This window comes from Trachemys scripta, chromosome 1 (assembly GCF_013100865.1).
Source record: "Trachemys scripta elegans isolate TJP31775 chromosome 1, CAS_Tse_1.0, whole genome shotgun sequence".
NCBI classification, from domain to species: domain Eukaryota; kingdom Metazoa; phylum Chordata; order Testudines; family Emydidae; genus Trachemys; species Trachemys scripta.
Window position 1 is genome coordinate 213,131,798 of NC_048298.1, and position 72,089 is coordinate 213,203,886.

Genomic DNA, 72,089 nt, shown 5'->3' on the forward strand with positions numbered 1-72,089 from the left:
ACACTAAACATTTAGGCTCCTGGGTTTACTTCTCTACTCCTTCCAGTACCTATTCCAGAAACTTCTCTGACAGTGTCACGCTTTCTAGCATGGTCAGACAGCCAAGACTGACTTCCCTGTGAGTAGGGTGACCAGATGCCCTGATTTTATAGGGACAATCCTGATATTCAGGGCTTTTCTCCTATAGGTGCCTACTACTCTACACCCCCATCCCAATTTTTCACACTTGCTATCTGGTCACTCTACCTGTTAGTGGACTGAAGCCTCAATACTTCAGAAACCAAGCATGAGACCAGGGATGTACAGTTTGAAGCACAACTCTCTGTATTCGATACGTACCAAGATGACTCCTACTGGCTCTGAGCATGCAGAACCTGACTCAGTGTGTGTGTGTCTGTATGATGGGGTTTACAAACCCCACACTGGTGAGCAAGGGGGTAAGGGACAGCTCTGGGCCCAGCCAGCCCCACCCAGCCACACCTGCAGAGCCTAAACAGGGCTTTAAAAAGAGGAGCAGAGCAGCTCAGAAGGTGCAGGCAATGGAAGGGAACAGACAGCTGCCCTGAACTCTGAGGGTAAAAGTACTGCCCAGGAACGCCTTGCCTTAGGCCTCACTTCATGAACCATTGAAGACCCTATGAAGGAGAGATGAGTGACTGAGCCTGCGTGTCAGAGCCTGGAGAGAAGTGACTTACTCTGATGCAACTAACAGGGACGGGGTAGGAAGTGGTCCAGGGAGGGCGGTGGGTTTAGCACCCTAAGGGGCTGAGTGAGCTGCTCACCACTGGGCTCTGGATTGGAGCTTAGTGGAGAGGGTGAACCCAGGCTCTCCTACCCTCTCCCAGAAGATAACGCAACAGCAGGGGCCTTGAGAGAGGCCTGCTGGAATAGGCCTTGATTATTTGAAGTCCCGTCCCTACTATCCCTGTGCAGGAGTGGAGAACTGGAAGCCCCTGGCGTGGGGGCGCTGCAGGGCAGGACTGAATTCAAATGGGAAGGCAACTTGCCACCCCCTTTCTGACCAATAGGCAGCACTGTGAGTGGTGGTGCACCTTTTACAGTTTATCTCATGTGTCAGAGACTCCTCACAATGGGAGTGCTGTAGCGATTGCACGACTAACTTTAAAGAGAGAGTACCACAATACACTACAGTCAGTCGAACTTCCTCTAGGTCTTTCCTGGTATTTTTTTTAGGAAAGAAGTGTGTGTGCATGTAAAAATATATCCTCTATTTCCCATCATGCCTTGCCAGAAGCTAGGACTACAACTGTGTGTCACAATAGATTACAGTTCCCATTCTGCCCTGCTCTCCTGGGTATCAGTGAGACAAAGCCCAAAGGCTACCAAGAATCAGTATTGTCTCCCATCACTGAGTGAGAGGTGAGTTCCAGCTAGGGTGACCAGATAGCAAGTGTGAAAAATCAGGACAGGGGGTGAGGGGTAATAGGAGCCTGTATTAAAAAAACCCCCAAATATCGGGACTGTTCCTATAAAATTGGGACATCTGGTCACCCTAGTTCCAGCTGACCCTGTTCATGGAGCTCTGGCCTTGGGCCCTCAGTTGTAGGTCAGCTGATCAGGTAGTCTTGCATCACCTTATGTCAATTTCCCAAGACCACTTCCTTCCCCTCAGTCACACCACCTTCCTGCCTTGACATACAGATGTTCTTATAGGCAAACCTGGGAATGGGTGGTACTTGCCCAGGAGGATTCCCCTCATTAAAGGCCTGTATACTCATCATTACACTCGGCGTATAATCTTTTGGGGGTAGGAAATGTCTCTCGCTGTCTGTAAAATGCCAAGTAAATGTATGATGCTATGGGAATTATTTTTGTTATTATTAAATATACCCTAAGACATGTACTTCAGCAGTATGGATGTTGTGGAGGCAGGAGTCACAAACTGTTTTCAGAATGGATTCTAAAGTCTAATGTAAGTTGAAACCCAGGCTGCACTGTCGACTGGTAAAGAGACCATTTATCAAGCACTGGGGCCACAAATACCTAATTATTATTTGATTTCCAACAGTGTACTTTTGTTGTTTCTTGACCTAGAATGGAGATGGTTCCTGGCCTGAATTGCTTATCTCTGTTGTAGAAGCTTCCCCCAGTTTGCTTCCCATTAGTCTCCCCTATTCAGCCAGTCAAACTCGGTCCTTTTCCCCCGCCTGCCCCTTTATTAGACACTGTCACCCCATTAGCTCCTATGGACTCCCTTCTGCCCATCAGCCCCTCCACAGCTGCTGCCACTATCACCACCACCACCACCTCCTTCCCTTCACACTGAGCTCCAGGCAGGCAGACTGATAACTGGCAGGAGGACTAGAAAGCAGCAACCAGAGGGGAGACAGAGAGGCTGCCTGGCTCAGGAGGTACCACAGCGGCCTCTGGTGATGTAGAGGATTCACCACAGCCCAAAGGGGAGCTCTGCTGAGTGGTGTGACTCGCAGGTTGGGCTGTGGGAATACACATAGGGCAAGACTCAGGGAGGTGAGTGACACTTGGCAAAGCTGGCTCCATTGACCTCAGTGGATGTGTATTTGCTTGCAGTATGTTGAGGTTTGTTCCATTGTGTTTGTGTGCATGTCTCATAAGTATGGTCTGGACAAAATTTTCCCATCAAAATATTTTGATTAGGGCTGTCGATTAATCACAGTTAACTCATGCGATTAACTCAAAAAATTAATCGTGATTAATCGCACTGTTAAATAATAGAATACCAATTGAAATTTATTAAATATTTTTGGGTGTTTTTCTACATTTTCAAATATATCAATTTCAATTACAACACAGAATACGAAGTGTACATTGCTCACTTTATATTATTTGTATTACAAATATTTGCACTGTAAAAATTATAAACAAAAGAAATAGTATTTTTCAATTCACCTCATACAAGTACTGTAGTGCAATCTTTTTATAATGAAAGTGCAACTTACAAATGTAGGTTTTTTTGTTACATAACTGCACTCAAAAACAAAACAAAAAATGTAAAACTTTAGAGCCTACAAGTTGACTCAGTCCTACTTCTTGTTCATAACTGCACTCAAAAACAAAAAACAAAAATGTAAAACTTTAGAGCCTATAAGTTGACTCAGTCCTACTTCTTGTTCAGCTACTCACTAAGAGAAACAAGTTTGTTTATATTTATGGAAGATAATGCTGCCCACTTCTTACTTACAATGTCACCTGAAAGTGAGAACAGGTGTTCGCATGGCACTGTTGTAGCTGGCATCGCAAGATATTTATGTGCCAGATGTGCTAAAGATTCATATGCCTCTTCATGCTTCGGCCATCGTTCCAGGGGACATGCTTCCATTCTGATGACGCTCATTAAAAAAATAATGTGTTAATTAAATTTGTGACTGAACTCCTTGGGGGAAAATTGTATGTCTCCTGCTCTGTGTTTTACCCACATTCTGCCATATATTTCAAGTTATAGCAGTCTCGGATGATGACTCAGCACATGTTGTTCGTTTTAAGAACACTTTGACTGCAATTTTGACAAAGCACAAGGAAGATACCAATGTGAAATGTCTAAAGATAGCTACAACACTTGACCCAAGGTTTAAGAATCTGAAGTGCCTTCCAAAATCTGAAAAGGACGAGGTGTGGCTCATGCTTTAGGAAGTCTTAAAAGAACAACACTCTGATGGGGAAATTACAGAATCCAAACCACCAAAAAAGAAAATCAACCTTCTGCTGGTGGCCTCTGACTCAGATGATGAAAATGAACATGTGTCAGTCGGCACTGCTTTAGATCGTTATTGAGCAGAACCCGTCATCAGCGTGGACACATGTCCCCTGGAATGGTGGTTGAAGCATCAAGAGACATATGAATCTTTAGTGCATCTGGCATATAAATATCTTGTGATGCCGGCTACAACAGTGCCATGCAAACACCTGTTCTCACTTTCAGGTGACATTGTAAACAAGAAGCAGGCAAAGGCATCTTCTGCAAAGGTAAACAAACTTGTTTGTCTGAGCAATTGGCTGAACAAGAAACAGGACTTATTGGACTTGTAAGCTCTAAAGCAGGGGTGGGCAAACTTTTTGGCCTGAGGGCCACATCTGGGTGGGGAAATTGCATGCAGGGCCATGAATGTAGGGCTGAGGCAGGGGGTTGGGATGCGGGAGGGAGTGCGGGTGTGGGAGGGGTGTGGTGTGCAGGAAGGGGCTCAGGGCAAGGGGTTGGGGTGTGGGAGGGATCTCAGGGCAGGGGGTTGGGGTACAGGAGGGGTACAGAGTGTGGCAGGGGGCTCAGGGCAGGGGTTGGGGTGCAGGGAGGGATGCGGGATGCAGGAAGAGGCTCAGGGCAAGCGATTGGGGTTCAAGAGGGGTGCAGGGTGTGGGAGGGGGCTTGGCAGCGGGTTAGGGGGCAGAAAGGGTGCTGGGTGCAGCAGGCTGCCTGCCTGCCCTAGCCCCACGTCACACTGCTCCCAGAAGCCGCCGACACCATGACTCTGCAGCCCCTGGGGGGGGGGGCCGAGGGCGCCACACGCTGCCCTCGTCTGCGGGTACCTCCCCCAAAGCTCCCAATTGCCGCTGTTCCCCGTTCCTGGCCAATGGGAGCTGCTGGGGGTGGTGCCTGCAGGCGAGGGCAGCGCACAGACGCCTCTGCCATCCCTCCCCCAGGGGCCACAGGGACGTGGTGCCGGCGGCTTCCGGGAGCGGTGTGGGGCTAGGGCAGGCAATGAGCCTGCCTTAGCCTTGCTGCGCCACAGGGCTGGCAATTCCATGGGCAGGATCCAAACCCCTGACAGGCCGGATCCAGCCCGCGGGCTGTAGTTTGCCCTCCCCTGCTCTAAAGTTTTTACATTTTTATTTTTGAATGCAGGATTTTTGTACATAATTCTACATTTTTAAGTTCAACTTTCATGATAAAGAGATTGCACTACAGTACTTGTATTAAAGGTGAATTGAAAAATACAATTTCTATTGTTTTTTTAATGTAAATATTTGTAATAAAAATAAATATAAAGTGAGCACTGTACACGTATTCTGTGTTGTAATTGAAATCAATATACTTGAAAATGTAGACAATATGCAAAAATATTTAAATAGTATTCTATTATTGTTTAACAGCGCAATTAATTGTGATTAATTTTTTTAATCTCTTGACAGCCCTAATTTTGATGGAACACTTTTTTTTTTTTTTTTTTTTTTTTACAAAATTTTTTGGAAAGTGTCTGCTTTCCTCATTATATTTTTATTTGTTGGAAAGCTGAATAAATTAACAAAATGTTTTGGCTGAAAATAATTTGTTTTTTTCCCCACGTTTTTGACAAAAAGTCACAATTTTCCTAGGGGGATGGAATCCAACCAATTCTGCTTCATCTCTCCTACATCACAAGGCACAGACTATCACTGTGGCTCCCAAGTGTTAGATTGAGGCTGCAGAACCGCTAGTATCCTCTCGGCACTGCTATGTACTTGTCAAAATAGATTCTTTCATCAAGGCAGTAATTCATAGGTATTTTGTAATATTGCCAATCTTGAGCTTTTAAAAATCATGACCCAGGCCTCAGAAATCATGAGGCTTGAAAATCATAATAAAACCAACATGTTTGGGGTTCTTTATATTTTGCATTCTGGTTTCTGAGTCTTTAGGTTACACANCCCCTGCTCTAAAGTTTTTACATTTTTATTTTTGAATGCAGGATTTTTGTACATAATTCTACATTTTTAAGTTCAACTTTCATGATAAAGAGATTGCACTACAGTACTTGTATTAAAGGTGAATTGAAAAATACAATTTCTATTGTTTTTAGTGTAAATATTTATAATAAAAATAAATATTAAGTGAGCACTGTACACGTATTCTGTGTTGTAATTGAAATCAATATACTTGAAAATGTAGACAATATGCAAAAATATTTAAATAGTATTCTATTATTGTTTAACAGCGCAATTAATTGTGATTAATTTTTTTAATCTCTTGACAGCCCTAATTTTGATGGAACACTTTTTTTTTTTTTTTTTTTTTGACAAAATGTTGTGGAAAGTGTCTGCTTTCCTCATTATATTTTTATTTGTTGGAAAGCTGAATAAATTAACAAAATGTTTTGGCTGAAAATAATTTGTTTTTTTCCCCACGTTTTTGACAAAAAGTCACAATTTTCCTAGGGGGATGGAATCCAACCAATTCTGCTTCATCTCTCCCACATCACAAGGCACAGACTATTACTGTGGCTCCCAAGTGTTAGATTGAGGCGGCAGAACCGCTAGTATCCTCTCGGCACTGCTATGTACTTGTCAAAATAGATTCTTTCATCAAGGCAGTAATTTATAGGTATTTTGTAATATTGCCAATCTTGAGCTTTTAAAAATCATGACCCAGGCCTCAGAAATCATGAGGCTTGAAAATCATAATAAAACCAACATGTTTGGGGTTCTTTATATTTTGCATTCTGGTTTCTGAGTCTTTAGGTTACACATGAGTCACATTTTTGAGTTTTTTTGTCCACACACAAGGGCTAGAACCTTACTTTAAAATAAATGAAATCTGAGATTCTCACCTAATTACATCCGTCCAAGATCTGGGCCTTATAGGAAAACACCAAATATTGCAGGACTCACAATAGAATTGTGAAAGTTGGCAATGCCCGGTCAACATGTAACAGGAGTTATTGAGTGCTCTTTTGGGAAGGTTTTTTATGTGTACTGAGCATAGAATCCAGAAATGTACAGTTGAAGGAAGGAAGTTTGAATTATATCTCAGCGAGCCAATTCTTCCCACCTCATTGTTTTGTTGGAGTGGAGTAGCAGTGACAAGTTTGAAGTGACTATGTTAAGTTGTATTATATCATATTTTTCATAACAGAACTATAGGCTTAAGAGTTTCAGCCATATGCTAGCAGCATAGCTGGTCAAGTGACACTATCCAGTTTAGTATGGCATCTCATAACCTGTGTCATAGCCACGAAAAATAGTATTCTATAATGTGCTTTCTTGACTGCTGTCTGCTGTGCTATATATATTTTGTACTTTCACTACTAAAATATACTTCAACTCTTATTCAAAGATGCTTCTTTTCCTATACATTTACCCTGCAAGAGTACAAAGAACAGAAATCTGAGATACCCGTATTTATTTCCTTGATGATTCTGACAGCTCATGCAACCAACATATTGGAAAGGATCCTTCTTTACTACAGAACATCTTTAAGAAAAGACCCCTACTTTAGGAATTATATAAAAAATTTTGTGGACAGCACAAACAAACTCTTACCAGATCCCAGAGACCACATACTAACACCTTTGCTGACTTACTGGGACCCAGTTCAAGCTTAGTAAGGAGAAGGTAGATGGTTGGGCTTCAGTCTGAAATTTTATAAAGGTTACAGGAGGATTTATGATGATGGAAGAAGACCCCAAGGGAATGTCTACACTGCACTGTAAGCCCAGGATTTGAACTCAGGCACAAGCCTAACCCCCCTTCTGTCTACACACAAATCGTGCTAACCCAAGGCTTGGCTCAAGGTCCCAAGAAACCGTGGGGGTAGGGAGTTCAAGCCTGATTCAAGCCAGGACTCAGGGTTCAAGCCCTATTGCTTTGCAATGTAGATGCAGCTCTACAGGACAGGAGTCCACCAAAAGTATTCCACAGGTCGACTTTCTTGGTCTCCTGGACAGTCCAGTTTGGTGGACAGTCAAGTTTTCCCACACTGCAGCACACACAAAGGACTAGAGTGACCACATTTTGGGAGGGTGCTAGGAAGGCTGGGATATGGGTGGTTGTACTCGGGCCTGCCTCATGCAGTGTAGACACTGGGGCTCCAGGTTGGGCCCCAGGGTTCAGCAATTTCTAACCTAGGGTTACAAAATGAGAGTAGACACTCAAGCCCTAACAAATCCAGGGCCTGCTACCTCGAGTTCCACTAAACCAGGATGTCCATTGCAGTGTAGACATATCCTAAGAGCCAGTTGAGTTCACAGGATGAAAAAAGTGGACTTTGGGTGGGGGATGACTGTCAGGTTTGGTTCATGAACCTGAAGAAGCTTCAAAGCCTAAAAATCAGCATACAAACACACTCTTCATATCAAACAAACACACTCTTCATATCAAACAAACAAAAAAGGTTTATTTTATTTTTGTGGCTTTTATCAGCTCATGAATATAAGTGTTCAGATCTGAGTGTGTTTCAGGAGAGGCTGTGATGTGGGAGTATTCTCTGTAGCTGAACACTAATCAAAGTAATTACAGAACTGCTCACTGTTAGAGGCTCTAGTGTGGCAGTTTCTTTATGTGATTTTTTTTTTTATTGTGTGCCTTCCCGATCCTGAGAGGGAAAATAATTCTTCCCCACATCTTAGTGATAGGGATCCTGTGTAGATGGAAAATTAAGGACTCCAGTGAGGCCAGCCAGGTTAATAAATTGAGAAGGATTTGGCACCAAATGGTGAAATGCGAACCCCCTCTATGCAGTGGGGATGCACAATAATTGCACAATTGCCACAAAAAATGTTGCAATGTTTAGTGTGAAGATCTCATGCTACCTGCATCTTGCTGACTGGAGAAACTGTAGCTTCTGTGCAAGGAACTTTAAGGCACAGATCTAGGTCCCTTTGAACTCAAAGGGTGTTTTCTATTGACTTCCCTAGAGTCAGGATTTGGTTCTAATTAAGTGACGTTAGCTCTTTTTTGGTTTAAACTGAGATTCTCCTTCCCTGAAAGCAACAAACCTGTGTAGGGCAAACAGTAACTGGCTACAGACTTCTGTTCGCTCCCCCAGTTAGAGCACAGTGGACGTAAGCTCTCATAGGAAGAGAGGATGTTTACAGAGGGAAGTTTCTGTGAGCATGAGAGTGAGGGGGAGCTGCTGCTGGTGCTTCAGAGGAACAGACAGCGTAGGATGGTATTTAAAAACAACAGCAACCAAGAAAGAGATTTTATTGGTGGCTAAGGACAACTAGGGGATAAGGCCTTTTTGTCCCTATGAGATCTGACAAGATTCTGAATCTCTTAAGAAGGACAGAGCCTGCTCAGCGTTTTGTTGGGAGCCTGCAGAGGAAAACACGTACTGCAGGAAGGTGGCATTGATGATTTCAGTACTTGGCATTTTTTTCCCCTCTGAGTCAGTGTTGGACCAGTGCCCCAGCCTAGTATTTAGAGAGCCTGTGCTATTGGTTCAAAACCACCATGCTGAGTACATGTAGTTATTAAAGGTTCCATGACAGTTTTTACAGGAGTGATGGCCCTTATGTGCTGGTCAAATTCTAAGTTGGGCAACTGCATTCTGCTTGTTTAAATTATCCCTTCATATGAAGTTCTTCCTCCCTTTCTGTTGGAGACTGTTTCATAGTATTGCTGTGCATTAGATATCACAGAATGGGTGAATGATACAAAAATATTGTCATGAATATTCATTCAGTCTGAACTATGAATTTCAGCCATGTTCACACCACTCTTTGTGACCATATATGTACTCGGACATGTCAAATTTTGGTCTTGCATGCTTGAAATATTCATCGAAAGTGAATTTTGAATTCCCTTGCTGCAAACATTTGTACCAGAAACCTGATAATCAGTTTTATGCACATCCAATCAGGAAACTGAAATAAAACTACAGTAGAACCTTAGAGTTACGAACACCAGAGTTACGAGCTGACCAGTCAACCCCACACACCTCTTTTGGAACTGGAAGTACGCCATCAGGGAGCAGCAGAGCCAAACAAAAAAACAAAAACAAAAAAGCCCAGAACTGTGTTAAAAGTAATAAATAAATAAAGGTAAAGCAGCATTTTTCTTCTGCATAGTAAAGTTTCAAAGTCAATTAAGTCAATGTTCAGTTGTAAACTTTTGCAAGAACAACCATAACGTTTTGTTCAGAGTTACAATCATTTCAGAGTTCTGAACAAGCTCCATTCCCGAGGTGTTCGTAACTCAGAGGTTCTACTTTATGTGTCTTCTCTGACCAATAGCAACTAGCACACAGAGCTCAGATTTCAATTACTGAATAGCCAGGGAGACAGTAAATGGAATTAGTGAAAAAAATCATTGATTAGTTTGGAATAATTAATAAATTTGGAAAAAAATTTGATTGGCTTGTGGATATTCTCTGAACAGAAAAAGAAGGAAAATTCATTGAATAAATTATTATTTGCTACCTATTTGCTCCAACTTTACTGTGCACTGTTGAGCAGCTGCTGTGTTTATATAGGGATGCCTGTTGTTGGGTGGTGGTGAAGGTGATTTTTGCATATAGCCAAATTGATATAAAACTTTAGGACCCTTCAGGATGAAAGCTAGCTAGCGTGGGTATGTCTACCCAAGCTGCAACCACCAATTGCATTGTAGACATACCCTTGGGATGGACTCTGCCCAATTGCCTAAACCTTGGCTTGTATTAGTCTGATGCTACTTGGGGAAAAAAGAACTTTAGTTCTGTAGCTTGTGTTTCTTTTCCTTCTGCTGGACTCAGCTATGTATGTACTTATCAAATACAACCACTCTGACTTGCCCCCGTGGGTTATATATTTACTGTGGGCAATTACACAGTATCTGCCCCCCCCTGTACAAAGTCAGCTGTCCCTTAATACTGCTTTAATACTGTCAGGAAGATAGACACACACCTTACTGTGGTGATCTCAGGTAATCCACACCCCAATTTGCTGGTCACTTATAACTCTTGGGGTGGGAGGGTGTTGATAGTGAAGAGACAGGCTCTGTGCAAAGAAACTTTTTTGTTTGCCTTTTGTTATATAATCTAAGTTGTTTTTTATTCATCTTTTCTATCCACTGTCCCTCAGCTCCCAAATTCAGGCTACAATATTTAATGCTGTAAAACTAGACCTCTTATGTTAGTACATAATTTACTGTATCAGTCTTGCTAATGTACTTGATAGATAAAATTGCTGTGAAGTGAGACCTATGCAAACAGAGCCATCTTTCAGAGGGGAATGCATGCAGTTAACAAACATCATGTACTGGAAAGGGGTAATGCTGAAACACCATGGAGGCTGAGAACGTGGGGTGGAGAATACTCACAGGAACATGATTAGAATCTGTGTAAGGAGATCCAGAAGCAGCAAGAAAGAAGAAACGAGAAAATATTTAGGCCCCTGTGATTTTTTTTGACTATTGCAGTGAGTAAGGGCTGCAAAACTGCATTCCTTGTTCTCGATATCTGTTTAGACATCCAGTTCAAATTGTGTACAAAAACAAGACAGCAATTTGTGCCTGTATCTGTGTTTGTACAATGTCTAGCAATATGGGGCCCCATCCTTTGGTGGCCCTTAGGCACCAGTAATAAACATGGTTAATAATAAATAGTTAACTGTTGAAAATTGCCCTTTGGCAATGGGGAAGAGTGAGGGTTCTTTGCTTGCTTGAAAATGCCTTATTCTGTGTTTGGTAGAATGATGGTTTTGGGTAATGTAGTCATCCATGGCTTGTGCAAGGCCCTCTTCGTGAGGAGCCGCTGCCAGGTGGATCTTTTAGGGCTTGTCTTCACTATCATGCTACATTGACGCGGCAGTAACAGATCTGGTGAAGACATGCTATGTTGATGGGAGAGCACTCTCCCATTGACGTAATTACTCCACCTCAATGAGAGGCGGAAGCTATGTCGGTGGGAGAGTGTCTCCCGTCAACATAGCGCGGTGTAGACAGCACTTTAAGTTGATGTAATTTACATCACTTAGGGGAGTGGCTTTTTTCACACCCCGGAGCAATGTAAGTTACATCGACTTAAGCAGTAGTATAGACAAGCCCTTAGGCTATGTCTGCACTGCACAGTCATCCTGAGAAATCAGCACCTGGGCTAACCTAGCCCAGGTGTGACAGGCCCCGCAGCAAATCCCTCCTGTGTTACTGCATTCTCACTGTTTCTGCACTCACCAATGAGTATCCTGAGGCATATTCTATGGTTCTTTGTGATGAGATACTATAGGATTTGTTCCTAGTCAATTGTGTAAATTGCAGGAGAACTTGTCTGTTCTCTGGGGGGGAATTGTGGGATGGCATTGGAGGACTATGAGCACTCGACTGATTTTTACCTCCATTCCCACTGCAGAGTGGTCAGGTTCCAGGCCGAATGAAAGAGGCGCTTGGGTTCTAACCCACCCCTGAGCCGTGTAAGCTACCCCGGGCTTAAAGCACCTCCAAACCCAGGTCAGAGGCAGGGGGTCTTGAGGTAAAACCCAGGTCAGTCCCCAGGTTAACTGTGCAGTTATATGCTTAATATGAATGTATTTGCAGTCAAAGGTACCTAGAAGCTAGCACAGGTGCCTTTTTATGTACTATAAATAGAAATAAAATGAAGTCAAATTACTCAGTTGTTGGGCAGATTTGTGGCCACCTTTAAAGAATGTAACTTCTGTGTGCATGCATGCAACTTTGTACAGGCAATCACTTACAAATGCAGTTCTTGCATCCTTACTTGTGCACCCATGCTAATATGTATATGCGATAAGAGCAAGTGGGTTTTGTACCTGTAAATTATTTATGTGCACAAAAATGTGCATGTTGAAATGACCTGCACATAGCAAAGTTGCACCCATACCAATAGAGATGAGGATGAAGCCAGTTTGAAAATTGGACCCTGTGTACTTGCCTGTAAGTTAATTAGTTTTGTTTCAGTTGAAAAAGCAAATTTTATATATAGTATTGGTTCAACTATGACGACTCAGTGAAGTTGATTGAAATGGACGGAGGGAAATAAGCCTGCATAATGCTGTGCTTTTCATGCCATGGAGACAATAAAGTACTTCCAGTGGAAAGCACAGCTCTGTGAACATGTGGTTTCAATATTATTATGGTATGTGGTGACTGCTGCTGTGTAAAAGGAATTCAGTACACCATTTTTTGCATGCAGTCATGAGCTTTTTAGAAGTCAGTTTTTGAATACGGGAGGCACAGTAAATATAGGAAAAGGGTGTTGTCTCAAAACAACTTAATTTGATCCTTCTCTTGAAGGCAAAGCTTTGAGCACAGTTATCTCTCTCAGTTGCCTTTTCAGATCCCTAAAGGCAGAGTTTGCTCAACTAGTTGAGCTGGCTCTGTCTTGTTTTTTTGTCAAACTAAGAAGTTCCTTCCTGATAAAAACAGAAGGCAGCCTTGCTGATTGGGTGTGGCTTTTGAAAGGATATGACATCAGCCACATCCCTCGCTTTATACAGTGTGGTCTGTCTGATCTCTGGCTGCACACCAAGTGAATGAGGAGGTGTTTCATTAAATCTGCACACAGGTACTCGAGTTACTCTGAAACTGCTGCCGGCACCAAGTTCCAGTCTGCTGCGAAGTCTGCTTGACTTGCACACACGGAGTCTGCTTAATAAATTACTTGCATAACTAGGATTTTCATCAGGGAGGATGGAATTTGAACTCTCAAGACCAACTGAGAAGTGAAATAACAGAAATTTGACTGCCCAGTGTGCAATGGATGGTGCAGGAGCAAAGGGAAATGCCAGTAAATACCAGGGAGTGGAAGGACAGTCGCATGCAACTTCTATATCAAACCCACTGATGAGTGGTAAGTAATATAACTGTATCTATCCAAACAATCTTCCAGATAGTCTTCTGGTGGTGATGGAACGGCCATGGATGGCATATATGCAGAGCTCCAGAAGCGTATTCTCCCTGAAAGCTTGTTTGCATGCAGTTCGTAGGCAGACAACCGTGTACATGTTCTTGCATTTTAAATGGTATTTATTATGCACTCTTAGTGCTTTCTGACAGTAAAAACCAAACTTTATTTTTAAGCACTTCACAAATATTAGGAATCTGTGCAAAGTTAAATAAGCATTACAATTTGAGCTGGACATAACTGAAAAAGAAGTTGCAACGTGGGCATGTTTGGTTTGCATTATTGCCAGCTGAATGCTCAGTGTTAGCTCAGCAAAAAAAGTTCCTCTTTTGTTTTTAAAGATAGACTAATGAATCTTTGCTAGTGGCATTACAGATATTTGTGGGTTATTCTCAAAGGGCCAGGTTGCGAACCCTTTTCTGTCATTGATGAGTAGTTACTTACACAAGTTGCCCCATTCTGTTCACCACTCTGAGTAAGAGGCTCGCAGTCTGGCCCAAAGCATTTGACAAGCCGATGCAGAGGCAAAAGACACCGTAAATCTTTTTCACATACAGCTTGGTTAGTGGTGTTTCACTTAGTTGTGTTCCTAGGAAGGCTACGCTTTCAGTTCATGGCTAGTGTGTTGGGGGAGGAAAAATGAAGATAACATGCAGTAACATTGCAGTATTCCTCTTTCTTTCATGAGAGCTCTGGAAATCTTCCATTTGTTATTAAACGAAAAAAGAATGGTGCAGTTAGAATAGGAGGAGAACTACAAGGGCAACTGCAGCGCAGAAGTGACCAAGGTCTAGGTCTAGGTTGATTTTGTTTTTTGTGGGGGTGGCAGAATAGTGATAACAATAAAATCCCAAATGAGTCTGGATTTGAGATGGATTCTTCCTAAATGGATGACAGGTTTCCAGCATCTGGAATGAAGGAGGAAAGTCTGTTTGTACAGAGCCAAGCACAATGGGAGCCTGGTCCAGGACTAGGGCTCACAAGCACTATGGTAATATAAAAGATAAATAACCATACGATGAAGCAAAGGGTAATGGCACTAATTTAAGGATTCAAAATAATGTTTAGACAGAAACTTCCAGTGAGGCCTAAGAAATGAGACATCCAGCTCCCATTGAAAGTCAGTGTGGCCCAGGCTCAAGGAACACCTCCATAACCCATAGCAGACCCCCAGCGTTCCGTGGAACCCCACATTGGGCACCACTGCCCCAGCCTAAATCTGCACTAGTATGCAACACAAGGAAACGTCAAACACTTAAGCTACATACACAGCTCCAGATTGTGATGGCATAACTATGCACTTTCACTCTTGTGGTTACTAGGTTGTCACCTGAATCCCTTGTGAATGTATACAATAGCCATGTAGTTCACACATCTGTGTGTAATACCTGCATTTGCATTATACTTCTGTCAGGATAAGCTTGGGACATAAGGTGTAGGTAACAATAAAAGATCAGAGTGTAATTGTTTCTCAATCCAAAATTTGGAAATGAGCTGAAGCTCATGCAGACTTTGTGATGGCATTGGTTTCAAAATGGGAAAGTCTGAAGTTTTTGGAAGAGACTGAATACAATACAAGTGGTAACCCTACGAGGAATGAATATGTGATGTTGCCAAGAGAGCTTGAAGAGGCTATACTGTAGGGTTAAGACTGACCCAGAAGAGTAGGAGAGGTGTGGGGTTTAAGCCCTTAGATTACTGATATCCTAATCCCAAAATGTTTCACTAGAAAAACACCAGTACTTGGGCTGATACTAGTAATATTTCTGCTCTTCAATTTTTAGTTGTTCCTTACTGCTGATTCAGGTTTTCTCATGTGGGTGCTCAGAACTGCATGTCTGATAATCATTGACCCCACATAGGAAAAATGTAGGACTATGTTATCAATACATCCAACAAGTAAAGCCACTTCCATGACATCTACTGCAAATGAGCAGAGACAGCGATCCCCATTACTCTAACAACTTGACTATTTCCTTATTCTTTAGATGATCTCATTTTCCAGCCTGAAAAACCACCATATATTGTTCACGGATAAATGTGATTTAATAAACAATATTCTACATACATTGCTTTTAAAGCAAAATCCATATAATTACGAATAGCATAATGCCCTTCATCAATCAATATAGCGTGGCTTGGGCCCACTATGTCACTATCCATATGGGGACAGATCTTTAGCTGGGGTACAGTACTGTAGTTTCAGTGAAGTCAATGCCGACTTGCTTGTGAAAAAAAGTGAGCCGCTACCAAATTAAAAAAAGAATATAATTTTCTCTAGAAGTACCACAAAATGGGTTATTCAGAAAGACTTACTGCACAAATGTCTGCACTCCATGCACTGATTACCACCAGGAAGGGTGCATTAAGGGCATGTCATTCCTCCCATTTGGCCCATTGATTCCTCTAGATTCCACAGATCTGAGTAATCTTTTTCTTTTATAGAGGAGTGAATCTTTCTTCCCCTTTGAATTCATGATCTTTGTCTGCATTCCAGTCTTTCTGTCCTCTGCTGAGCTGATTTCAGCCTGCCTTTTTCAGAGACATCACAGGAGATAAAGAAGTGTTCACCTCTGGGAAAAATACACTCTCCCACCTGTTTGTCCGTCTGTGATAAGAACCCCTATTGTAAGGGCTTCATTCCATCCGCAGCAGTTAGTTCAGACTTGTCTGCCAACATGCTGTACCAGGTACCAGTGAAGATATTTCACTCTGGCCTCAACCTGCTTTGAGCTGTTCACTTTGGGATAGCAATCAGAGTTCCACTGGGATTGCCCCATCCTTTCTCTTAACCCCTTTAGAACAAGTATTGTTGAATTGTTATCCCAAGAGAGTTGCAGAGGCTTCACTACGCATTCCAAATTCCTTTCAATTTACTTTATTTGAATAATATAATAAGCCTCACAGATTGGACTATTGTTATCAGATGTGTGCGACTATTACCTTTTTGAATTATCATTTGGTAAACTGCCCAGAGGCTTCAAGTCTGGGAAAATGTGAAATGCTTTAAAATTTGCCTCATTTTTGTTCCTTTAATAACTCATTGTTTCAGACAGAACAAAAGCCAAATTCACCTAGGATATCCTGATACCACTATCCCTAAAATGTTACCATTCATGATTTACCTGCTACCGAACTTTATAAATCACAGACATTGCACTAGTATATGTCCAAAATTGACATCACTTGTCTGTGTCTTGTGTCGATGTAATATCTTTCAGTTGTTATCATTAAAAATAAAAGAGGAGTAATCCAGCGGCCTAAGACCTGGTCTACACTGGGGGGGATGTAAGATATGGGAATACCGTAGCTGATGTCGACATATCTTATTCCGACTTACCTCCCGTCCTCACGGCGCGGGATCAACAGCTGCGGCTCCCCCATCGACTCCGCTACCGCCGCTCACTCTGGTGGAGTTCTGGAGTTGATGGGGAGCGCGTTCGGAGATCGATATATCGCGTCTTAACGAGACACGATATATCGATCCCCGATAAATGGATCGCTACCCGCCGATACGGCAGGTAGTCTGGACATACCTTAAGTCAGTGGAGGTATCTAACTAGCAGCTCATGGCTTAAAAAGTAGTGGCTGCTAGCCAGGCATTTTCTGTGTCAGGTCCATAAGTCTCAAACATATTTGTTTCCTCTCTTGATCCACCAGAGCTAAGATTTGTTGACCGTAGGTGCCTGCTGAAGATCTCTGTTATTCTCTCAAAAGGATAAAGGATTTTTGGTGGCTTATTTGATTACTTATGGGGGACTCTTGATGGTTAAATGTTCTATTTCACATATGTGATACTGATTGAATAGTGCGGTCAGATAGCTCATGCCACAAAGCCTTTTGTTAAGGATATTGATCCTTTTGCTATTATTTCAGTATTTGTACGGGTGCCTAATGCTAAGAGAAGTAATTTAAAATAAATTAATTAATAGATTCAGCAACCAGGGAAATTAAACATAACTGTCCATAGACATAAATGTGAGCATTCTTTCACATATTTGTGTGGATCTACCTAGGGTTACCATATTTTGTGCCTCCAAATGGAGGACACTCCACGGGGCCCCGCCCCAGCCCCGCCCCCGCCCCCGCCCCAACTCCACCCCCTCCCCAAAGTCTCCGCCCCCTCCCCTGCTTCCCACGAACATTTAATTCGCGGGAAGCCTGAAGCAGGTAAGGGGGAGGAGGCGCGGCCCAGCGCACCCCCGGCCCGGCTCCCGGCCCCGCGGGCCCGGCTCCCGGACCCCGGACTGGCCCGGCTCCCGACCCGGACCCTGGACTGGCCCCGCGCCCCCGGCTCCCCGCCCGGCCCGGCACCATGCCCCCGGCCCTGCGACCCCGGCCCGGCCCCGCACTGGCACCGGCCAAAGAGGCCCCGGCCGAGCCCTCCCTCCCGATTTTCCCGGACATGCCCGGCTTTTGGGGATTTCCCCCCGGACGGGGATTTGAGCCCCCAAAAGCCGGACATGTCCGGGAAAATCTGGACGTATGGTAACCCTAGATCTACCAAGTCCATGGCTGGCAAGTCTTATGAAATATATCCAGTTGCTCTTTTGCCTGACAAATACCAAATAAATCTTTCTCTCTCTTTAAAAAAAAATTATTTGCCAATTCCTGTATCAAATTGTAACCATAACAATTTCCCCAGTATAAAAGACTCTTTCAGATCCTATCACAGCCATCCATGCTGACACATTTCCATCAAAACCTTCCAAATGTCAGTGCATTTGCAGACTGTCACATGTCTAATATCAATTTTTAAATACCTAGACTCCCTGGAATCAGTAGTTCAAATCCTAGCTTGATTTAGGACTTCATCTTTTAAAGGTAGATAAACTGACTTCCATCTATTTTACTGTATGCAGGCCTTTCAGACAAGACCTTAAAATCCAAGGATGTGTTTGCTTATGTGGACATGAATGATCTCAGAGCAGTTCTCGCAGTAGTAGGGATATCTCCTCATGTCCTTGGATAAAATTTCACTCCTCACACCCACTACTGCTGTGCAGTGTGCTGGTGCTAAAAGTTGTTTGCATTTCAGTGTTTTGCTTTAGGCCTGAAATCATGCAAGGGAATCTGAGGGAGTGATCAACACTTGCACCTGCTTCAGATCCTTTACTTCAGTTATCATTTGCAGAGCCCTTTGAAAGTCTGGAGTTATGTTCTTGTTTGTTTTTAAAGTGGCTGAGACAGGATTGAATTTAGTGAGCCAATGTTATGGTGGTTTAGTGTTGCTGCAGGGGAGCAAATCAGTAAGAATTTGGGTGGTTCTTGCCTTTTGGGAGAGCCCACTCTCTTCAAACCCCTCCTTAAAACTCACTTTCCCCAGGAAGCCCACCAATGCTCATTTAAAGCACTTTGACCTTCCCATTAAGTATTAAAAATAAGCAAACAACATGGTAAGACGGATCCTTCCTCTGGGTCTCCCCTGTACATTTTGTATCTAATTTTTGTGGCTTTAATGGTACAAGAGCGTAGTAGGAAAAGCGCCTGAGACATAAGCCCTTGTATTAGAGGCCTAGTATGAGGCAGGACCTGCTTTCAGAATTTGGTAAGAACCGGGCTGATATTGCAGAAATACACATTTCTAAGAAGTACTAAACCACAGAGTACTTACGCAAACACATTTTGATATTAAGTGGTACCAAAACATTCTGATATTAGGATGGTACAAAAACATTTCCCAAGGATAACAGGAACGCACTGATTCCTTTTAAAAGATAAGGTTCGGATGGCAGTATGTAATAGAGATGTTTTGATTGGACCAACATGGACAAGATGATGGGTAATAACTAGGGCTGTCAAGCGATTAAAAAAATTAATTGTGATTAATCGCACTGTTAAACAATAATAGATTAGCATTTATTTAAATATTTTGGATGTTTTCTACATTTTCAAATATATGATTTCAATTACAACACAGAATACAGAGTGTGCAGTGCTCACTTTATATTTATTTTTATTACCAATATTTGCACTGTAAAAAACAAAAGAAATAGTATATTTCGATCCACCTAATACAAGTACTGTAGCCCAATCTCTTTATAATGAAAATTGAACTTACAAATGTAGAATTATGTACAGAAAAATAACTGCATTAAAAAATAAAACAATGTAAAACTTTAGAACCTTCAAGTCCACTCAGTTCTACTTCTTGTTCAGCCAATCGCTCAGACAAACAAGTTTGATTACAATTTGCAGGAGATAATGCTGTCCACGTCTTGTTTACAATGTCACCTGAAAGTGAGAACAGGCATTCGCATGACACTGTTGTAGCCGGCATCGCAAGATATTTACATGCCGGATGTGCTAAAGATTCATATGTCCCTTCATGTTTCAACCACCATTCCAGGGGACATGTGTCCATGCTGATGACGGGTTCTGCTTGATAACAATCCAAAGCAGTGCCACCAGCAGAAGGTTGAATTTCTTTTTTGGTGGTTCAGGTTCTGTAATTTCCGCATTGGGGTGTTGCTCTTTTAAGACATCCGAAAGCATGGTCCACACCTCATCCCTCTCAGATTTTGGAAGGCACTTCAGATTCTTAAATCTTGGGTCGAGTGCTGTATCAATCCTTAGAAATCTCACATAGGAACCTTCTTTGCATTTTGTCACATCTGCTGTGAAAGTGTTCTTAAAACGAACATGTGCAGGGTTATCATCTGAGACTGCTATAACATGAAATATATGGCAGAATGCTCCACTGGGAGCTGCGGGCGGCCGTGCAAATTTAAACAAACTGTCTGGCGGCCCACCAGCGGATTATCCTGACAAGCCATATGCGGCCCACGGCCTGCAGATTGCCCACCACTGCCGTAGAGTCTGCCAGGTGCTATTACCGTGCATTGTCAACAATAAACCTGTCCTCGTGCCTTTGTACCTTAACGGGTCTTGTGGTCATTGGGCAGTTCGCTCGAGGTGTGCTATGCCGGCTGTCTGCGCAGAGCTGGGACGGCACACACGAAGAACACACACATGTAGTCGAACATCTAACCACACAGAGCACACAGCAGATGCTTAATTCCTATTGTCATTACAAGAATTCTGACCACCAAAACTTGAGGTACAATGTCAATGGGTAACACAATTACCCCTGGGTATTTTGGCACCAACCACGATCAACTGTTGTTAGTTCTAGCCCATCTCTGGCTATTAGTAAATAATTTAGCAGCTGCAACCTTTTCAAAATATCTTCCTTTTAAAATTGGTAAAGTATGCTGAGCTTGAAAAAAACCCAAAGGTATTATAAACAATTCAGAGCTAGTGGCAGGCTGTACTGTATAAATTACTCTTTTGTCCTCAGTGGGAACTTAGTAGCTTAGTGCTTGTTTAAAAGACAATTTGCATTCTCATAAAATGTATCTTGCATTTTACTCCCTCCAAATGAGTTAAGGCTGGCAGCTCAGGTAATAAAACACCTTGACCAGAACCATTACTACTGCTGAATGCAGCAGCAACGCAAGCAATGTATTAAACAAGTGGAAATCAGATAATACTTAAGAATCGCATTAGAAGGAAGCAAATTTACTAAATTCCTGGCCATCACCCAGTTTAGATAAAGTCAGGCAATGAAATAGTCCATGAAATTCTTAACCCTTCTCTTCTCTTTCTGCAGATTTCGTTTCAGACTGGTCTCCCTTACATGATGCCTCTATCCATGGGCGTTTGCTTGCTCTGAAGAAACTCATCAATCAGGTATCATTTTATTGGGGAGATGAACATTCTGCTTGCTTTGCTCATTGATCCTGTTGTTGAATGCAGGCTGTATTTTATATTGTAAGATATCTGAGATTAGTACAGTGAATTCCACTTGTGATGGATGGTTTTATTATAGCCAACTTATTATCTATGCAAAGCCATATAAATGAAAGCCTGGATTCAGCAAGCAGTTATGCATGTGCTTAACACTTGCACAAGTAGTCCCATGCAAGTCCACGGGACTACTCATATACTTCAAGTTAAGCACATGTGTTAGTGTTTGCAGGATTAGGGCCTAAAGTGAGCTATATCCTTCTCTCCTGTTGAGACACCGGTTGGAGGAGAGCAGTTATTGGGGAAATGCCCCGTGTGTGATCTGCAAGATCTCATGAGACTCTTTCATAGTTGAAGGATTTGTGGTAGAGCTAAATAAAATATTTGTAATGCAAGGTTTGCTTTTCCATCAAAACTTGCTCCTGAAATCATGGAGGTTTCTGGAAAACAACTTGATAAAATTCCTGAATTTCTTGACAAAATTGCAAATAAGATATTCACAAAAATCAAAAGGTCACTTTTATTTGAGAAGTCAGAATTCTAAGTCTTGACGGAATAGGTCACATGGCACAGTGGATGATGTAAACGGCTGGGAGTCAAGATCATTCAAAGAAATTTAAAATATGTAAAGCACTATATAAGTAGTCAGCATTACTGTTATTGCCTCCAATAATATTTTCTGTTATTTTACAAGGGGAGCAGTGTTAACCTCATTACAGCAGATCATGTGTCTCCTCTCCATGAAGCCTGCTTAGGGGGCCATCCTGCTTGTGCTAGTGTCCTATTAAAACACGGGGCTCAAGTAAGTATAACACAGATGTTTAGAAGCAGATCTGTGAAACTCAGTTTTCCCTGCAGGATAATAATTGGTTTACTGAACGATGAGAAGAAAAGGATCGCATGTTGAGATGTCTACAGCGTGTTATGTAGGAGGAATTGTGTGATGTGAAGGAATGTACCCCAATGAGTTAAACAATAAAAAGACCAGTTGTATTTTTAAAAAAGTCTATTTCAAGCTCCTGATATTGTAAGCTGTATGAAAAGAATGAACCCTGCTAGTGTTTTCTGAACCAAATTCTAATGTAAATTAAAGTCCGTTTACACTACTCTAGTGGTGTAAAGGAGCTTAATGTGGGTGTAAATACTATTTACATTTGAAGGTCCCCTTACACTTTTGGAGGAGTGTACGTATAACAAAGATGCTGGGTCTTGTCGATTTTTTTATTTAATTATTTTGACTGGACCAAAATATATTGACCAGCCATTCCAAAAAGCACAGTGAGGCTTAATTTATAATATAATATGCTATGATAAAATATGAAATATAAAAGTTTATACTGTGCACGTACACTGTGCCTAGCTTAACTCTAAGCATATTGCCACTTTTTACATAAAAGGCGCTTTTTAATAAAGCAACAAAAAAGTGCAGATATAGGCAGACCCTGCCATTACTATTATTTATATTTTGGTTTCATATATTCATGGATTTTCAGGTCAGAAGGGACCATTGTGATCATCTAGTGTGTGTAACACAGGCCACAGAACTTCTCTGAACAAAGTCCTAGAGCACATCTTTTAGAAAAAACATCCAGTATTGATTTAAAAATTGCAAGTGATGGAGAATCCACCATAACCCTGGATAAATTGTCCCAATGGTTAATTACTATGGTCCTACCAAATTCATGGTCATGAAAAACACGTTACGGACCGTGAAATCTGGTCTTCCACTGTGAAATCTGGTGTTTTGTGTGCTTTTACCTATACAACACAGATTTCATGGGGGATACCAACGTTTCTCAAATTCGGGGTTCTGACTCAAAAGGGAGTTGCAGGGGGGGGTGTCTCGAGGTTATTTTAGGGAGGCTGCGGTATTGCCACCCTTACTTCTGCGCTGCTGCCTTCAGAGCTGAGTGGCTGGAGACTGGCGGCTGCTGACTGAGGGCCCAGCTCTGAAGGCAGCAGAGCAGAAGTAAGGGTGGCAATACCATACCATGCCATCCTTACTTCTGTGCTGCTGCTGGTGGCAGCTCTGCCTTCAGAGCTGGGCTCCCAGCCAGCAGCCACTGCTTTCTAACTACCCAGCTCTGAAGACAGCGCCGCCACAGCCGCAGCATAGAAGTAAGGGTAGCAGTACCGCAACCCCCCCCTACAATAACCTTGTGACTCCTCGCCCTTCCCCCCCTCCCCCTGCACAACTCCTTTTTGGGTCAGGACCCCTACAATTACAACATTGTGAAATTTCAGTTTTAAATAGCTGAAATAATCAAATTTACAATTTTTAAAATCCTATGACTGTGAAATTGACCAAAAGGACTGTGAATTTGGTAGGGCTCTATTAATTACCTTCACAGTTAAAAATGTACACTTTATTTCCAGTCTGAATTTGTCTAGCTTCAACTTCCAGCCATTGGATTGTGTTATACCTTTCTCTAGTAAGCTGACGAACCCATTATCAAATATTTGTTCCTCATGTAGGTACTTACAGATGGTAATCAAGTCGTCTTAGCCTCTCTTGATTAAGCTAAATAGATTGAGCTCCTTGAGTTTAGTCTCGGCTATAGCACTCAGAATGTTCTAGGCACTTACCAAACATATAGGAAGAGACAGTCCCTATCCCAAAGAGGTTATAATCCTGCAAAAAAGTATGGGCACACTTAACTTTATACACGTGATTAGTCCCACTGACGTTAGCAGGACAAATCACATGCATAAATGCAGTACAGTGTAAATATGCAGGATCAGCGCGTAAAAAAAATCAGGAAGCACATAAAAAATGGAGAGGAATTGAGACAATGTACAAGCAAAGTGCCCAGAGTGGTGATGCGTACAAGTCTCATGACATTTCTGTTTGGTTTTTTTATTTTCCCAACATAAAGTATTGACTTTTCAGTGAAAAATTGAAAACTGAATATTTTTGTTGGAAAACCTAAAATGTTAATTCACAAAGGTCACCATCATATCTACCTCCTGGGAGTTCTAGGTCAGGTGTTTCATGCCAACGTTCTCCTCGATGGGATGGGCTCCCTGTTTGGACTACATCTCCCATGATGCACCACGGTCTCCCCTCTTGCTAAGCCACCATGGCATATCATGGAAGCCCCTAGCCATGGTGCATCATGGGAGATGTTGTTCCGCTGGATAATCTGGCCCATACAGGACAACGGGAGCATGATGACCCCAGACAACTCCCATGAGCACTATGGTGGTATTTCTGAGTCAAATAGTTTTCAGGTTTGGAAAAAAAATGTGTGTTTTTCCAATGAAAAGTTGATATTTTCAACAGAAAGTAGACCCTTTTTGCAAAAAAAAAGAAAAAAAAAAAAGAAAAAAATATTTTAATTGAATACTCTCAATTTTTCATAGAAAACAACAGTTTTTATGAAAATATTCACCCAGCCCTAGTTAAAATATTCCCAGATCATTACTGTTTTTAAAGAAACTACTTGCCTGTTGTTTTTCCATCAGGTGAATGGAGTTACTATTGATTGGCATACTCCTTTGTTCAATGCCTGTGTCAGTGGCAATGTGGCCTGTTTGAATCTATTATTACAGCATGGAGCCAGCCCACATGCACCATGTGATCTGGCTTCCCCTATCCATGAAGCTGCTAAGAGAGGTAGGTTACTCAGTCAAGAGTCGGAATTACTTTTCCTTTTACCAACACCTCGAAGTTGAAGTTAGTGAGAGAAAGGAAAGATCAGTCGATATATTGAATTCATGTAAAATACAAATATATCATTAATAGAACCATGATACATGTTCTCAGTGCTGGTATCACAGTTTCTACCATCCTGTCTTCATCTGTGACACCTGCTCCTGGAGTCCCTAATCAGCTCCTGAGGTCCTGGGTATGTGAGGTGACCTCTCGTAACTTCCTCCACCACACAAAATGGCTCCCAAGCCCTCACACCTACTTGCATTGCTGTGAGGGGTCCTCTAACCTGAACATTGCCCTTGGGCCTCCCACAGCTTGACTACTGTCATTTGGGTGGAGGGAAGGTGCAGGTGTTTCCTTATCTGGTAATTATCTCTCCTCGGTCCCTAAAATGGCGCTGTTCATTGGAGGGGAAAGTATCCCACCAACAGTGTTGCTATGGCCTCCATCTACCACAGCTTGACAAAACACTTTTAACAGGTTGAACTTGAACTTCTCACCTCCTAAATTATCAAACGTGTCCGCCATAAGGAGAATTCTGTGAAGAGAGAATTACTGTGAATTTTCTGAAAGCACTGGAAATCAATACAAATTTTCACAGACACTTCCATTTCCTAGTAAGCACTTCATGAATCAAGGACTCATATTTCTACTACTGTTGTAGTCTTATGGACCAGAAGACTGCTTTAGTGCCTTGATGGTGAACCAATGCCATTTCTACTTTCCATTAAGTATTGAGAATGGATAATGATCTCACATTAGCTAGCAATAGGCATACTAAAATGAGACCCCATAAAGAGCAAAATATTTCAGCTAATAAATGAGATACAAGAACCTAGGAAGTAACTGGGCTACCTTGCAAAGACCTTCCCTGATTTAGCTTGGCTGTTCTTGTTTTTCAGTGCAGATTTAACGCAGCAAATAAAATGCATTCCTTTGAAGATGTCATGGCATAATTTGGTCATGTGTGTAATGTAAACTCTCCCTCCTTACATGGTAATATTCCTAATGGCTATTGTTCCCTTGACCAGACTAGAGAGAGAAAGAGAAAATGAGGATTCCAATCTCTTGAAAAGAGACTGGGGAAGAAGGGACCATTATAGACAGGAAATCAAAAATGGCAGAGATGACTGTTTGGATGAGCACCTTTGAGACTATTGTTGTCTGTGAGCTGTGTCACCTGCTGCTTCTCTCCTCCATCCCACCAAAATGATTCATTATGGGATGGATAGACAAGGGCATTTTGAATGTATCAAAATACTGGGGTCTGGGGAGAGGAAAAAATGGAAATCTAAAATCTCCTGCCAAATCAATGGAGCTTTACTGATCTACACTGGTTGGGGGGGGGGCGGGGAGGGGGAGAGTTATCTGGGCCACAAAATGAGGAGCCTTCAGAAACCCCTTATTTTTATTATTTGACCCTCCTTTATCCTTTCAAAGGACATATTGAATGTGTTGAATCCCTCACATCCAATGGAGTAAATATAGACCTCAACATCAAACATCTGGGTACTCCGCTTTATGTGGCTTGTGAGAATGAGCAGGTAGCCTGTGCCAAGAAGTTACTTGAATCAGGTAAAAAAAAAAAAAAGTAAAAAGATGTTCTTTTATTTTCTGTAACATCTCTTTATACTCTGTCCTCATCCAAGGCTGAGGAGTGCTCACACGCTGGAATTCTGAAACATTTGAATCGTGTAGGTAGCTCTGGGTATTGTAGTGGAATTTTAAGTTGACTAGAGGGATATAGCCACACAACGCCCATTGAAACTACATGCGCCTCGAGCAGGGGGCCGGACTGCACTGAGCCCTGCATTCTTGGATCCTTTGTACACCAGTGCAAGGGCCAGACGCAAACATGGTCATCCATTCAGCAAGATGCTTAAGTATGTGCCTCACTTGTAGCACAAGTGGTCCCGCTCAGGTCAATGGGGCTCCTCATATGTGTAAAGTTAGGCATGTGCCTAAGTACCCTACTGAACTGGGGCCTTTGCTTGTGCAATCACATCATGCAAACACTGGAAGACCAGAGCACCTCCCACAGTGCTAGCAACTCCACAGGTAGTGGGAAAGGGGATGTGGGGTTTGAGAGCAGAGCTATGTCCTTTCCGTACTCCACAGCATCCAGCAGACTGGACTGTGGCCCGTAAGAGGGTACAGCAGGTTCCACTGCTGTGTGTGGTCCTCCGGAGCAGAGGCACAGCCTTAGGCAGAGAGTCTCAAGGAGCTTTCACTGATTCACAGACCCCCCCATCCCATGCCAACACAGGCAGTGGTTTAAAGCCATAACCTAGCCCCTATTAAAATTCATTTCTAGGAGGGTAGTAGGAACCTCCATTGCTGCAGGTTGGTCAGAGACCTAGGAGGTAGCAAAGGAAATGGGATGGTCCAGCTATGACTTTTTTTTTTACTAATGTGATCATATTCTTGGTCCTACCTTATTTTCAGGAGCAAGTGCAAATGGTGGCAAAGAACTGGACTCTCCTCTCCATGTGGCTGCCAGGAATTCCAACGCTGACCTGGTGCACTTGCTGATTGACTTTGGAGCAGACGTGAGAGCTAAGAATGCAGAAGGCAAAAGGCCAGTGGAGCTGGTTCCACCAAGCAGCATTTTAACACAAATATTTGTGCAGAAAGAAGGTGTCCTTTAATATTTGTTTTATTCAAAATCCTAACCTGTAGGTGGCTGAAAAAAGGGCACATTATTTACTATGCTGCTCTTCATGTTCTGTATCATGGAGCAAAACTGAAAATAACTGGGCTCAGTTCTGCCCTCAGATATTTGGACACAATGTCCTTTAACATCAGAGTATTAATTTATGAATTATAATTATAATTATAATTATAATTATTATTATTTTTAAAAGACTTTATGGAGATTCCAGTCTCAGCAAAAAGGAATTTCCAGTCACTACATCCCACGCACCTGTGGCCCCCCCAGAGTTTTCAGTGAGAGTCCAGGGCATCAGTGAACAGACTTGAAGCTTGTAATGTATCACAGAAATGAGCTTAGGAGACGTATTAAGCAGAAGAACATTTACAAATCAACTGGGAACTTTCCTCTTTCTGACTATCAGTGTTATTCTTGGGATTGGCCCTAAATCCACTGAAGTCAACTGGAAACTTTTCATTGACTTTAGTGGGTTCTGGATCATTCCTGGGTTATGTTAAGCTAGTGAGTTTCCTTGGAGCGTGTTAACAAATTTGAAAAGGATAGAAAGTAACCTCAAATCATCCAGTGAGAGTTGAGCCCGATTACCAGAGAGTAGAAATGTACCCACTGCGTTTAAATAATGTAATTTTTGTGGTACAAGTCCAGCAAATGCCAGGAAAAATCTGTGTTAAAGTACAGCTGGGAAGCTTTTAATTCATGCAGTATAAAAACGGTAAATGGACTATAACCGTGATCTAATTCCTTGCCTTTTGCTTTATATTTTTGGGTCAAAACCTTAAGAAGTAGCAAAATGTGTCTGAAAATTAATTTCTCTGTGTTGCTTTTTTGCAAAAGGTTGTAAAATACATCCCAAGAGATGGTACAATAAGTATATATGGTATGTGTTTATTAAGGTCCTATATTATGTCCTGCATAATCCAGCCCTTCTTCCAATCTTTAGGTTTGATTCTTATTTAAACTTTTTAAAAAGCAGCTGTTATTTACCTGTAAATCAAAATGGTTCCAAATCCATTTTGTTTTATTGGGTATATTATATTCATGAATTCTGGGGAAAAATCCTATGTGTTTGACAGGTAAATGTGAAAAATGCCTTTGGTCAATAGAGTTACATTCCTATAATATATTCATTTAGAACTTCCTATGAAGGTAGTAAACAGCAGTTAGTATCATTATGTTAAACAAGATACTGCTGATATGATCCACCACTATATTACTCCAGTTTTATGCCAATGTGACTCTATTGAGATCAGTGGAGTTACACCAGTATAAAACTGGAATAACACGGTGAGAAGTCAATAATATTATGAAAACAATCACATGGTGCTGCATGGCACAGATATTTGGTCTTTCAACACATTCTGCCATTCACACAGCTGTATGTTACAGAACTCAAATCCTCTTTCTGTTAGACGTCTGACTCGCATCACATGTGTTTATCTGAGATAAAAGAATATGTCATGCATGCCCAGGGAGCAGCCACAGAACCATATGTAACATTGGAAGGGCTGAGTTGAGAGGGCTGGACAATAATTAATGGTTCTAAGGGAATTTCTGCTTTTACAGTCATTGAAGCCTGTAATTATACAATTCTGGAGACCATTTTGCTACTGAGTAGTGTTTCCCAAATGTTCTTCAAAATTCATTTTTCTGAGTAAGTTCCAGGTTTGCTAGCAGCTGGTTTCTAAATTGTCTGGTCTGAAGCAATTGAAAACAGATGTGCAAATACACAGCCTTTTGTTTAACCTTCAAGTTCCCTTCCTGTAGTGTTACTTCCTTTTGGTTTCATTCAGATTCATTCTATGACTATGGTTATCTCTGGTACAGGTGGCAGGTGAGCTATAGTATTTCCCACAATCCTGTGCAGCCTCCATTATTCCAGTAGACTCACTTGCTAATTCGAATTGGTTTCCATTCTGTTTTCTTTTCCTCCAGCTGGTAAATGCTTGGAAGGCTCTACCTACAAATGTGCGGGAAATGGCAGCATATAGGGATTTTTGCTTCAGTAGGCTATTGGCCAAAGTACCCGTCCACAGTCACCCATATGAACAGTTATAGAATGTTGTTGCCCCAATCTAATGTTTCACTGCATATGTTTTCTATCTGAACGATACAGACAGTTGTGCGTGTGTTCCAGAGAACTAGCAAACTAACCAAATAAAACAGCACTACATTGAACTACCTTGAATACAAGAATTACCTTGCATTTTTTGGTTATTTTTCAGGAGAGTGAAATTGATTTTTTAATTTATTTTTACACTTTTCTCTTTTTCAGTGAAACATTTCTGCTTTTATGGGAATATTTTTAAACTTTTAAGAAGGTCTCAAAGAGACATTTCCTTATGGCCGAGCAAAATAAAATGGACAAAACGGGACGCATAATGTAATATTGCAATAGTCACTCCTGTTCCCATTGATGTCAATTGCAGTTTCAAAAGATGAGCCTGGGAGCTTAAATTCACAACTTTGCTAACACTAAAAATCATGGACTGAACAGAGACACTGAATTTATGGCTTATTACAACAATCTGTAACTCACTAACCCCCTCTTTTTGTCCTATGACTCTATCTTGAATGGCCCCTTAGAATATGTGCTCACTGCTTATGTTCTACTGTCTGTTCCACCTTGCATTTAGCTGTCATGCTTTGAGTACAGTTCCCAGATCTGAAGAAGAGCTCTGTGTGGCTCGAATGCTTGTTTCTGTCGCTAACAGAAGTTGGTCCAATAAAAGATATTGCCTCACCCACCTTATCTGTCTAACTGCAGTTCTGCCAGATTCAGCAGGAACAGACCCTGAAGCATGAAGTGATTCTGGTCAAGATTCGCCACTTCCTTGCACCGTACACAGTCTTTTAACCTTGTGCAATGTGGGTATAAAATGCTGCTGTTCTGACTTGGAACAGTCTTGCATTCTCTGTGCACAGGTGTAAATGGCAGCATAAGATGCAAAGCAGTGGAGAATCAAGCCCTGTGTATTTACCAGGTTCATTAATACAGGTCTCATTAATACTGCATGTTGACAGTGCTCTTGATACAGCCATTTGATCAGTAAAACCATCTTTAAGAGAACCCAGCCAGCTGTGAAAAGCTGCTGAAAAAGTGGTAGCTGGAGTGTGGAGGGACACTGAAAACAGCTGCTTTTTAAAGCTGTTACCCAAAAGCAGTACCAGCTGCTTCCATCAGTACCTTCAACTCCCTTACTCACAGCTACTGCCAACACAGCTTCTCTGGTGACCACAAGTGCCTTTATCTTCTAGCTTCTTTTAGAAAATCTTAACCAGGACTTACTTTTAGCTGATAACATTGTCTCTGCCTCCCTGATCCCATTTCACTGATTCCCTCTTGCTTTCTAAAATACCTCATAAAGCTCATCTCCTCTTATACTGCTTAAACCCAACCCAATCCTGCCTTCCCCCATTAGTGCATCCTGCTTGTCTGCTCTCCTTATCTACTCTGACAGTAACTGTTCTGTTGTGGTAACTGCTGTGTATGATGAGAGAGCCGTACAAATGACATGTGATATGATCCAACTGTTCTGTAGTTAAATACATCATAGTAACTACCTCTTAACAAGAAGGATAAGCCCTCCATTAAGCATGTTATGCTGTTACATTTAAATAAAAGACATAGATTCTTTACTAGGGCTTGCATTATCAGCATGGGACTATTTAATCTTGAAGGTTTAAATAAGGGATTATATATTGCGTCTTTTGCTATGTGTTTATCACTGTTATACTGTTACGAATACTTCTGCAGAAACCAGTGGGCCGCAAACTTGAATCTCACTCCAGGGAAAGGATTTTGAAGGAAGCATTAATCATCTCTTATTTTCAAGCAACATAAAGTATTTAACATTTGTCTTATAGCTTGTAGGAAAATAATACAGCTACTAATCATACCTGTATAAGGATTAAGAATGACTGTGGTTGGTTCCAAGACAACATATTTACGTTGTGGGCTTGACTTACTACTGCTTTGCCTCTTGTATGGTCATTTACACCTGGGCAACATGGGGATAAATTGCTTCTACTGGGGTAAGTGAGAAGCGATTTCTCATTTGATAGTGTTTAGCACCAGTTTTTGCGCTAGAATAAATAACTGCACTGGGAGCATAGCAATGGGGAATTGGTCCCTGTGTGCTATTTTCAGTATTCAGCTACAAATCTGTTTATAAATGATAATCTTTCTCAGAGCAGGTGCTAGGCATAAGCAGACTAAACAATTGCTTGGGGGTCCTGAGCAGCTCCTGGGGGCTCCCATTTGCTTTTTTAGTATGTGTTGTGTGTGGGGGGACCCTCCCCCCCAAATAGGCCAACATAGGGCCCCTAGTAGGCTAACACCACCTCTGGTCTCCCTTAAAAAACTAACTACCTGCTCCAAACACCTTGTGACTAAAATGATTTGGTAAAGAATTTCCAGTGTGTTGAGTTTTTAGGAGCCTGCAGGAGCTGAGAGCTTGGGAATGTTGCCCTTCAGTAAAGCTGGTCTAGCCTGTACTACACAAAAGTTGGCCTTGGTACATATCTGCAGCTTCAGTTCTGTGACAACTGATCTTGGGACAATAAAATCACATGTTATAACTTGTCTTGTGGCATCTTTCTCCAGGGCCCCTGTCCTTGATGCAGTTGTGCCGCCTGTGCATTAGGAAGTGCTTCGGACACAAACAACATCATAAAATAACTGGACTTCTGCTCCCGGATGAGCTGAAACATTTTCTCCTCCACATTTAAACATTTTGTATTCAAAACCATACCAGTAAAAATAAGGCGAGGTTTGTCATAGTGTTGCCAACTCTTGCAATTTTACCGTGAGTCTTGTGGTATTTGATGTTTCTCTGAAAGCTCCAGCTGCTGGAGTCATGTGCTTAGATGAGAATCTCAATTTTCATTAAAAAGCAAGTAATTTTCTAGCCCTCGTGGCTGTGGAGAAAAACTTGATAACATGACCCAGCTCAGAAACCAGAAAGCAAATAACATGAGGACCAAATTTATCATTTTTTGAAAGAAAATGATTTTTAAGCTAATCTCATGATTCTTTGAGGCCTGATTTTTGAACGCTTGGGGTTGGCCATACTGCACCAAGTACATGTACTAGTGCAGAGCAAACAACATCTCAGATTTATTAAATAAGAAGGATGGCTGAAGTCTTGCTTTAAGCAGCAACCATCTAGGATGCCCATGTCGGCTGTAGAAGATGTTCCACGCTCTTGTTGCCCTTTATGTATAAGGAAACGGAGCCAATTCCAACCCTGCAAAGCAAGTGGGGAGATTTGGTATGGGAAAACTGGTTAATCATTTGGAGTAGACAATTCAACTCTTTTAAAGATGATCAACTAATTTGCTGAAAATTTCTTCCTTAGAATTCAAAGAAAAGTAAAGGAAAGACAGTGAATGTCAATTATTTTATTGAGTTAGGTTATTTCTGCCCTTCATGTTTTAAACACGAAAATATTAACTAGTTCTTAAAGAATATTCTGTGTTTTCAGAATACCCAACAGTGCATGTAGATGAGCACCAGCCAACAACGATCTATTCAGACAGGCATCTGAAACTGTTAGGGGTTTACATTATTGCCATTACAGCATATAGATCATTGTTGAGGGTAGCTTCCTGCAGTGAGGAAATAGTAGGAAAATTATTTTTGATCAGCCATTAAAAACACTTATTCACTGATGTGTTTTGAGACTTAATGGCCTCCTATCTCAGTACAATTTCTCCCTTAAGGATAAATTTTTCAAGGACACAGGTTACCACTTGTTGGCAGGGAGTAAATGTTCTTCCGCTTTATGGTTTGAATGAAAAGTGAAATTTCCTAAGGATTTATGAGCAGGTCATCAAAAAGGACAGCTTCATTTTTTTTTCCTCCAGAAAAAGGTACCAAAGAGTTCATTCAAAGGGTGAAATAAAAATCTTTCTTGGAAAACATTCTACCTCTTTCTTAGCATTTCCCACATGAGAGAGAATAAAAACAACTATCTTTAATGTAGAATAATATAGTAAATAATGAAAACATATAAATACTTAGAAAAGTCCATCTCATATAAATACTTTGAAAACTCTAAAATACAATTAGTACAACAGTAATCTGCCCCCCCCCTTTTTTTCTAGTTTAATTTGCATGTTGGTCAACCAAACACAAGGATTTAAATTTTTGAGTCCATTGAAGTCAATGACAAAACTCCTATTGACATTAGTGGAGCCGGATTTCATTCAGCTATACTCAGTTTTAGATTTATTCATAAATATCCTACAAGCTCTTTGAACTCCGAGTATGCTCTTTTGGGTGGAAAGAATGATTATAGTGCATTTTAGCTATTTTCTCTCTCTGCAGGTAGCTCTCTACATTGACTCTCTGTTCAAAGAATGTTTGAATCTTAATAGAGGTGGATTTGAAGCAAAACCCCAGAACTGCACACCCTGAATTTGGGAAAGTCTGGATCAGGATCTGAGTACAAACTTTCTAGCTCAGTCTCATCTCTAATTCTGAAGCATGGTGCTTTTATACAGTACTTAAGCATTAACATACCAGGTGCATATTCTTCTGGGATATCTCCATACTGTCTGTCTCAAAAGAATACATGTGTAGATCCAAATGCTACTACTCAGTAAATAACACTTTCAAAAATAATTTTCTTCTTTTTCAATTGCCAAGAGCTCACTAGGACTGTGTTCCTAAGCATAAACTGTCTGCATTACTAACATGCAGAGTGCAGGAAAATGGTTTGCATTCAGTGCTGGTTATATCATTAACTTCTGCAGGAGGAAATACAGAGTCCGTAGCATGTAAAAGACAGACACACAGCTTTTCAAATGGAGTATCTTGTTTAAAACGTTTCCAATACACCTGTATGGTTTACATAGTTGACAAACATGGGAACTTTAATAGGATGGCCAAATTCCACAACTGTATGCTCATATTTGGTCCTTTGGTATGTAAAATTAGTATTTACATCCCTACTTGGCATATAGATGTGGAATATAGATACCCTGCTTAAGGGCTTGATCCCAAGTCAACAAGAGTACTTCCAGTGATTTTAATGAGCATTGGATCGTGCTCTAAATACCCACATTTGAAACCTCAAAATTCAGCTATCCAAATTTTAGGATCAGCAACAGTAAGTAATTTTTTCTCAGCAGTTTTGCCACTTACTTTTAAGCTTCTGATTTTGTGACCTCAATCAGTGTGTTTGTAGGGCTAAGCTAATATCCTGAGATGCTTAATCATATCAGGTGGTGAGGGCTGGTTTTTTAGCTCTGTTTACCTTTTGAAAATTTAATAGCTTGGCTCCGTTTACCTGAATCTTTTTATCTTGTGTAACTAGGATGAATTCCTTGGGCTCATTTTGCATCATCTCAATATATTTACGTATTTATTTATTTTTAAATCATTTGTGATTTAAACTGATGGATTACAGTTTTATGCGTAGATATCCTTGAGCTGTAAGGTAAACTTAGTGAAATCTGGAGCGATTTCCAAACTTGAAATCATGCCAAATGCCACTCAGTGTTTGAAAGACTGTCATGAATATATTTTTGTAGATTCTAGGCTGTTATTTTGTTAAAGGATTTTATTTCAGCAGTTTTTAACAAGATTATTCAACCACTATTGTACATGATATTTGCTCAAAATATATTGTTTTTATTCTAAGTTTGGTTTTCATTTTTTAATTAGAGCACCAATTTTGCATTATGTTTTAATATTCTGGAGTCCTAGGTTGAGGTCTAATACTCTGGCTTGTAACAGGGAGCTAACAACTTTATTAATAGTATGCAGACTCTCATCATAAGCTGGAATCCTGTCTGAGTCTGGGGCTCTTGTAACACAGTACTTTTCCTTTAAAATGTCTGAAGAATGCTGTGATAAGAGCTGAAGCAGCTGTTTGTCCCCTGAAGCCGTGTGGGAGCTGGATTTCTCTTGAAGATTTCAGTTGTCCCTGCAACATTTACATGAAATAAATACACAAATTATTGTCTCATTCTTTTAAAATAGATAAACTTTTCTTTACTTAACAGTTCTTGCTGGAAACAATTAGACAATGTGCTGTCTCTAAAACCTCCTCTCCCTCCTTTTTAAAAAACAACAAACTTTTTATTGTTTTATTTTACTTGTAACTATTTATTAAAACAAACTTACAATGAAATGTTAACATACTGCATTGTACAGGACTTGTTCAGGATCAGATTAATATTCAAAGAACTGGCTTAAAAATTTGGCTTACCTGCTGGGGATTCCTCCTCTTCTGAGTATGGTAGAAAGGGTGACCAGATTTCTAAATACCTATCCTCTCTTTGGCCTTTCTCTTGTGTACATATTTGGTGTGAAAGCTTTTCCCTTATGTGACGGTTTATGCCCCTCGTCACAGGGCAGCACGGCCCAATGGCCAGAGTCCAGGGAATTAGCCCTTGGCTACAGGGCAGCACGACCTAGTGACCAAAGTCCATAGAACAAGCCTGTGACGGTATGCGCCCGTCATCACAGGGCAACACAGCCTAATGGCCAGAGTCCATATAACCACCCCTGGTTACAGGGCAGCACAGCCTAGTGGCCTGAGTCCATATAACCACCCCTGGTTACAGGGCCGTAGGACTTTACTACTGGCTTAGTGGGGGGGGTCCTACCAAAACACAGTGAGGCTTACCAGGGGCAAGGTACCAGTCTGTCACCCCCCCAGGTCGGTTCCTATCAGTTCGGGAGTGGGGGTTACTCACAAATCCCAGGTCCTCCGTGAGTCTCTGGGGTCGTCACCTTCTCTGGTTCCTTCCCCGGTAGGGGTTCGTGCCAGTCGGAAGAAACATCTGCTCCGAGCGGCTCTGAGAGCATCAGTTGGTCCTCTGCAGGAGTTGCCCAGTTAGGTCCTTCTCCTTCAGCCACCAGCCCAGACCGAGCTGAGTTCCCTCCTTTTATACTCATGGAGCATTTGGTGCATGCCCAGTACAGGCGGCGCGGGACTTCCGCTGACAGAGCTACCTGTCTGTCACTTCCGGGGCTAGTGCGGGGCGGAGCTGCCCCATCAGACCTTACAAGAACAGTCCATATTTTCTGACTCACATTGGCTTTACCTTCATTTAAACTGGTAATTGTAAAACAAGTAGAGATTACTTGCAAACCTTCTCCTTGTGCAGATTCACTTTACTCTCTCCAGATACTTCCTGAGCCTGATTCACTACTGTACATTATTATTAGTGTTATGCCATCCTACTCACAGTAATGAATCAGACCAATTAACTTTTTCATTCCTTCCCAACCCTTTTCTGCAGTTCTTCCTACAGGATGCGAGGGACCATATCTGTTTCTTTTAAGACTCCCTCAACAAAGGTCACAGACCTCCCCCTCACTAACAGTAATCCTCAACTTTGAGGTTCCAACGCATGTAAAAAACATATTTTTGTTCCCTAGCTAATTATATCCTTAAGCAATGTTAGGGGCACATAAATCCCAAAATTTCTTTAAATAGTTAGAGAGACAAGGTGGGTGAGGTCTTATCTTTTATTGACCAACTTCTGTTGGTGAGAGAGACAAGCTTTTGAGCTACACAGAGCTCTTCTTTGGGTCTGAGCACTGTGTAGGTCGAAAGCTTGTCTCTCTCACCAACAGAAGTTGGTTCAATAAAAGATATTATCTCACCCACCTTGTCTTTAATATCCTGGGAGCTAAACGGCTACACCAATATTTGAAATAGTTGAACATTTTAACCAGAGCTGTTAGGGAACTGGAATTTCATGAAAAATTTCCATGAAAAATGTTGAGATTTTGAAATTTGATTTTCTTTCAAATTAGAATGTTCCTTTTATTTTCAAAATGAAATTTCATCCAAATCAACAGATTCCTGTGGAAATTTTCATTTTGACTATACAGCATTTCCCAATGGAACCACACTCCACTGGAAAATTGTCCAATCAACTCTACTTTTAACTCATCCATTAGAGAAGCTAGATTAGACAGGGTGTTGACAACTAGACTTTTTCTCAGGCCTTTGGATGCTTCAGATCATTCATCTTGCAGTGGTGTGAGTCTGATAGCCCCAAATCATGCCACTGTCCCTCAAAAACCTACTACTCAGAGGATGGTAAAGAGGTGAAATAGCAAAGATCAGAGCAAGGACCTCTGCCCCATGGAAAAGATAAATCTGACATTTCAGGTGAATTTTTTCCACAGATATCCATTTTGTAAGATATTTATTCCAGTAGCAATAACTATTCCACTCTGTACACAGCAGTTTTGTTCCTGGAATCACTATGCACTTTGCACTAGTGGAAAGGTATATTCATTCTTCTGCAATATCTAAAAAAAAGAGACAGATTGGGGCTGACTCTGCACTCAGGGCAGGATCCGTAAAGGGAAGCATTGGCAGCTGGATGCAACCTTTATCCCCTTCTTATGTTTGGGCCAGATGAGGCCCAGTTTGGCCTCTGGTATAACTTAGAGGCACTTCTTAACTGCTCTAATTTGTGCCTACATATCAATGTCTCTAAGAAGCCATTCCAGCAACCAAGAATAACCATGCACTTCCAGCAGATAGCACTCTGGACACCACTTTCCCCCAGCCTCTACTCTTGGGCTAGAGGTAGGAAGGGAGTAATTTTGGGGCAGCAAATGGTTCTACACACATGAAACTCCTCAGCTGTCTGGTTAGGTCAGCTTGTGTGGGCCCCTTTGTAGCACCAGAGACACACCCTGTGACAGCGTGCAGGGTGAAAACATGGGAGCCTGAACTCTGATCACTCAGCTTTAATTAGTTCCCCTTGAGAAAGCTGATGGGGGTAATTAGTCAATCAGGCTAGGCAGCTGGATGGTCTGAGGAGCCAATTACCCCATCAGCACAAGGCTGATAAAAAGGTAGGATGGAGGTGCCATGGGGGAGAGAGGGAGGGACAGGTCTAGCTGAGCCTGGTCACACAGAGGTGCAGAATAGGGAGACCTGTGTTCCCCTTAGGTCCTGTGAGAGAGCCAAATGCTAGGTTAACATCGTAGATAAACTGTTGCATGGGGATTGTTGTGGAAAGGATGTAGGGAACTCAAAATAAAAGGACCTATGAAGGTGCCAGCATGGGAGTCTGTGCAGTTTCTGCAGGGAGAAGGCAGGAGGGGAGCCATACCCTATGATAGGGCCATAAATGGATCCAAGAATCAGGCCCAAAGTCTGTATAGAATGAAATTAACTAGATGGTTATACAAGACAAGTTTAAAGAACATCTTGAATTTTCCTCTGTTGACAAAGCACTAGGTGTAACCAGCAGATGGTGCTGCTGCATATGTTTTCTGTTCAAGAATTTTTCAGAAATAACAAAGGAAAATGGAAAAGAAAATAATAAGGTACAAACAGAGAATATAAATTCTGCCAAGAACAAAACATGCAACCCCCAGAAATTTCCATTCCTGACTGAAAACTTTGTAGCTTTTTATTTTATTTCAATGTCCTGCTGTTGTCCTCTCTTTTTGTATTCATTTGTCCAGGAATGGAATTAACCAGGGTGAATGCAGGCCATTAGCATTTATTTATCGTGACTGACTTGTTTACTGGGTTTTAACTTCTTTTCATGGCCGAGACTAATGTGTTTTCCATTCACAGTTGGTGTGAAGAAAGCATCAGGGAGCTCTGAAGCTAATGAACACAAACACTGTCACTTGGTCATCAGCTGCCAAGGTCCTAGTAATTACAGATATTCCACAGCAGTCACTAGTTTGGAAATGTTCATTCATTTATTATACAGTTTCTCTCATTAAATTGCATTTTGCCAACCATTTTGCCTAAGGTATCTGGTATTTTCCGTATTAATCAGCCATTTACAACAGACTATAGGAGCTAGAAAAGACTAAAATGAATCACCCATTCTTACCAAAATTATAGATAATTAACCAATGAGAGATTAATGTCTGCAGGGGTGTGCAGCACGAATACATCCAAAAGCTAATGTTCTCCAGAAACTGTCACCACTCTAATGAAATAATTGTTACTACTGGGATTAGCTTTTCTTAAGCTATTTTTTATGATGATCAATGTTTGAGATCTCACCTTGGGAGGTCGTGAGGAGCAGGGATTGAGGATTGAATGGGTTTATATCAGTCAGGCCTCCCTGACAAGTGAGTGTTCTACTGGGAGGGGTTTTTTGGGGGCGGGGAGGGGGACGTAGATGGACATGTGGCTACCACCTAATTCACTCTGTCAGGTGGGATCTCTGTGGTGGTGAAAGGATGGTTGGGGGATGTGTAATTTAACTAGCCTTTTTAGGATGGAACAGTTCCATAGGATGTGGAGGAGTTATGACTTTTGTAGGAAAGCTTGGAGGCTGGAGCTGGGGAATTGGACGGTGGGTCTCTGGCATCATTTGCAATCTATTTGGAAGTCCCTATTCAGGCAGCCAGTTGCTGCGGCTGCATTCTCTCAATGGCAACTTTTGGATGTCTGCCATGAATTGAGGACTTGGCAATTCTAGACAGGGATGGGATGTTAAGGTTTTGTCTCCTCAATCTCTATCATGGTAGGCATGGAAGTAGGCAAACAGGGAGTAAGAAGTGGGCATATTATATTATTTATTATCAGTCTCACTGGCCATGTCTGAAGTCCTATTTTGGGAGTATGGGATGTTGGTGGATTGTGACTGTGATCTTTAACTCAAGCAAGCAAGGGTTGTGGTGTCTTGACTATGCTGACACTACATTTCTAAGTATGCAGACTTTCATAGTCTCTTCTGTTTCTAGTCTTCTGTCTTTGCAGACTTTTTGCCAGAAGCTGGGATAGATGGACCTTTGTTCGGACCCAGTATGGCCATTCGTATGTTCTCTTCTAAATCTTAAGCTGCATGGGACTGATGACGTATCTAGTATTTAATGGATGATGGCTGAGTCTCAGCTCAGTCAAGAATGAGATGTTTGTAGGATGAGAGAAACACCTGGAGGAAATGGTGGAAATTGTGTCAGCATCTCTAATGAATCATGTCAGCATCACCCCATTTTCCCCAAAGCTTCACAGTCTGGGGATCCTTGGCTGGGGTTGGATTCCTGGGCAGCAGCAGTTAAGAGCTATCATCTGCATTCAACAAGAAAGCTCCTTCCTTTCCATCTGGATGCAGATGTGCCATAGTTATGCACACCGTTGTCACTTTGGGTAGGTCTACACTGCAGCTGGGAGCATGCTGAAGCTAGCACACTAAAAATAGCAATGTGAATGTTGCAGTGTGGACAGTGGCTTGGGCTAGCCACCCAAGTACAAGCCCGCCCAAACCCCAGGGTCTGCATTCAGATGGCTAGCCCATGCTACCTCCTGTGCCGCAACATCCACACAACTATTTTTAGCATGTTAGCTTGAGCAGAGAATGGCTGTCTACCCAGGTTGGGCGGTACACTTCCTGCTGCAGTGTACACATACCCTTTAAGGAAAGATTATTATGACAAGCTCTGCCTGGTGCTATTCTACCAAACCATCCAGAAACTGCAACCAGTGCAGCGGGTTTCAGTGACAGAGAGCACACTACTTCTGTGCTCCATGATTTGCACTGGCTATTGCCTGATTTCAGGGTGAAGCTTAAGCATTTAAAGCCTATCTTGACCTTCAGAGCTCTAAATGGCTTGGGTCCTGGCTATCTGAGAGGTTGCCTCTCTTCTTGTCTCCTGCTGCAGCAACTGAGATCACCTGAGGCACTTGAGCTAGCAAACCCATCCCCTCCTCCCGGTATCAATGGGGTCCTTGGTTCTAGAATTTGCTTCTCATCTTTGTTTGTCTGAACCCAGATTTGGTGACCTGGAGACACTGCAAGACCCCACCTGTTCTTCCAGGCTTCTCCTGAGGAGGGAAGGGTTGGTTGCTGGGGTCTGAGTTCAGAGATGTTATCGGGGTGATGGGAAGACATCCCAGCTGGTCTGTGTGGGGTTTTTTTAATGGTATGTAAGCAGGGTCTGAATGAGCTCTCCCCTGACATCTAGAGATGAGCTGGAGAAGAAGACTTCAGGAGCTGACCTTGTTTGTATAGACACACCCACTCTGCCTAGGCGTGCAGCGTGATGGAGCTGCTTGCCCAAATGATCATTTTTGGTGGGTGTTGGATTGCAAGTCACTTTGTTATTGGGTGCAGCAGTAATAAAAAAAAGGGTTGTTGTCCTGGTTGTGAGAATCAAGGGCAACAGAACTGTGCTTGGTATGCCCTGATTGAGTGGTTCACCCTCAACTGAACTGCACTTGCTAAGTAGGGGGCAGGGGTGCCAAAGCCCAGTAAAGATGAGAGAGGGTGGGGATGGGTGTTTCTACCTGGTGGTATGGGCCCTGCCTCAGGGTTCTAGACATCATTTGACCCTCTCCACTGTGTTATGACAGAGCTGACTAAGACTCAATTGACAGTCTTTTGTTGTAGATCACTAGAGCTGAAATCACTGATAACCAGACCTAAGCATTAGACCAGTGATGCGAGAGTGTCTCTAGTGAAAGAGACTGTCCAGTCTGCATTACCAGTGAGGTTCCCCCACTAACAGTTGAAATCACTGAGAGCTGTGATAAGTGGCAGGACCTCAATACACCCTAGTGGTTGCAGTAAAGAGAGCAGTGGTGAGTGAACAGCAGTGGACTGAGTGGCCGATGGCAGAGTGACTGACGGTGGAGTGAGCAAGCAGCCAGCAGAGTGAGCGAGTGAGGAGCGGTGCAGAGACTGATGGCAGAGTGAGCCAAGGTGCCTTCCCCCTGCCTTCCCAGGTGGGAGGTGTACTCAAATAAATGCACCTCTGAACTCTGGGTCTTCGCCGACCATGGACAACTGTGAGTGGGGTGTGGTGGAGGGAGAGCGGAGTGGCACATTGAAGGAACTTTTGTTGATTGGAATTTCTCTCAAGGTGAGAGCAAAGGACAGTGCCCAACGTACTCTGGGGTTGATGTTTTTCTCATGGTCATATGCTTGTGAATCATGCTAGTGGCATTTTCACGAGTTAATGATGGGTTACTTTCCCCTTTTTATTAAAAGTTTCTTTCCTACACACAGACTAAGTGCTTGCAAGAGGGGATGTATTGCCTCTTATAGGCATCAAGGGGTGGGGACTTGAGACAGTTCTGTGTTGTATTGTTAAAAAGGAACCCCTAGATTTTGAACTGGCCCTTGTCACTGCTGACTCCATGTGACAGAAGAGTTACAGGTATATGGGTGCAGGCCTGGGTTAAATGCCCTGTTTGTGATATTTTATTTACATTGGTTTTCTATAAGTTTAGTGCCAGGGATAAGAATAATGAGCACATTACATATAACTATCTAATTTAGGTTGATGACTTGCAAATCAAAGTATTCAATACATTTGCATACTGCTTTTGAAATGTGGCTTTAAATGTACCATATGCTGACAATAACCATGAAGGATCCTCACCATCTTTCAGAATTTGTTAGACTAAAACAGACTGGAAATAATGCATTATTTTCAATGGCAAGGGTAATTAAACATTGGAACAACTTATCAAGGGTTGTGGTGGATTCTCCATCACTGACAATTTTTAAATGAAGATTGGGCGTTTTTCAAAAATATATGCTCTAGGAATTATTTTGGTGAAGTTCTGTGGCCTGTGTTTTATAGGAGATCAGACTAGATCATCACAATGGTCCCTTTCTTAGGTTTCCAGGTCAGAAGGGAGCATTGTGATCATCTTGCTAAAAATTTATGCCTTATTTCCACTCTGAATTTGTCCAGCTTAAACTTCTAGCCATTGGATCGTGTTATACCTTTCTCTGCTAGACTGAAGAGCCCATTATTAAGTACCATATATACTTGATCATAAGCCACTTCGTTTATAAGCCAACCCCCTCAAGATGGATATGGAAAATTTTTATAACCCATTTATAAGTCGACCCTGTAATTCAGGGGTCAGCAAACTTTGGCTCCCGGGCCATCAGGATAAGCCGCTAGTGGGCCGAGATGGTTTGTTTACCTCAAGCGTCCGCAGGCATGGAGGTAAACCTAAGTAAACAAAGTGTCCCGGCGCATCAGCTGCTTACCCTGACGGGCCGGGGCAACTGGTAGGGAAATTTTTTGGGGGGGAGAAGCTGGGAGTCAGGGGAGTAACCCCTGTGACCACCCCCCACATGACCCCATCCCTAGACCAGGACCCCCCCCCTCACTCTCCCCATCCCATCCCTTCCCACCTTATCTGGGGCGGGCTGGGGAGGATGTCTTTGACCTGGCTGGAGCTGCTCCGGCAGGCTGGGCAGCACAGCCGCAGCCTGCTCTGGCGGGCCAGACCCGGCGGCACGGCCGCAGCATGTCCCAGCGGGCTGGGCCAGGGCGGCACAGCCACAGCGTGCTCCGGTGGGCCAGGCAGTGCGGCCACAGCCTGCTCTGGGGGGCGGGGCCGAGCGGCACGGCTGCAACCTGCCAGCCCCGCAGTTGCAGCTGCTTCGGAGGCTGTGGGGAGAGCAGTGTGGCCTGAAGCGGGGAGACTCTGGCCTCCCCTTTTCCCTTCTGTCTCTGCTGGCTGTGCTTCCTCTTCTTGCTCCCTCTGTTGGGCGGAGGGGCTGTGTCCCACCTCTCCCTCTCTCTACCGTTCATAAGCCGACCCCCTTCTCTGGTGCTTCCCTTTTTTACCAAAAAAATTTGGCTTATGAACAAGTATATACGGTACCTGTTTTTCATGTAGACACTTATAGAATGTAACCAAATCACCCCTTAAACTTCTTTTTGTTAAGCTAAATAGATTGACTTGGTTGAATCTATCACTATAAGGCAGTGGTGGGCAACCTGCGGCCTGCAGGCCATACATGGCCCATCAGGGTAATCCGTTGGCAGGTCGCCAGACAGTTTGTTTACATTTGCACGGCTGCCCGCAGCTCCCAGTGGCTGCAGTTTGCCGTTCCTTGCCAATGAGAGCTGCGGGAAGCGCTGGCCGGAATGTCCCCGTGGCCTGGGCTGCTTCCTGCAGCCTCCATTGGCTGGGAACGGCAAACCGCAGCCACTGGGAGCTGCGGGCGGCCATGAAAATGTAAACAAACTGTCTGGCGGCCCACCAGAGGATTACCCTGACAGGCAGCATGTAGCCCATGGGCCGCAGGTTGCCCACCACTGCTATAAGACATGTTTTCTATTCCTTTAATTATCTTCATAGCTCTTCTCTGAACCCTCTTCAATTTATCAACAGCCTTCTTGAACAGTGGGCACCAGAACTGGACACAGTATTCCAGCAGTCAAACCAGTGCCAAATACAAAGGTAAAATAACTGCTGTATTCCTGCTTGAGATCCCCCTGATTATGCATCCCAAGATCACATTGGGAATTCCTGTTCAGCTGATTATTCACCATGACCCCTAAATCTTTTTTAGAGTCACTGCTTTCCAGGTTAGAGTCCCCCATACTCTAAGTATGGCCTAAATTATTTGTTCCATATGACCTTAGAATCTATGTACGTAGAAAGATTACAAATGGAATCATACAGTGGTCCCCTTTAAAAAATGGTCAAATGTGCCTTAGATAAACAGAGAAGGTGTCTACAGTTTTTCCTTCATTACTATAAACTTAATATAGGAAATTTGTACACTTCTGCAAATACTGAAGAAAAATTATAGGGGTCAGATTCTTGACCCCAGTTCTAACCTCTTTGTACTACTTGAGTGCAAATAGCTGCAGCTAGCCAGGTGAAAATTGGCTCTGGGCTGCTATGCCAGCCTTCCCTGCCCCTGCCAGAGTGGATGTGCGATAGAGTAGAAAGGGACATAAAGGGCAGAGCAGAATTCTCTGTGTAAGGACCTGGGGGACTAGAATCCAGGTCTGCAGAACCTGGGACAGCTGATTTTCCCACATCACTCCCAGGAGGCTATGTAGAGCCATATTCAAGGAGCATTGTGGCAATTTGGCACTATGGGATGTCCCACCCAAAGGGGCCTTAACGATAGCACCCTGTAGCCTTCTGATTGGCTAGTGCTCACTGTTTAACCTTACAGTGTGCCCTCGGAAGTTGTCTGGGTAACAACACAGATTTCTGGCTTGCTGTGACTCCAGGCCTCATCTTGCTTTTTGATCTCTAGTCTCTGACCCTGAGTCTTGTCTACTGATCCCAGCCTAGTGCTGACCCTGGCTTTCACCTATTGACCCCGGCTCTAGTGATTACTCTAATTTCTGCTTGCTGACTGCTGCCTTGTGCCTGTCCTTGACTTATGGACACCAGCCCAACTGTGATTGCTAGGCCAGACGGTTAGTTCCCTTATACGCTATAACAATTCTCAGCTGGCATATGGTCCCCAGGCGTCTCTATCTTATGTTACGGCTGGGGCTGAGTCCATAGAAGCTAGAAAATCAGGGAGCCATAACTGGATCTCTGACACACTCAACACTGGGGGGGGATATCTCAGTGCAGGAGAGAATCTGGCTCATTTAGTTATCTAAGGCGCCTGGCAAGTTTTTTAAGGGTAACCACTGGGTTAATACTGACTTCCTATTCTGACCTTTGTGGGCAGGTATTTCCTATACAGTGCTGAACAGCATGAGCTGGATTGGTAATACAGCGGGAAAGGGATGAGTTGGAATGACCAAGCTCATTTTGCATCATACCTCAGTTAGGACGGTGGCTGCTGTTATTGCTAGTGAAAACCCAGCCTTTTAACCAGCAGCTTTTACATCCTCAAACATCTATGACAGTGTAAATGATTCTAACATAGTCAAAACAAATACAAAAATCTTGGGAAGAGGAAAAGCTATTTGTCCCAATCCCATCTGCTCCTTTTGAGCGTTTCTTTTCCACACAATTTCTGTTTCAGATCTCATCTTTCCTTTTCATTTATGGACTTATCTAATTGTTTCCTGACTCTATTGAAGCACCTGGCTTCACTGCTGCTATTGATGGCTCATTTCATGTGTGTAGTACTGTATTTGTCTGAAGCAGTTTCATTAAAAAATCTGCTTTACAATTATCCTAGAATCCTAATTTTGGTTTACAATGGCCTTTAAAGTTTGTAAGAAGTGAAGAGTCATTCTTCTTAGGTTTTATTATTCATCTCGTCCAATCATTTAAAAATAAGCAATTTAAGTCACTGCAGGGTTTTCCCTGTTTTCCATTAATAACAATATAAGCCTAATTTCCTTCAGTTAATTTTTCATAACTTGAATCTTTAGTGCTTACTCATTTTTTAAAGCAATTATATCTGTCTGCAGGGAGAACAGGCTTAATAAAACATCATGTATTGTACTGCCAAAGAGGTTCATTGGGAACATCAACTATTTGACTATTTGCAGCATTTTCTAATCATTTAAGTAGCATTTTTTTTGTTCCTCTGCTGGTGCTTATCTCTAGGAGATGGTTCACAGCTGTAAACCCCAAGTGGAGGGAGGCAACTTCTGTGAAAGATGGGGCTTAGGGCACCCCCCTGTCCTATGTATTTCCTACTGGCTAGTTTAGGTGTCTCTCTGCTCAGTATACTGACTTTTGTGAATTCCAGTAAGAGGAGCCTAATGTTCCTGTGCCTTATATAGGGAGCCTGGGTGCCTAACTCAGGGCTCTGGATTCTGCTAGGCAGTAAGGCACCTAAAAGTTAAATGGTAAACCACTGGGTCTAAATCCCCTTTGTGGATCTAGCCATAAGTACCTGGGGAACTTGGGTTCCTAAGTCAGTTAGGCACTTTTTGAAAATGTTATCCGTGATTCTAGAGAAATATGGCAGTTTCTGAAAGATTCAGATTTCCTTGACACCTCTCACTGGTTTCTGGCCTGGGTACGCTATTGGGACTGCTCTTGTCTTGTTGACTGTCCTTTCTAGTCCTGCACTCCCCTGCTTCATTTATTACACCCTTTCCAACTCTGCAACAAATGAAGCAATGGTCCTACAGCCAACAGACACCTCTTCTGCACAACCCTGATTCATTTCTAGATCATATTCCATCCTGTGCACTGAATGAGGCTCGGGTCCTGTGGAAGAAACAGTATGTGTTCATGTAATTAAAGGCTGCATTATAATGCATACACACAAGGGCATCAAATTAAGGTTGTACAGGCAACCTTAATGCTGTCATTTCCTAACTTTTGAGTGCTTGACTTGGCAACCTTAATATTATTATTTTAACATCATTTTTCTGTTTAATTCCCTGGGTTTTTATAAAAACAAATTGAAAAAATTAGAAATTCAGTCACATGGCATCATATTGATACCAACATGGTTCATCAGGATTGGAATCTTTAAATTCACTGCCCACGGTCACTTATGCTAACTGAGTAGCTAATAGCAATAATGGGTTGTTATCCTCTGTGTGGACCAGAACTAGAGAAGACAAAACACACTTTGGTAGTAGGTTTCACACATATTCGTTGACAGCAGAGAGGTGGTGAAATACAGGAATCTTGGGTTCCATTCCAGGTTCTGGAAGGGAGAGTGCTCTAGTGGGTACAGACCCTGCTGTCCTTCTCCAACACCCACGAGCCTGTTCTGTTTTTTTTCCTCTCATTCCTGGCTGCACATCTCTGCCCCAGTTTCCTTGCCCTGCCCACCCATTCTCAGTCTCCATCCTCAGGCAGTGTTCTCCCTGCTGAACAACTTATCAGATCTCAGTCTCCACACACCCAACCTGCTACCTCTGCCACCCCGACTCTGGCTCTTGTCTCTTCTACATTAAAGTCTGCATTCTGCTGCCTGGGAACCAGCAGAGGGAGAATTAAGAGCACAGGAGAGAGAGGATCCTTACTCTCAGTTCATGTACCCTCAGAGGCCACTGGCAGCCAGGAGACACAATCACAGGGAATGTTTTGCTCAGCCCCTGCAGCCCTGAGCTGGAGCATGGTTGGTACAGATATTATCTTCAGAGAATTTAGCTACCAAACTGTAACAAATCTCTACAGAACATGAATGAACAGACACTTTTCAAAGTCCTATCGCTTCTCCAATCTGAAACGCTTTTACCTGGGGATTTCTGGGGGATAATGACATCAACCCTGCCGTTAATCTCTTAACTTTTTAAGTGGTCACATGTCTGAATTCTAAAAGGATCCATCAAATCTTAATGAGCATTGAGTAGCATCTGAACCTATTCTTTGTCAACATATTGCAAGAATAATTGGGGCTAAGCAATGCAGGGGCTGATTAATTCTAATGAATCTCCCCGAAGTTCTCAGTGATTCAATGGAGCCCCATTTATTAAGCTAAAGAGCTGGATTTGAGATGACTTTTCCATTTCACAAGCTTTATTAATTACACCTAACAATTAACTAAAATCAAATTCAAAACACGACATCAGGAGACTACCTCTAACTTAACATAGCCTTCTCTCCGTACCTAACTATAAACAATCAAAGCACAATCTCAAACAATATATATATATATATGTCAGAACAAGATTAAATTTCCAGGTTAAGAACAAATTAAGTAAATCTCTCATAAATGAACAAATATATCAACTCTGCCAGTCTAATACCTGCTGCAGCGCACCTCCCCAGCCCCAGACCTGCCATGGCTGGAGGACAGGCACCCCAGCCGCGGCCAGGGGGACAGGTACCTTTTCCCTGGCCCTAACCCAGCCCAGCCCGGGACCTGCCACGGCCTGGTGACAGGCACCCCTCCCCCAGCCCCGACCCTGCCGCGGCCAGTGGGGCAGGTGTCCCTTCCCCAGCCCCAACCCAACAGAACTATGTTTGCACCACAGCCGGTGTATGTGTCAATACATTTTAAGGCAACTTCCAGAACACTGAGTAAGATTTCCAGAGGTAAACAAAGCCCCAAATCAGTAGCAGAGATAAGCTGTTCATCACTGGACTCCTAGCTCTAAGAACCTACTCATATTTTCCTATTCACAAGGATTTTTACCTTTTCCATCGTAAGAAAAATACGGCATGTCATTTGATAGCTGCCAGCTAGTCTCCAGAAAGTCCATGACCTTAAAACTCATGGTTTCCCAGATTGAACATGAATCGGCCCCATGCTCTAGTAATTATATAAATGCTCTGACAAAAGAGCCACAATGCTGCTTCCATAGTTGGACTAGATCTGTTAAGAAATCACTTGTAGTTAGTATCTCTGATATAGACTTTCTGGCTTAAGGTCAGTCCGGTTTAGCTCTCAGATGCTATTTCAGCTGACTAGCAGTTAACATTTAGGTCATTCATGATAACAGAGTTTTGGATGATCAGTAGTAAGGTTAATTCATTTCTAAACCCACAAAGGCTTTCTAGGATTCTCTGTACCATTAGCCTGCTTTTTGAGTTGTCAGGAAGGAGGCAGACCATCTCACACTCCAGACCCACTTTGTGATAAGGTTGTTTCCTATTAAGACTTACACACACTGTACCACTACATGACATTTTCCACCATTTATGCAGGTAAACTTGTTCTACGTTACATCTTTTACACCTCATAGGATTTCACATATTCTTTTACAGTAATTGCATATTGCCCAATTATTGTAGCTTGATAAAATGCATTTTTATTGTCTCAGTAATTCTATACATATTTTTATCCTTCACCTTTCATTTCTATCCATGAACATGGGGTGGCCGAGTTGTCTAGTAGTTGCAGCTTTAGACTGAATCAGAGATCTAGGTTCACCAATGGATCACACTGTGGGCCTGATACTCACTTACATTGAATAGCATCTTACTTGAGAAACGGTCCATTGATTGTGTGACTTTGGACAAGTCACTTTGCCTTAGTTCTGATTCTGTACACCTCAATTTCCCTACATGTGAAAATTAGGATAACACCCACCTCTCAAACCCACAGGGTTAGTTTACATGTCCATCTGAGGATGTGATTCCCAGCTGGAGGAGACATACCTGTCCCAACTCTGATCAAGCTAGCGTGCTAAAACTGTGTAATTGCAGTGGCGCGAGCTGCAGGAGGGACTGGACGCTCCAAGTACGCACCCATCTGAGATGCTAGGCTTGTAGTTGGGTTGGCTAGATCCTCCAGCCACTTGTGCTGCTGCAGCTACACTTCTACTTTTTAGCATGCTAGCTCAATCAGAACTAGGATGGGCATGTCTCCTTGATGACTGAAGCCGAGCACAGATGTGAGAAAAAACTGAGCTGCCTTGGGATGTGTTGCTGGGATACTCATCCCAACTTTAGTTGGTCCATCTGATCAGCCTACTATCCCACTTCACCCCATCCACCTTCATGTTGATGTTATTGGTGGTAGTACTGGTACTCCAACCGGGGGGTGGGGGGGGCGGGTTGTGCAAGTGATTTCAGAAAGGTGGGTCGGAGTGGAGCAAGGCTATAATGTTTCCTGTCAGAGCTTGGAGTCTGAGTGATGGATGGAGAGAGCACTCATGGGACCAGCCCAGATCATATCAAGTAGATATATTCAGAGCTTGAAATTGCCAATCAATCTGGGACTCTTTGAGAAAGATATTCCACTTTTCTAATGTAAATGTCACTCTCACTGGGATTTTGTGTACTAAGAGCCTCTAAGACTGTGGCTTTACTAGAAGATTGAATTGGTAGGGTAATAGGATTAGAAATCATATTGTTTAGGCAGTTTTGCCCATGTCTACATTTACATGGTATTAAACCATTCCAGATGTACTGTCCTCGTGGTGTCTCAGTTTCCCACAGGGCTCCCTGAACAGATATTTTAAAAGGTCATCTGGGACAATGGTTTTCAAACTACGGGTCGCGACCCAGTATTGGGTCGTGGAATATAAGGAACTGGATCGCGGTGGCTCTGGTCAGCACTGCTGACCAGGCCGTTAAAAGTCCCATTGGCAGTGCTGCCCAGCTAAGGCAGGCTAGTCCCTACCTGTTCCGACACCACGCTGCACTCCGGAAGTGGCCAGCAGCAGGTCCGGCTCCTGGGCAAGGTGCCATGGGGCTCTGCGTGCTGCCCCTGCTGCCTCCACCTAGGAGCCGGATCTGCTGCTGGCTGCTTCTGGGGTGCAGTGTGGTCCGCGGTCTCAGGACAGCCAGGAAGCCTGTCTCTGCACCTCTGCTGCGCCTCTGACCGGGAGCCACCTGAGGTAAACCTGCGCCGCAGCCCTGTGTCACAATCCCCTACTCCAGCCCTGAGCCCCCCAATCCCCTTCCTGCACCCAAACCCTCATCTCCAGCCCCACTCCAGAGCCTGCACCCCCATCCTAGAGCCCCTGACTCCCTCCTGCACCCCAATCCCCTGCCCCAGCCCAGAGCCACCTCCCACACCCCGAACCCCTTATCCTCAGCTCCGTTGGGTCATGGGCATCAACAATTTTCTTCAACTGGGTCGCCGGAAAAAAACTTTGAAAACCACTGTTCTGGGAGACCAGGGAATTATAGCAGAAGAGCTCAAACTCCATAAATGCCTGGAGTCAACGCCATTTCCAAATACTTTTCTCCAACGGATGGTGGGATGAAAGCTCAGCGTTTGCTCTTTGCACAGCAGCAAAGGTTTCTGCTGGAACTTTAAAAAAAGCTGTTGCAAGGTGAAACTATGATACTTCAAGGTGGAAAAGATCTATTAGATAATCTTCTCCACCCCCTGCCAGTACAAGTGCTCCTATACTTTTTTTTAGTGCTCTGCCCTGACTAATTTAAAATGTGTCAAGCTATGGGGCTTTTATTACTTGCCTTTGGAGACTATTGTGCAGTTTAATAGAGCTCAGCATCCGGAAGCTTTCTCTAATATTCAGCCTCTTTCTCTTTCCTTAATCTCATCCCCTTACTCTTAGTTATACTTCCTCCCCCAGTTTAAGCCCTTTCACACTGAATGTGAGAGCTGGGTCTGCAAGGTCACTGCAGATGGATTTCTTCAAAAGGGAATTAAGGCTTTGTGAAAGAGCACTCCCAGAAAGTTGTGAGAACAGGGCCGATGCAAGGAAGTTTCGCCCCCAGCCTTGCGGCAGCTCCCCACCCTCCCCCTCCATCCTGAGGCGCTCCCCCGCCGCGGCAGCTCCTCCCCTCTGCCCTGAGGCACCCCCCCCCCGCGGCAGCTCCTGCCCCCGGGGAGCCGTGCGGCAGCTCCCCACCCCAGCTCACCTCTGCTCCGCCTCCTCCCCAAGCATGCCGCCCCCACTCTAATTCTCATCCCCTCCCAGGCTTGTGGCGCCAAACTGCTGATTGGTGCTGCAAGCCTGGGAGGCGGGAGAAGTGGAGCAGTGACCGCGCGCTCAGGGAGGGGGCGTAGGAACTCTGTAAAAAAAAATTGGGGGCACTGCTTTTTGGCGCCTCCAAATCTTGGTGCCCTAGGCAACTGCCTAGTTTGCCTAAATGGTAGCACCAGCCCTGTGTGAGAATAGTGCACTCTCTCGAAAAATGACCTTGCTGTGTGACAATACTAAGTTCTCAGAAAATGACCGAGGCGTGTCACCATCAGTGTGTTGAATGAGAACACTAATAATACATAATAACAATTCAAACAAAATGACCATGACAGTGTGCTACAATGGAGGGAATGCACTCTGCAGCCAGAAGAGGAATGGAAATGCAACAGTTCATATTAATGCTTCATAAAGTTGTGGAAGGTTTCAAGCAGAACAGCTGGTATTCTAAGAAACTGAATGTTCCAGGGCCAGCTAAGGTTGACTAAGTAAGTGCTGTTGCATGGTATGTTATGCAAGATGATACACGCTTGGATTAATAACTAATGTCGTTGTTAAGATATGAAAACAAGATAATCTTTAAGTGTTTATATATATATAACTAACCTGTGAAGCCTCTCTGGAAACACTTAAAGATTATCTTGTTTTCATATCTTAACAACGACATTGGTTATTTTTATATATTTATATATATAAATAAACTTAAACAAATATGTATATTAGCAGGTCATGAATTGACCAGCACTAAACAGTTGTTGCTATGGGCAATATGAGACATGTATTAGCATGCATGCTTTCAGGGAGCTACAGTCAAACCCTAAGATACAACCACATTTGTTCCAATCCCTCAGACAGAGACAAACACCTACAAGATCTCTATCAAGCATTCTTAAAACTACAATACCCACCTGGGGAAGTAAGGAAACAGATTGACAGAGCCAGACAGGTACCCAGAAGTCACCTACTACAGAAGAGGCCCAACAAGGAAAATAACAGAACACCATTGGCCATCACATATAGCCCCCAGCTAAAACCTCTCCAGCACATCATCAACGATCTACAACCTATCCTGGAAATGATCCCTCGCTCTCACAGACCTTGGGAGACAGGCCAGTCCTTGCTTACAGACAGCTCCCCAACCTGAAGCAAATACTCACCAGCAACTACACACCACACCACAGAAACACTAAACCAGGAACCAATCCCTGTAACAAACCCCGTTGCCTACTCTGTCCCCATATCTACTCTAGGGACACCATCAGAGGACACAACCACATCAGCCATATCATCAGGGGCTCACTCACCTGCACATCTACTATTGTGATATATGCCATCACGTGCCCCTCTGCCATGTACATTGGCCAAACTGGACAGTCTCTACATAAAAGGATAAATGGACACAAATCAGACATCAGGAATGGTAACATACAAAAGCCAGTAGGAGAATACTTCAATCTCCCTGGACATTCAATAACAGATTTAAAAGTAGCCATCCTTCAACAAAAAACCTTCAAAAACAGACTTCAAAGAGCAACTACAGAGCTACAATTCATTTGCAAACTTAACACCATTAATTTGGGCTTGAATAGGAACTGGAAGTGGCCGGCTCACCACAAAAGCAAATTTTCCCTCTGTTGGTATTAACACCTCCTCATCAGTTATTGGGAGTGGACCACATCCACCCTGACTGAATTGGCCTTCAACCCTGCTTCTCCACTTGTAAGTAACTCCCTTCTCTTCATGTGCCAATATATATTTATGCCTGTATCTGCAATTTTCACTCCATGCATCTGAAGAAGTGAGGTTTTTTACCCATGAAAGCTTATGCCTAAATAAATCTGTTAGTCTTTAAGGTGCCACCGGACTCCTCATTGTTTTTATAGGGTTTTTTTTTAACATTCAATATAGATATACATTAATACCTTTAATTCTAAAGCATCTGAAATGTGTTGCTAAATCTGTGTTTCAGGGAAACATGATAGGTTGTCCTTTAGGAAAAGGAACCAATATACTTCCCGAAGTAAAGAGCAATTGACAGAAAGGATGACCACAGTGGCCTAGTCAGCCCCACCAGCAGGGTGGATGCCTTCTGTTGGCTGTTACCTGAAGTAGTATGCAAAACAGTACATCTACCAAACAGTCATCCATGTTCAAAGGGTTTCTTTGGACTACTGGAAGTTAGCTGGAGGGAAATTGAAAACCTGTTAGCCTCTTTAAATATTGGCTACAATGGCAAACTGTGTGGAAGAGAACACAGCATTGGTGTATTTTAAGATATTATAATAAATAAATATCATTGATCATGTCTAAAAAGTTAAATGGGCCTTGACTTCCCTAAATATCAAAAGCCTATGTATCTGTAAATAAATGGGCGTAAGCCAATAGGAGAGCTTCACTTACACAGAAGGTGTTACCCTAAACCAGAAATGCCATTGAGTGTATTTTTCTTTATATCGGACAATGCAACTGTAAGAAGTATCTAATTAAGCCAAGATTTTTAGAGTCTTAGAATAGGTATGTTGTTTTCTGCTTAACTCTTGTTACATTTAATTACCTATGTTTTCTAACTTGAATAAAATTGGTCCTACCTTATTGAAGATCATTTGAAATTATTCACTGTTATCTTGGGACAAATTCTGAGAACTATTCTCTAACAGAACAAAAACAGTACTTGTGATTGTGCTGAGTTTGCACACAGACTGAGATCAGTAGTACTTGGCCAAAGGGAGATGCGAGTTAAAACTTAAGAGGGTGGCTGACAAAGGAAATTTTAAATACATAAGGGAAATGGAAGAAATAGTTTAGCATAAACTGACAAGGCAATCAAGGGTATGTTTTTAAAAATCAAGTGGCTGGTACTTCATACACATAATGGACTAGAATTCTGAGCTGACAGATATGACAAACACAGCATTAGGCTGTCATATGTAAATGAGCCTTTTTTGCCATGCTTCAGATAATACTTTTGTAGTTTGCAACATAAGCTTTGTGAACACTTATTGTATTAGATTAGATGCACAGATCTTTAAACCCAGAAAGGGACCATTGTGCTCTTTTAATCTGATCTCCTGCATAACACAGTCCATAGCATACCCACAATAATTCCTGCATCAAGAATTATCTTGACTTCTGGTTGAGCTACAGCATATATTTTAGAAAAGACACAGACCTCAAGTGACGGAGAATCCGCCATTTCCCTAGATAAGTTGTTCCAATGGTTAATTACCTTCACTATCTTATTTCTAGTCTGAAATTGTCTAGCTTCATCTTCCACAAGTGCTCACCCAAAATATCTACCTGAGGTACCTCCCTCTCTACAGCTTCTTAACCTTGAAGTGATGTGTGGCTTTGTCCCTGTTGTCACCTACTTTCTGGTGTCTCTGCTTTTGTTGGTTGCTCACAAGAGAAGTAGCTGTTGCTGTGTGCTCCTTACCTGGGTTCGAGGCTGCCTCCCCATTTGTGCTGCTTGTGCTGTCTCAGGAGCTTGGGGGAGCAACAGGCAAAGAGATAGGGAGGCATTTGATTCAAAGGAGGTACCAGCCTTCTCTTCTTACTCTCTAGAAGCTGTGTAATTTCCTGCAATGAAGGTGGGGACTTAGATGATCTCCATAGTTCTGTTTAGAACTCTGCTCCTCCTCCCCATGTCCCCTATTGTTTCTGTGCTGCCCCACTCCCTGCAGCCCAAATGGAGATGAGATAAAAGCATACCTTGGAATCTGTTACTTGTGGTCTTTTGGGAACAGGAAACACACGCACTCGTAAGAACATAAGACCAGCTATACTGGATCAGACCAAAGGTCCATCTAGCCCAGTATCCTGTCTTCCGACAGCAGCCAATGCCAGGAGCCCCAGAGGGAATGAACAGAACAGGTAATCATCAAGTGAGCCATCCCCTGTCGCTCATTCCCAGCTTCTTTCAAAAAGAGGCTAGGGACACCATCCCTGTCCATCCTGGCTAATAGCCATTGATGGACTTATTCTCCATGAATTTATCTAGTTCTTTTCTGAACCCTGTTATAGTCTTGACCTTCACAACATCCTCTGGCAAGGAGTTCCACAGGTTGACTATGTGTTGTGTGAAGAAATACTTCCTTTTGGTTGTTTTAAACCTGCCTATTAATTTCATTTGGTGACCTCTAGTTCTTATGTTATGAGAAGGAGTAAATAACACTTCCTTGTTTACTTTTTCCACACCAGTCATGATTTTATAGACCTCTATCATATCCCCCCTTAGCCATCTCTTTTTCAAGCTGAAAGAGCACAGTCTTATTAAGCTCTTCTCATATGGAAGCTGTTCCATACCCCTAATCATTTTTGCTGCCCTTTTTCTGTATCTTTTCCAATTCCAATATATCTTTTTTGACATGGGGTGATCACATCTGCATGCAGTATTCAAGATGTGGGTGTACCGTGGATTTATATAGAGGCAATATGATGTTTTCTGCCCTATTATCTATCCCTTTCCTAATGATTCCCAACATTCTGTTCACTTTTTTGACTGCCGCTGCACTTTGAGTAGGTGTTTTCAAAGAACTATCCACAATGACTCCAAGATCTTTTTCTTGAGTGGTAACAGCTAATTTAGACTCTATCATTTTATATATATAGTTGGGATTATGTTTTCCAATGTGCATTACTTTGCATTTATCAACATTGAATTTCATCTCCCATTTTGTTGCCTACTCACCCAGTTTTGGGAGATCCCTTTGTAACGCTTCACAGTCTGCTTTGGACTTAACTATCTTGAATAGTTTTGTATCATCTGCAAATTTTGCCACCTCATTGTTTACCCCTTTTTTCAGATCATTTATGAATATGTTGAACAGTACTGGTCCCACTACAGACCCCGGGGGAACACCACTCTCTTCATTCTGAAAACTGACCTTTTATTCCTACCCTTTGTTTCCTATCTTTTAACCAGTTACTGATCCAGGAGAGGACCTTCCCTCTTCTCCCATGACAGCTTACTTTGCTTAAGAGCCTTTTGTGAGGGACCTAGTCAAAGGCTTTCTGAAAATCTAGTACACTATATCTACCGGATACTCCTTGTCCACATGCTTGTTGACTCCCTCAAAGAATTCTAGTAGATTAGTGAGGCATGATTTCCCTTTACAAAAGCCATGTTGACTCTTCCCCCACAAATCATGTTCATCTATGTGTCTGAAAATTCTGTTCTTTACTATAGTTTCAACCAGTTTGCCTGGTACTGAAGTTAGGCTTAGTGGCCTGTAATTGCCGGGATCACCTCTTGAGCCTTTTTTAAAAATTGGTGTCACATTAGCTATCCTCCAGTCATTTGCTACAGAAGCTGATTTAAATGACAGGTTACATACCACAGTTAGTAGTTCTGCAATTTCACATCTGAGTTCCTTCAGAACTCTTGGGTCCATACTATCTGGTCCTGGTGACTTATTACTGTTTAGTTTATCAATTTTTTCCAAAACCTCCTCTAACAACATCTCAATATGGGACAGTTATCAGATTTGTCACCTAAAAAGAATGACTCAGGTTTGGGAATTTCCCTCACACACTCAGCCCCAAAGACCAACACAAAGAATTAATTTTGTAATCCACATGAAATGAGTGTTTGAGCTACTGAACTACTCAGATAATAATAAGAGGAAATGAATTCAAATAGTTATCTACAGCCTATAAAATACTATCTTCCAAATGGAAATCTCTTCAAAGAATGTTAAAGATGGAAAGAGAAGCATTCAAAAGTCAGCAAATGCTCAAAGTTAAGGTTTCCCACATAATTTTATTTATGCCCCCTTTTTAACTACCTGATCATATTATTTTAAATTCAGGACCCCTGCTTCACACAATGTACAGATTAAACAGTGTGCATTGAGGGAGGAAGCTATTCAATTTCAATAAATTTTTATCATCAATGAGAATGAGGCAGGGGTCCTCCCAAACTCCTGACTCATTTACTGTGTAATCTCAGCAAAGAGGGAGGAGTCCTGTAGAAAAAAAGAGTATCCTAATTAAAACTGTATCATAATGCAAATATACAAAGTCACACTGCCAACCTTAATTTGGTGTTTTCAGTCTTCTTAGTGCTTCATTCTGCAACTTTGGTGCTAGACTGTGGCTTTTACACCATCCACTACGCAGGACAATGGCTTATTGGGGTTGCATTTGCTTGCAGAAATGGTGGTGGGAAGGCAGGGAAAGAGGAATTTTTCCTTTCTTTTCCCAGTTAAACCAAAACACACTCATATCCAAGGCGGGTGGTAGCACTACTTGATAAAAATACCTAAGTTATCTGTAGTTTATGAACAAAGCATAAACATTGCTAGAAGAGATACACATACACACCATTTTCACAAATAGCATAGCAAGTTGGTCAGGCTATGCATTTTGTAATGCTGTAGATGTGTGGAATTTGGAAGCCTTTTTTGTAAATACTGGACATTTAGGGTAAACCAGTCCATTCTAAAAGGCACAAATTTACCCTTCAAAGCTCTTTTTAACATCCTACGATATAATTTCTGTCAGAATTGATTTTAGCAGAATCCATATATAGGGGTGAGCTACATCCAAAGCAGAAATGTTAAACCAACTTCTTAAGTTGGAGAAGAAATTTTAACCGTCACCTATTGATAACCTCCAAGATTCTTCTTGAACACGTTGTTATATCATCATTATTTCCATTGTCTGTGATGGTGTGCCCTTCTCAATGACTGTCAGCCAACAGGCAAGTTTAAGTGCTTGCCTTATTGTGTGCTTTAATTCATCCTCATGTTAGTCAGACACTCTTGGCAAAACATTTCTAAGGTAACATGGCACTTCTCAAGTTGATCGTCTCTTCTCTGTCAGCCTAGTAACAAAATCCTGAAGAGTTCTAGCATCAAGCAGGCACGTGTTGTATAACTATTGCTTAAAGAATAAAAGATGTTTTATCAGTTTCTTAGGTGCTGATTGCTTTGTGACACACAGGACAACTCTAGGCAACATCAGTCACATCCCTCCACCACGTCTGACATGCCACCCCGCTAGGGAGATGCTTCAAAGCTGATTTTACAGTTTGTGCTACCCTGGAAACATGGAAAAAGCACGGTTTCCCTGAAGTTTCAAGCAGAGAAATTACCTCAGAACAGATTAGCCTTCAGTGTCTAAATCTTTGCAGGCTTAAAAACAAAGTATGGCTGCTTCTTTGGCTTTTAATTTTTACTGGGAATTCATATTTGAAGGGTCTTATTATATTTTCAGTAAGAGAGATAGACATCCCTAGGTTTCTATTCTTTGAGAGGATATGTTCCATGGATTAGGATACATATTTAGTTTCTAGTAACTTTGCCCTCAGAAAATAAAGTAAACATCACAACAAATTTCCTCCTTCCCAATTCCGGAGAGATGAGGGTTTAGGCTAGTATAGAGTTTGCCTTTTGCTAAAAGGGCATTGAGTAGCAGGGATTCACTACAGGACCATTTGAGAACATACTGCAAATCTGCAAACAGCTTTTTACTCTACCTTGGTTCAATTTCAGGATGCAAAACTATTGCAAAACCATTTCAGGATGCAAAAAAATTATTTTGCAGTGAAGCACAAGAAAAATGAATGAAGTGAAGAGGGACTAAAGTACTATGTTTGATTCTATTTTGTACTTGGATTGAGAATGCTTTTATATCATTTTCTGCTCTATGTAGACACTGTCAGTGAGCCTGTATTTTGTAAAACTTTGTTTGTTAAGTAATATATTTTATTGGATAGCCTTCGTTCAAATTATGCCAACGTCTCAAATAAATATACCTCTACCCCAATATAACGCTGTCCTCGGGAGCCAAAAAATCTTACCGCATTATAAGTGAAACCGCATTATATCGAACTTGCTTTGATCCGCCGGAGCACACAGCCCCGCCCCCCTGGAGCTCTGCTTTACTGTGTTATATCCAAATTTGTGTTATATTGGGTTGCGTTATATCGGGGTAGAGGTGTATAACTGTTGTGTTCCCTCTCATGTTCTCAATTCTCCTCATGAAACCAGCAAGTAATTTGGCATAATTAGCTGTCTCTGCTCAACAGAGAGTGAGGAGTGGAATAGCATGTGTGTAGAAGGTCAGGAATGGGGTGCATTGGCAGAGCTGGCTGTTAATCATCCACAAGCATTAATTCACTCACAGATGTAAGAAAATAACTAGAAACCATTCTTTGAGCTTTCTACACTGAATGCCAGTTTTCCGCATGTAAAGTCTCTTGGTCTGCATTCACACATTCAAAATTCTCCAGGCACCATTCTGTGCTTACTCCATGGTTACTTCATACATGTTTGGTTACAGTTTATTTGGTCTCTGGGATTCTTCCCTGGGGCCTGATTCTCCTATCCCTTACCCTAGTATAAATCAAGAGGAACTCCGCTAACATCAATGGAGTTACACCTAAGTAAAATCTGTGAAAGGAAGAGTATTAGACTCTGGAATGCTACAGGTCTTATGGGAATTAACTACCTACTGCTGTTTTTTTTCCCTTTGAAATGATGGAAAGTATATATATCTACCCCTTACTCCATTTTTACTAAGGATATCTGTATGAAACCTAGGCTTTGTCTACACTGACAAGGGTTAGATGACATGGTGGAAAAACTTCCTGTATCTGTCTACATTAGCATCGGTAGAGTGCTATCTACTGAGAACAACGAGTCAGACAATTTCCACTGTAGCTATAGCAAAACCTGCTTCATTCTCCTCTCATATAATTCTGCACTGATGCTGCCGCATTGACTTCAATGGAGTTACTCCTGCTTAACACCAGTGCAAGTGAAAGGAGGCTGTGGCCTAAGATTTGATTCAGAGTTCATCTGCTCCTACTCACTATTTCTTACATGCAGTAATAATTAAGGTTGGATGGAGCCAAAATGATATTGCAATGAAAGGCATTGAAACATTCATTTTCAATGCTTAAAGCTCTTGGCATTGACTGTTTTCTGTAAACTTTAGAATTTAGAATTTCATAATAAAGCTGAATCATGTGGCGCATCTTTAAAAACCAGCTAAGAGTGCTTCAGTTTCTTTTCATTAGTTTTTGTTCTGCTTCATTGAAAATAATGTTTAGTCTCCTGAATATTCACAATAATGAAAAGGTTAGAATTTTGGAATTATGCAAAACCAGTCAGTGAAAATTCTTATCTAGAGAAAATATTTTTCCCTGCTAAAATAATAGTTACTGTATGTCTTGTCTTCTGTACTACATCAAAACAGATAACCAGTCCCTGAATATTGAAGCTTTTCTAACCTTTATTTTTGTTACAGATTTGTGTGTGCTTTATCATTATCTAGGCCTTGATAGACACTAGTGAGCACCGTTGGTAATTTTCAGGGAAGGCACGCAATGCTTGCTATTGAAGTAATAGTTCAGAATTTCTGGCTATGAAATTCTTACCTGGTTTCATAATGGTAGAATGTTGTTAAATGTCCCCATAGAACATCCCTACATTCAACTTCCTCTTGGCAAAAGGCATATTTAATAAAAATTAGTAAAATAAATAAAAAAGATTACAGAACCTTCATCACTCTGGAGAGGAACAATCGGGAGGAGGGGGGTGTCTTGTGATGGATACACTATCTTAAGAGGGAAATAGTTACCAGTAAGCAAACCTCATAACTACAGGACTACATCCCCTCTCTTGGGCTTTATCCAAAGCCCATTGAAGTCAATAGTAACCTTACAATAGGCTGTGGTACAGACCCTTAAGAACAGAAAGCACATGGAAAGCACTCTCTCTTTCTTTTACAAATTTTAAATATGAGAAGATCCTCCAAACACAAATCCTCACAAAAACTAAAAGCTGAACAAATGGCCATGCCCAATTCTTAAACCTGTGAAGATTTTGACACTGAAGGCTCAACCTATATCTGTTCTCAGGTAATTTCTCTGCTTGAAATTTCAGGAACACTCTGTTTTTTCCATGTTTCAAGGGTAGTGCACTTCAGCTGTAAAATCAGCTTTCATGCATCTCCCTGGCGGGGTGGTGTGTCAGATGAGGTGAAGGGATGTGACTGATGTTGCCTAGAGTGGTGCAGTGTGTCACAAAGCAATCAGCACCTAGGAAACTGATGAAATGTTTTATTCTTTAAGCAACAGTTACATAACATGTACCTGGTTGATGCTAATGTGCTTTGGGTGGTGTTATAAGGCTGACAGAGACAAGACTTTATTAACTTGAGAAGTGCCATATTACCTTAGAAATGCTTTGCCAAAAGTATTTGACTAACATGTGGATGAACTCATGCGCACGATAACGCAAGCACTTAAACATGCAGATTTGCTGAGAATTATTAAGAAGGGTATAACCATATTGATGGCCTAATATTAGCCATGATGTCCAATGTGGGAGAATGGGAGTTTTGAGGGGTTCATGGGAATCCTTTATTAACATTCAATCACACAACTGAAGAGGACTTGGTGTTTTCTCTGTTTTGGGTACAGGTCACCCTGCTCCATATTCTGCTAAATAATTCCTGCCAGAAATTACATCATATAGCTGGTAAAGGCCCCACTGGCCAGTGGTGTTGAGGAAGGATTGTCCAATGGTTAGGGTGCTAGCCTGGGAAATAGGAGACCTGAGTCCAAGTCTCCGCTCTACCCCAGACTTCCTGTGTGATCTTGGGCAAGTCAGCTGGTCTCTCTGTGCTGGATCCACAAAGGGTCTTAGGCATTGTGATGCTGATTGTTGTAGTCATTGGGCCTGAGAGAGAGCATGTGAGAATGACTCTAGTCCAGTGGTTAGGGCACCCATCTGGAAGGTGGGACACCTAGGGTCCAGGCCCTCTGCTCCAATGATTATTTTAAATATTTATTCAAAGTGGAACAGCTTCATTAGAAAAGTTTATGAGAGACCAACATCAGAATAGTCCTGTGGTTAAAGCAGTCCCCTGAAAGGGTAGAATTGAACTTGGATCTGCCACCTCGCAGTTGAGTGCTTTAACCACTGGCTAAAAGCTCTAATGGGGATACCTCCTTCTCCTATGGCTTGATTTTGAATGGGACTTGATTCTGTCAGGGGCCTCTGAGCACATTTACTGGATTGGGCCCCACAGGTGAGATAGGCAGAGGAGCACCTATCTCCCCCCCGTTCGTGGATTGCTCTGGGACTTAGGTGAGAGATAAATGCCTAACCTGAGGCAGCAGTGTGCAGGCCCAGACACACAAACGTAGGTGCCAAGGGAACTTTTGCTGCAAATATTTAGGCACCTGCAGTGGATGTCAGTGGCACCTAACCATGGGATTTGAGTGCTTAAATCTCAGTTTTAGGCACCTAAGTGGATCTGGGCCTCAGTTCCCTGTCTGTAAAATGGGGATAATATTTCCCTGCCTGACAGGGGTGTTTTCAGGATAAACTGCTAAAAGATTGGTCAGTGCTCAGATAAGGTGGTAGTTGGGGCAATATAAGTACAATAGAAAGAGAAGAATACTGCTGAAGGCAATTTTTTTTGCCATATGGAAGGGACCAAATTGTAGATCGTGTCCACAGTTACAAAAAACCCATGACTTCCTCGGTGAGCAGGCACTCAGTCTTTCTCACTCACCCCCTTCCCCACTGCAAGTACACAAGCTGAATTACATACAACCATAGTATAGTACAACCATTTTTTAAAGTAAACAAAGCAGCAACATTTCTATCAGTGTTCATGTAACATAAGTGTTTTATCATGTGCTGTTGCCTCCCTCCTCCATCGTGGGAAGGCCCTTTGATTTATTGCTTATTCCCTCACTGCTTTCTTAACAAGAACACAGAATCCTTATTACAGGCTAAAAGGAAACACTTTTGTGGGTGTCTCGCTGCAGTAATGAGCAGCCAATCAGAAAGATAGCTATAGTTCCAAACCAAGTTAAAGCTGCCGCTATTTAAGGGCTCGGTTGTGGCTTTGTCATAATCCCTGTTTGTTAATTATTATTATATGTATTGTGGCAGTGCCTATGGTGCTAGTAATGAAGAAAGCCCTCATTCTGCTGAGTTCTGTACTAACACAAAACAAATAGATAGCCCCGTTAAGCATTAGACAAGATAAAAGTGGCAGAGACAGACAGACAGAGAGGGGTGTAAAAGGAAACAATCAGATTGTTGCACCATCCCAGGAGCAGCGCTGGAACCCGATTGTGAGTCAGTCAGCATCTGGTTCCAAGGTTTCTCCTTTGCTCAAGCGGAGAAGTAATCCACATCAGCCTTTGTACCTGGTGCCAATGACTTCTTCTGGCATGCTGGCTCAGCAGTGGTGACCAGAGAGAATACACTATTTTTCAATCAGCTCTACTCACAGTAGGTAAGTCCTGGTTTCATAGAAGTCAGTGGCAAACTCTCAACACTGTGTCTCAGTTGCTTTTGTTATATCAAATTCCTACTTAACTTTCACAAAAGGCCATCCACCATGGTGTCCTAGCTAAGTAGATTTTATCATATAATGAGAGAGAGGGGGAAATGCATACATGTACTGTGACACGGATATTTCCTGAACAAAACTTTTCATAGACATTTGGCATAATCAGCTTATCTTTTAAAGGATCTATATTGTATACTAGCCGAAACCAATAAGTGATATATCTGTTGGGTAAATCATGTGATCCCAACTGATGAGAACATATTTTGGTGACATCACTGCAGCAAGGATTCATCACAACCCAAAGGCCACACTCAAAGTGCATTTTGAAGAATGACAAAATAAGAAAGTGCAAACACCTATCATTTCATCTGTTATTTAAATTGTTCCACTATAAATCTCAATCCAGTTCACAAAATGATATTCTTTCAACTGTGATAATTGTCTGTCTTTTTTAATATCATAACTTTCAAACTGACTACACTAAATTCATACTAATTACAACTTTATGCTATGTTTGACAAAAAAAGAACATTTACCCAAAAGCTACAATAGCTGAGAAAAAATGAATTCACAACTGGAATTCAATAACTACTAGCAGTTTAACTGGCTGTCTTGAGCACTGATGAAAAACTGCACTACTTAAATGGACTTAACCTGCTTTGGCCTACAGCCGTTGAAGTCAAAAGCATTGACATCATAAATGGTCCCCACATTCAAGTGTCACCTTTTCCTGGTATTTGTGCTGAATGTTTCAGGAAATCTAAAATGGTTATTTGTTTTGAAAACTGTTCTAAAGTTCAGGCCACCAGTCAAATTACAATTGCCTTTCCCCCTCCTCTTGAATGACCATGTTATGAAATGTCCTTCTCACGTCAAAAGCCACATACCTTTGAAGGACAGCACTATCTTGGGCTTGATGAGCTATGATCTGCCACTAAAATACACAAACTGACCACTGATCATTCATTACACTTGTATCTGCTGCTACCAACTGGTCCTGTCTTTTGTCACAGACTCTATAGTTTATCTAGTTGGTTCTCCAAGCTCCACTAGAGTTAATATTCATCTAGGATCAAACTGCTTATGACATCTGATGTCTGAAAGAGCTGTTGCTGTGTGTGACAGGAGAGGAGGAACATACCAGGTCACTGGTAATCCCGTTTGTCGTAGTCCTGTTTTCTCCCACTCTACAACCCTCCCTCTTCTCTTTCAGGAGTGTCAGCTGAAGCAGACTTTCTTCCAAGTCCCTTTTTCTGCTTTGGAAGTCTTCTTCCAAGAAGAAGTGGGAAGACTAGGGCTTACATACTATCTAAGAGTGTCAGATTTTGCATCCAGTTTCCTGACTGATGGAGTCATAACACAGTCTGTAAGAGAGGCTGCCAGTAAGATGGAAGGGGAGAAGACTATGAGATACACAATTTTTAGTGAGTAACTTTCCCTTATCAGCCAATCTGACTATTTCTAGTGCTGTAATAGCTGAAGAAGAACATAATGGGGAGTGAAGCACAAGGGAAGATCTTCTTCCTCTCGACCACTGTGATTAGGACTAAGTGAAAATTTGATTTTTTAGGCTCAATGGCTGAACCCCCAAAAATTAGTTTTGTGTCTAATTGATCTTTTTTTATTCAATTTTTGGGTGTTTTATATCCCTTTTTTTAAAAAAATAAAAAATAAATAAATCTAGCTACATTTCAAAATGAAAAGTTAAAATGTTTTATTTAAAAAATGTCAAAACAAAATGTTTTGACTTTTTCGGGGGGTTTTGGCCAAAACGAATTGTCAAATTCTACCCAAATTTGTGAATAATTTCAGTCAACACAAAACTGCATTTTTTTGGTATTAATTATTTGTCAGAAAAAGTTCACTCAGCTCTACCTGTGATACTAGAAAAAATATCTGGACCAAAAGGAACATGTGCTAGAGCAGAGACACCTCACCTTCCCCCCCCCCCCAAAAAAAAAAAGATTGAAGAGAGCCTATAGGCCCAGCTAGCCTTGCTCTGCTATACCTGCAGCCAATGCCAGGCCTGGATGGGGAAGAAAAGGAGAGAACCTGGCACAGTTCAGGGCTGTCTCAGTTCAGAGGCAGTTCTGTCTCTCTGCATGATGGGAGGGTCATTACAAACCAGACAGCAGCACTGCGTCCCTGCCCAAGAGAGAGACCATTGAGGAGACTGGGAAGCACCCAGCAGTGAGTGAACTTTGCCATTTCACTCTCAGGACATGGAGGGGCTAGGCCCCCTCCAATCTTACATCCACCCCACCTGAGGCCACAGCAGGACACCACAACAGGTCCATAAGGAGATGCTTCTCCACATGAGCCACTACAGACTGTTTGGACTATTGGGGCCACACCCCAACTGAAGGGACATAGACTGGAAGCAGCTCAGGGCAGTGGACTTAGATTCTCTGCTGGGAAGACCCTGCCAGTGTTGCTTCACACATGGCCCTGGGCTGGGACATAATGGAGAGGGAGGACCCAGGTCTCCCTACCATGCCCTCTTAAGGGCTAAGGCCCAGATGCGAGGGCAGGGCACAAGATTCCTGGCCTAATGTCAGGAACCAGGCATCTCTGCTGCCCGGTCATGGAAGTAAGGGGCTGGATATCAAGTTGCCTGGCCCCGTAGCCCCCATCACAGAGCATTATCCCAACTTTCCTGTTTACACTTCATTGGCTCTCATATTGCACACTGCAGTCCCATCTCCCCTCCACCCACCCCACTATTTAAAAGGAACCCTCCACACTATTTTCTAAAATTTTTCTTCCACAAACACATGTACCAGGTCTGGACATATTAGGGTCAATTCTGTCCACAGTTATAGGGACACAATTTCAACAGAAAGCAATTGGATTTACAAGCTGTAACAGAGGGCAGATTTAGGCTCATCTGCTAATTAATTCCTTCTATCCTTGTTGGGAATGAATCACCTGAGCTGGCACAACCATTTGCTGCAGGTATGTAAGAGCAGGTTACATGCTGACTCTTGGGTATGTGTTACAGTTGGGGGAGAGGCAGGTGAATATCTTTACATCGGGCCCCAGAACTGCTTGAATCAGTTCCTAGTGATTGCTGAATTCGTATTAATGAATTCATGTTGGCAGGGTACAACCTAGCAAAAGTCATCCAGACCATTTAGTGTTTGTGCTGCATTTCAGGAAACTACCTGCGCTGGGAATGCAACACACAGTTCTTAAGAGACCAAATTCTGCTTTAACTGATATCCTGTGCAGCCACAGTGAAGTCAACAGGATTGCATGAGATGACAGAGATGGTGCCAAAAATCTCACTCTGATATTCCTTAATAAGTGGTGACTGATTGAAAGACAGGCCTGCTTTTAACTCACCAAAATGATGTGGGTTTGTGTGTGTGCTAGGATGTCTTTCCACCTCAGGTGAAGCTTCTTTTGGAAGCAGTCATAAATGCCAACTATTATGATTGAACTAAGGGATAAGAGGAAGTTGTATCACTTGAAGGGCTGTGATATTTTCATGATCTGGCATTCTGTATCACCTGAAGGGTGACACAGCTAATAACACAATTCAGCGAAAGCACAGTCTTAGTCTATAATTATTGCACTCTGTTGTTGGAGAGTGGATGAGTTTCCCTACCCCTCAGGCGGCCTTGCTGCATTTTCCTACATACTCTGCCCTGTTCTAGACATAACCCATCCCTCTTGTCACTGTCAACTAGCATTACACCCCTATGGCTTTTCTTGGACAGTTCTCATGATGGCGAATTGTTGTTTGTTAGTTTATGACTTGCTGCCCTAATTTTTCTTCACTCTTATGTTTTGTATATGCTTTATTATATTTTAAGCAGTCTCAGGGTTTTGGCACTAAATTAAGATGTTTTTGCCTTTAATATAAGGAAGCTTACTTCAGTATCTGATTATAGTCTCAGCTCAGATACAAATTGAAACATCCTAATATGTACAAACTAATTAGGTGGAAGATCTAATTTTAAAAAAATCAGGATATGTTCGATTCTAAAGAAATCTGCCCTGATCAGGTCTTTCAGGCACCAGTTAGAAGAATCCACATCTGGTACATGAAATAAGTTTCCAGCTCATTCATTCTGAATAGATTAATTTACAAATTAATTATGATGTTTCCAATATTGTAGATATTGCAATAGCCAAAAATTCATCATTGCATGAGTAAGAGACAGTTTGAGAATGAGACACGCATTAATCACAGTAAGCTTTATTAATTTTAAATACAGTTAACTATGGACTAACCTGTTTAGAGGTATAAACTACAATATTAAAAATGCAGTTTAACTTTGCATCACCGATTTTTATATCCATTACATGTAATAGGATTTTTCATCAAACATCTTTACAGGAACAGATTAATCATGTATATTTCTGTTTCCTAGATTCATCCCTCTGTGCATTAGACCTTTTACTCTTCTCCCCTCATTCACTGTCCACACCAGTTAGGTCATCTGATTCCTTTTCTTCATTCACTCATTATACACCAAGCAGCCATAAAACTATTATCAGTGGGGTGGGGTTTTTTTTGTTTTCATTTTTAGTTTTCTCTGCTTAGATCTTATTTGGACTCTAAACAGTATCTGAAACTCAAGATACACATGCATATAGATGGACTGATTCCAACCATCTGCAGCTACAGCAGTCACCAGTGATTATACGCGTGCTCACATCTCCAGTCAAAACACACTTGCAACCCTGTAGACTGAAAGGGAGTGGAAAGCCAGGCATATCATTATAGGTTTCTTTTTTCCCTCTGCTTGTTTTTATCTTACAAAGATCAGCTCTGTATTTTCCTGGCTTTGTTAGGGGCAGCCATTACATTAATCATGGTCGGGGTGTGTTAAATAGTGTTCAACTATCATACTACCTGGATGTTAACATAGGGAAAAAGCAAGCTACATTGTTCCCTACACCAAATGCAAACATGTTTAGGAGGGAGTGCCTTAGAACTTTGGTAAAGGGAGAAAGCAACCAGTTTCACTGCCATATCGATCTTGTTACACAGTGGGGTTGGCTCACTGATGGGAATGGTTAAGTGTCTCTTTGGCGGCAGGGTCTGAGGACTCCACACACTGCCATGAGTTGCTGTGACTGAAGTATTATTAATATTTAAGTCAAAATTACAAGGGAACAAAAGAGTTGGTCCTACTCCCACCTTCTTTAGCACTATTGTAATCCGTGAGCACAGACACTCTGAACACATTCAAGTGTTACTGTAGTGTATGGTGAGTTGTAGAAAATGTAGCTGGAGTGCAAGGACATCTGACATATGTCCAGAGCCTAGACCTGTGTCATAACAAACGTCTTGCATTTAGATGATGACACTGAAATGGTTAATAAACCCACAATATAGGACTCAATTCAGACCAGGTGTATGTAGATAAAACTCCCACTGAAGTCTGTGGGAATTAATCTGCTTACACCAGAGCTGACTTGGCAGCTAGTACAAAAGGACGTGTATAACTTCAGCGATTTATTTTTATCACTGAAAAATAGCTGAGCATCCTCATTGCACAAAACACTGTATCAATTCACACTAGGCTATGCCCGATTGCTTATTATTTTAATTTATGCCAGCGTAATTCACAGATGGTCTCTCTTGGAGTTGATATCCAGTAAGAGTATTTTTCACTGCAAATTTATCCTGACAAATGATGACAGACTATTCGTCTCAATGTATTAATGTCACTCACTAGGAACAAGTCTGGCTGCTGGGCTTTCCAGCAGGGAACTCCAGTGTATTGTTATTTGACAAGGTACAGGAGGAGTTAATGATATTACCAGTAACTGGACTAAAACTGCACATCTCCTGAGGTGATCTCATCACCCAACCAATCAATCTGCTTTCAAAGACTGAGTCTAATGAGTGGTGTTCCTAATGCTGCTCCTTTAGAGACCCAAATTCCATTATAGGCACTGGAAGCAGGATTAAAGATGCCACTATTTCTGTGGCACTCCCACCAGCCTCACTAGCTCCTGTACAGACCATATCTTGACTTAAAAACAGAAAAAAAGCCAAGGGCTGAATAAACATGGATTTAGAACTTCCCTCTTTTTCTCCCTGATGAACTCTGGTGGTCCCATGACCCTCCCAGCCCCCTCAATTACTCAGAGAGGGGAATCACAGTTCCCATTTACTATGGTGGAGAGAACTTTGGGAGGGAAACTGCTTTAGACAGGAGGTTAACCTGTTAAGTTTAGTCTCTAAGAAAGCACATTATGATTTGTTTTATGTGTTACTATTTATTTCCAATATTTTTATTCATTATTACTTGAATGTCTGCTTTTGATGAAAAACTTATTCTTGTTTTCCCTGTAGACATTTCTAACTGCTCTGTGCTAAGCACAGTGGTGATCCTGAGTTAAATTTTACAGGCTGGTGTGTACTGTTCCTTTGGGTTCAGCAGGTCTGGTAATTCTGTGAGTGTTCAGTGGATAAGGGGCTGGAGATGTTGCAAGGACTCAGGGTTGGGGTGTGCCTATCGCTACCTGTACAGAGAGAGCGAGTCCTGGAAGGTAGTGCTTGTGCTGCCAGAGGGTGGTGGTTTCAGGGAGCTTAACTTTAGCAGGCACAGACAAAACTGCTTCACTTTCAGGGCAGGTGGTGATAAGAGACCTCACAGCACTGAGTGCCCCTGGGGAGAGTCCCAATATTTTTTTAATTCAGTCATCAACAGTTCGTGAGGTGGCTTGTGTAAATTTGCTGTCAAGGTTCCCTCATCACATATGAAAAGTAAGATTTCCTCAGTATATGGACAAACCAGAAGATGGCACTCTTCCTCAGAGCTTATCAGAGAGACGTGTTCCCTGCTGCTGCTAATATGGTGGTCAAAGTAAATAACTTCTCTTCAGAAGCAATAACGTTAGCTTTTCTGGTAAAATGATCAGTGAATGGACTTCTCAAAGTTCCAGAAGTCTTAGTGGAAAAATACCAGAGGAGTTGGAGGCTGTACCTTCCAATGCCAATATAGGAAAAACTCTTCTGAGAGTGACTGGCTCACTTCCTGGGTGAACTAGTGAAGCAGAAATAGCATTTTTCGTTATTGGCAAAGAATCTCTTCAGTTGCTAGCTTCACTCAGGTGTTTAAGATGCTGTGTTACAGTAATATTCTTGCAAGTATAAGCAGAATATAATACTTGGAGTGCCATGTAAAACACGTTGCAAGTATTAAACTCAAATAAAATGATGTTTAATTCACAGATGCACTGTCACGCCATGTACAAG

General features: G+C 42.2%; 1 protein-coding gene across 3 annotated transcripts; it reads left to right on the forward strand.

Annotated features, from left to right (window-relative positions):
• Nucleotides 1-12,852: 12,852 nt before the first annotated feature.
• LOC117869569 (ankyrin repeat and SOCS box protein 9-like) lies at nucleotides 12,853-35,248 on the forward strand. 3 transcript variants are annotated; one of them, XM_034756540.1, is made up of 8 exons: nucleotides 12,853-13,474; nucleotides 21,141-21,220; nucleotides 21,972-22,079; nucleotides 24,743-24,893; nucleotides 26,373-26,507; nucleotides 27,378-27,569; nucleotides 32,207-32,372; nucleotides 33,932-35,248. In XM_034756540.1, the coding sequence occupies exons 1-7, from the start codon at nucleotides 13,381-13,383 to the stop codon at nucleotides 32,329-32,331; spliced, it is 885 nt and encodes a 294-aa protein (XP_034612431.1). In that variant the 5' UTR covers nucleotides 12,853-13,380; the 3' UTR covers nucleotides 32,332-32,372; nucleotides 33,932-35,248. The 3 variants fall into 3 exon arrangements, with proteins under 3 accessions (XP_034612431.1, XP_034612422.1, XP_034612440.1); XM_034756531.1 differs by having other exon boundaries at nucleotides 32,207-35,248; XM_034756549.1 differs by having other exon boundaries at nucleotides 12,855-13,474; nucleotides 27,378-27,510; nucleotides 32,207-35,248.
• Nucleotides 35,249-72,089: the final 36,841 nt, after the last annotated feature.

What these genes read in the sequence shown, in the direction of transcription:
- LOC117869569 (XM_034756531.1), top strand. Translation starts at nt 13,381, where the DNA reads ATGGATGGTGCAGGAGCAAAGGGAAATGCCAGTAAATACCAGGGAGTG. An exon ending in TGAAGAAACTCATCAATCAG is followed by an intron (nt 21,221 to 21,971) that starts GTATCATTTTAT and finishes TTATTTTACAAG; the next exon opens with GGGAGCAGTGTTAACCTCAT. An exon ending in AATATTTGTGCAGAAAGAAG is followed by an intron (nt 27,570 to 32,206) that starts GTGTCCTTTAAT and finishes ATCTTTCTCCAG; the next exon opens with GGCCCCTGTCCTTGATGCAG.